Below are 72089 nucleotides of genomic sequence, written 5' to 3'. Positions count from 1 at the left end.
TCATGACTGTTTGTCTGTTGGTGGGAAAAGGGAGTACCAAGACAAGTCGCCCATAGGTAAACTTTGTCAAAATACCCTAGTTAGAACTGGGCGGACCACCAACTGTATTTTTGGTTAGTTAGCTAGCTGTTCTTAAAGCAGGCTAGTCTAGCTTAGGGGTGTTTTTGGATACTTATTATTTATTTCCTTGGTTCCACCTCATCCCCTTTTCCTGCCCCCCTTTACCATGTGTTTAAAAATAAATCCAGAGTGTTTGACGGTAGATTTAAGTTTGGTTTTTGTTCTCACTTTTTCAATGTTATAATTTGCATGAGTTATGTTACAAGTCTCGTTGCCATCCCCCCTAGACTGCAGGGCCGAAGGGATTCGTAACAGTCACCATACTTGTCATGGATCCCTCCGACACTTTCATTACGCACACCTGTCCCCTATTCCCACGGATTAGTATTTGTATATATGTGCCCTTTGATTTTCATTGGGCTGTCGCTTTTATTGTTACAATGTCCGTTGGTGCCTGTGAGTACGTGTGTTTTGGCTTTTGTGCCATTGTGGATTGCGCAGATTACGTTCTCGTCGCGCATGTTAATCATTGTGTGTGTATTTATTCGAGGTCCTCTGCCTTTTGTTTGGGTTTCAACCCTGTGTTTTTGTTACGTGTTTGTTTGGTCATCGTCCCCGTGCCTTTACGTGGCACGCTGTAAATTGGGCTAAATAAAAAAAACTATTACTCATTCCTGCGTCTGTCTCGGAATCATTTATGCCAACGTGACAATACTGTCAATTATGTATTAGTGTGGTATTGCTTGTTTTGCGTTGTATTGTAGTACCAGTCAAAAGTTTGGACACCTACTCGTTCAAGGGTTTTTCTTTACTTTGACTATTTTCTACATAGTAGAATTATAGTGAAGAAATAACATGTATGTATCAACCAAAAAAGGGTTAAACAAATAAACATTTATTTTATATTTGAGTTTCTCCAAGTAGCCACCCTCTTCCTTCTCCAAGTAGCTCCAGCTTTGCACATTCTTGGCAATCTCTCAACCAGCTTCATGAGGTAGTCACCTGGAATGCATTTCAATTAACAGGTGTGCCTTGTTAATTTGTGGAATTTATTTTCTTAATGTGTTTTAGCCAACCAGTTGTGTTGTGACAAGGTAGGGTGGCATACAGAAGATAGCCCTATTTAATGAGACCATGCCCATATTATGGCAAGAACAGCTCAAATAAGCAAAGAGAAACGACAGTCCATTACTTTAAGACATGACGGACAGCCAATCCGGAAAATTTATTTTTCAAGTTTCTTCAAATGCAGTGGCAAAAATCTAAGTTTACTTGTCACGTGCGCTGAATACAACAGGCGTAGACCGTACAGTGAAATGCTTACTTACAGGCCCTAACCAACGGTGCAATTTTAAAGAAAAAAATATCAGGTACTATGATGAAACTGGCTCATGAGGACTGCCACAGGAAAGGAAGACTCAGTTACCTCTGCTGCAGAGGGTAAGTTCAATAGTTACAAGCCTCGGAAATTGCAGCCCAAATTTATGCTTCAGAGCACAAGTAACAAGACACATCTCAACATCAACTGTTAAGAGGAGACTGTGTGAATCAGGCCGTCATGGTCGAATTGCTGCAAAGAAACCACTACTAAAGGACACCAATTAGAAGAGACTTGCTTGGGCCAAGAAACATGAGCAATGGACATTAGACCGGTGGATATCTGTCCTTTGGTCTGAGTCCAAATTTGAGATTTTTGGTTTCAGCCGCCGCGTCTTTGTGAGATGCAGAGTAGTTGAACGGATGATCTCCGCATGTGTGATTCCCACAGTGAAGCATGGAGGAGGTTTGATGGTGTAGGGGTGCTTTGCTGGTGAGACGGTCTGTGAATTATTTAGAATTTAAGATGCACACTTATCTAGCATGACTACTACAGCATTCTGCAGTGATACGCCATCCCATTTGGTTTGCGCTTAGTGGGACTACCATTTGGTTTTAAACAGAACAATGAACCAAAACACACCTCCAGGCTGCGTAAGGGCTATTTGACCAAGAAATATGGGCTCCTAACCAACTTATTTTTTCCCCCGCATTTATTTTGTACATAATGTTGTTGCTACCGTCTCTTACGACCGAAAAGAGCTACTGGACATCAGAACAGCGACTACCCCTCCTTGAACTGGACAAATAATTTATTTTAGGAGTCGGACCAGAGGGATTTACTCCAGACACCCGAGAAGGCCCTCATCCCTGTCATTCGCAGGAGAAAGAAATGCAGGTATGGCGGAAGGAGGTCAGGGTGCCTTGTGAGGATACTGTGGCTAATCTGCCTTTACCACCGGTATTATTGAACAAACATACAATCGTTGGATAATAAAGTGGACGAACTACAAGCACGTACAGTGGGGAGAACAAGTATTTGATACACTGACGATTTTGCAGGTTTTCCTACTTACAAAGCATGTAGAGGTCTAACTTTTTATCATAGGTACACTTCAACTGTGAGATACGGAATCAAAAATCCGGAAAATCACATTGTATGATTTTTAAGTAATTAATTTGCATTTTATTGCATGACATAAGTATTTGATCACCTACAAACCAGTAAGAATTCCGGCTCTCACAGACCTGTTAGTTTTTCTTTAAGAAGCCCTCCTGTTCTCCACTCATTACCTGTATTAACTGCACCTGTTTGAACTCGTTACCTGTATAAAAGACACCTGTCCACACACTCAATCAAACAGACTCCAACCTCTCCACAATGGCCAAGACCAGAGAGCTGTGTAAGGAGATCAGGGATAAAATTGTAGACCTGCACAAGGCTGGGATGGGCTACAGGACAATAGGCAAGCAGCTTGGTGAGAAGGCAACAACTGTTGGCGCAATTATTAGAAAATGGAAGAAGTTCAAGATGACGGTCAATCACCCTCGGTCTGGGGCTCTATGCAAGATCTCACCTCGTGGGGTATCAATGATCATGAGGAAGGTGAGGGATCAGCCCAGAACTACACGGCAGGACCTGGTCAATGACCTGAAGAGAGCTGGGACCACAGTCTCAAAGAAAACCATTAGTAACACACTACGCCGTCATGGATTAAAATCCTGCAGCGCACGCAATGTACCCCTGCTCAAGCCAGCGCATGTCCAGGCCCGTCTGAAGGTTGCCAATGACCATCTGGATGATCCAGAGGAGGAATGGGAGAAGGTCATGTGGTCTGATGAGACGAAAATAGAGCTTTTTGGTCTAAACTCCACTTGCAGTGTTTTGAGGAAGAACAAGGATGAGTACAACCCCAAGAACACCATCCCAACCATGAAGCATGGAGGTGGAAACATCATTCTTTGGGGATGCTTTTCTGCAAAGGGGACAGGACGACTGCACCGTATTGAGGGGAGGATGGATGGGGCCATGTATCGCGAGATCTTGGCCAACAACCTCCTTCCCTCAGTAAGAGCATTGAAGATGGGTCGTGGCTGGGTCTTCCAGCATGACAACGACCCGACGCACACAGCCAGGGCAACTAAGGAGTGGCTCCGTAAGAAGCATCTCAAGGTCCAGGAGTGGCCTAGCCAGTCTCCAGACCTGAACCCAATATAAAATCTTTGGAGGGAGCTGAAAGTCCGTATTGCCCAGCGACAGCCCCGAAACCTGAAGGATCTGGAGGAGTGGGCCAAAATCCCTGCTGCAGTGTGTGCAAACCTGGTCAAGAACTACAGGAAACATATGATCTCTGTAAATGCAAACAAAGGTTTCTGTACCAAATATTAAGTTCTGCTTTTCTGATTTATCAAATACTTATGTCATGCAATAAAATGCAAATTAATTACTTAAAAATCATACAATGTGATTTTCTGGATTATTACAGACCTCTACATGCTTTGTAAGTAGGAAGATCTGCAAAATCGGCAGTGTATCAAATACTTGTTCTCCCCACTGTATATCCTACCAACGGGACATATTTTATGTTTCACCAAGTCGTGGCTGAACAACGACATGAATAACATACAGCAGGCACGTTATACACTATTGGCAGGATAAAACAGCAGTCTCTGGTAATACAAGGGGTGGCGGTCTATGTATATTTGTAAACAACAGCTGGTGCACGATATCTAAGAAAGTCTCGAGGTTTTGCTCGCCTGAGGTAGAATGTACTCATGACATGCTGTAGACCACACTATCTACCAAGAGTTTTCATCTATTATCTTCGTAGCCGCCTATTTACCACCACAAACCGATGCTGTCACTAAGACCGCACTCAATGAGCTGTATACGGCCAAAAGCAAACAGGAAAACACTCATCCAGAGGCGGTGCTCCTAGTGGCCGGGGCCTTTAATAAAGGGAAACTTGAATCTGTTTTACATCATTTCTACCAGCAAGTTAGATGTGCAACCAGAGGAAAAAACTTGTTCAAAGCTCTCCCTCGCCCTCCATTTGGCAAATCTGATCATAATTCTATCCTCCTTTATTCCAGTTTACAAGCAAAAACTAAAGCAGGTAGCACCAGTGACTCGGTCAATAAAAAAGTGGTCAGATGAAGCAGCTACAGGACTGTTTTGCTAGCACAGACTGGATATAATATGTTCAGGGATTCTTCTGATGGCATTGAGGGGTACACCACATCAGTCACTGGCTTCATCAATAAGTACATTAATGACGTTGTTCCTACAGTGACAGTACGTACATACCAGAAGCCATGGATTACAGGCAAAATTCGCACTGAGCTAAAGGGCAGAGCTGCTGCATTCAAGAAGCAGGACTCTAACCCGGAAGCTTATAAGAAATCCCGCTATGCCCTCTGACGAACCATCAAACAGGCAAAGCATCAATACAGGACTAAGATTGAATCGTACTACACCAGCTCCGACGCTCGTCGGATGTGGCAGGGCTTGCAATCTATTTCAGACTACAAAGGGAAGCACAGCCGCGAGCTGACCAGTTACACGAGACTACCAGATGACCTAAATAACTTCAATGCTCGCTTCGATGCAAGTAACACTGAAACATGCATGAGAGCACCAGCTGTTGTGGACGACTATGATCACCCTCTCCGTAGCCGATGTGAGTAAGACCGTTAAACAGGTCAACATTCACAAGGCCACAGGGCCAGACGGATTACCAGGACTTGAGGTCCGGGCATGCGCTGACCAACTGGCAAGTGTCTTCACTGACATTTTCAACCTCTCCCTGTCTGAGTCTGTAATACCAACATGTTTCAAGCAGACCACCATAGTGCCTGTGCTAAAGAACACTAAGGTAAACTGCCTAAATGACCACCGACCTGTAGCACTCATGTCTGTAGCCATGAAATGCTTTGAAAGGCTGGTCATGGCTCACATCAACACCATTATCTCAGAAACCCTAGACCCACTCCAATTTGCATACCTCCCATACCTCTCTCTATTGCACTCCACACTGCTCTTTCACACCTGTACAAAAGGAACACCTATGTGAGAATGCTATTCATTGACTACAACTCAGCGTTCAACACCATAGTGCCCTCAAAGCTCACCACTAAGCTAAGGACCCTGGGACTAAACACCTCCCTCTGCAACTGGATCGGATCCTGGACTTCCTGACGGGCCGCCCCCAGGTGGTAAGGGTAGGTAACACATCTACCACACTGATCCTCAACACGGGGGACCTCAGGGGTGCGTGATCAGTCCCCTTCTGTACTCCCTGTTCACTCATGACAGCATGACCAGCATGACTCCAACACCATCATTAAGTTTGCCGATGACACAACAGAGGTAGGCCTGCTCACCGACAACGACTAGACAGCCTATAGGGAGGAGGTGAGAGACCTGACCAACCGCACCCTCAACGTGATCAAGACAAAGGAGATGATTGTGGACTACAGGAAAAGGAGGACCGAGCATGCCCCCATTCCCATCGACAGGGCTGTAGTGGAGCAGGTTGAGAGCTTCAAGTTCCTTGGTGTCCACAACACCAACAAACTAACATGGTCCAAATACACCAAGACAGACGTGAAGAGGGCACGACAAAACCTATTCCTCCTCAGGAGACTGAAAAGACTCGCAATGGGTCCTCAGATCCTCAAAGTTCTACTGCTGCAACATTGAGATCATCTTGACTTGTTGCATCAGTGCCTGGTATGGCTATTGTTTTGCCTCTGACCGCAAGGCACTACAGAGGGTAGTGTGTATGGCCCAGTACATCACTGGGGTCAAGCTCCCTGCCATCGAGGACCTTTATACCAGGCGGTGTCAGAGGAAGGCCCTAAAAATTGTCAAAGACACCAGCCACCCTAGTCATAGACTGTTCTCTCTGCTACCGCATTGCAAGCGGTACCGGAGCGCCAAGTCTAGGTCCAAGAGGCTTCTAAACAGCTTCTACCGCTAAGCCATAAGACTCCTGAACACCTAATCAAATGGCTACCCAGACTATTTGCATTGCACCCCCCTCTCTTTTACCCTGCTGCTCTTCTCTGTTTATTATCTATGCATAGTCACTTTAATAACTACATGTACATATTAACTGAATTACCTCGACTAACTGGTGCCACCGCACATTGACTCTGTACCGGTACTCCCTGCATATAGCCTCGCTATTTTTATTTTACTGCTGCTCTTTAATTATTTGTTACTTTTTTATTTATTATTTTTTGGGGTATCTTTCTTCACTGTAAGGTCTACACCTGTTGTATTCGGCGCATGTGACAAATAACATTTTCTTTTATTTTGATGGTGCTGCATCAGATGACACAATCACCCGACCTCAACCCAATTGAGATGGTTTGGGATGAGTTGGACCCCAGAGGCAAAGCAGCCAACAAGTGCTCAATATATGTGGGAACTCCTTCAAGACTGTTGGAAAAGCATTCCACATGAAGCTAGTTCATAGAATGCCAAGAGTGTGCAAAGCTGTCATCAATGCAAAGGGTGGCTACTTTGAAGAATCTAAAATATAATAAATATTTTGATTTGTTTAACACTTTTTTGGTTACTACATTATTCCATGTATGTTATTTCATCATTTTGATGTCTTCACTATTATTCTACAATGTAGAAAATAGTATAAATCAAGAAAAAAACGCTTGAATGAGATGTCAACTTTTGACTGGTACAGTAAATCTCAATCACAAGGTCAGAGGATTACTTAATGCAAAAACATACGGAAATCCAATATTCAAATAATTTGTTACAGCTATAACAAAGATATTATATAAGTCTTAACACTATAACTAATGTTTGTTTCGGGATTGTATTAACAGGCCAAACCCACTTCATTTTGGTAATGCAATGCTACAAATCTCATTCATACACCTACAGTGCATTTGGAAACTATTCAGAGGCCTTGATCCATATTTTGCTACGTTACAGCCTTATTCTAAAATTGATTAAAAAGTTTGTTTTCCTTATCAATCTACACGCAATACCCCATAATGACAAAAAACTTTGCAAATGTATAAGAAAACTAAACAGAAATATCACTTTCATAAGTATTCAGACCCTTTACTCAGTATTTTGTTGAAGCACTTTTGGCAGCGACTACAGGCTCGACGCTACAAGCTTGGCATATGTGTATTTGGGGAGTTTCTCCCATTATTCTGTGCAGATCCTCTCAAGGTCTCTCAGTTTGGATTGGGAGCTTCGCTGCACAGCTATTTTCAGGTCTCTCCAGAGATCGGGTTCAAGTCCGGGCTCTGACTGGGCCACTCAAGGACATTCAGAGACTGTCCCGAAGCCATTCCTGCGTTGTCTTAGCTGTGTGCTTATGGTCATTGTCCTTTTGGAAAGTGAACCTTCGCTGCAGTCTGAGCGCTCTGGAGCAGGTTTTCATCAAGGATCTCTCTGTACTTTGTTCTGTTCATCTTTCCCTCGCTCCTGACTAGTCTCCAAGTCCCTGCCGCTGAAAAACATCTCCACAGCATGATGCTGCCACCACTGTGATTCACCGTAGATGGTGCTTGGTTTCCTCCAGACGTGACACTTGGGATTCAGGCAAAGGAGTTCAATCTTGGTTTCATCAGACCAGAGAATCTTGTTCCTCATGGTCTGAGTCCTTTAAGTTCCTTTTGGCAAACACCAATCGGGCTGTAATCTGCCTTTTACTGAGGAGTGGCTTTCATCTAGCCACCCTATCATAAAGACCTGATTGGTGGAGTGCTACAGAGATGGTTGTCCTTCTGGAAGGTTCTCCCATCTCCACTGAGGAACTCTGGACATCTGTCAGAGACACCATCGGGTTCTTGGTCATCTTTCTGACTGAGGCCTCTCCCCCGATTGCTCAGTTTGGCCAGGCGGCCAGCTCTAGAAAGAGTCTTGGTGGTTCCAAACTACTTCCATTTAAGAATGATGGAGTCGACTGTGTTGAGGACTTTCAATGCTGCAGAAATGTTTTGGTACCCTTCCCCAGATCTGTGCCTGGACACAATCCTGTCTTGGAGCTCTGCAGACAATTCCTTCGACCTCGTTGCTTTGTTTTTGCTCTGACATGCACTGTCAACTGTGGGACCTTATATACTGTAGATGGTTGTGCCTTTCCAAATCATGTCCAATCATTTGAATTAACCACAGGTGGAATCCAATGAAGTTGTAGAAACATCTCAAAGATGTTCAATGAAAACAGGATGCATCTGAGCTCAATTTTGAGTATCATAGCAAAGGGTCTGAATACTTGCGTAAATAAGGTATTCTTGTTTTTTATTTTTAAGACATTTGCAGAAATGGCTAAAAACCTGTTTTTGCTTTGTCATTATGTGGTATTGTGTGTAGATTGACGAGTAACTTGTTTTACTTCATTCAGTTTAGAATAAGGCTGTAACGTAACAAAATGTGTAAAAAGTAAAGGGGTCTGAATAATTTCCGAATTTGCTGTATTACTATCACATTACTTTTAACTCTTCCAAGACCTGATTTGCTTGCTGTAACTTTCCCTTGTAACTTTCCCTTTCACTCACTCATATAATGAACATGCCTTGGCTGGCGTGCATGAGTATACTGTCTGTAGACAAGTGTGGTCAGGGTGTTGCGGAGGTGAGGAATGATGGTAGCTGATTTGAAGACTGTTCTCTCCCTGTCACTCACGCTGGTGTGTAGCCACCAATAAGAGAGGTTACAGTCAAGCAAGCATATAGGGTAGCCCATGTGCCAACGTGGAGTGGAGTATTTATTATCCTCAAGTGGCAATTCATTTTTAGCACATAGTAAAAACAATGGACACATAACAATAAATCGGTAGATTATCCATTGTACACTGTCATCAAAACAGTAAATGTCATGGAATGTACCATTTGGTTAATGGACTGCACCCCATTTTTGACCTACAGTATTGACATTTAAATGTGCTCAGGAAGGTACTTAGGCACCATAATTGAGGCTGAACACCATCATTCAGAATAGGTCAGGAAATGATTGCGCGGTTACTGACATTCAGAGAAACAGACAGGCAGAAACGTATACTATACCTGTTCCATTCACACCAGAATGTGTTCACTCCTGGCATACTCTGTGCCAATAGCTAGACCACAAGGTGCATATCAAACATTATCAGCTTCCCCCAGACAGTTTTTACATACCAGAGTGTGGAAAAGGCTAGCAGTGAGAGACTCATTTTGCATTTGGGAGTGCCACTGTTGTCGTATTCCCAGATGCCAGATGAGGTGTAAAAGAGACTTAAAGAGATATCATAGATTGCAACGTAAAACTACAGTAACCAAATCCTGAAACAGCATCCACAAAACATCACAACGAACGTATTTGCATGACAAGACTGTCAGACTGGCTTAATTATTTATCATTTTGAATCACTCATTGAATATCTTGGGATGTTAATACATTACTGTGAACTTGTTGTGTTTTTGGGGGCAATAATACAGTGACAGTGGCACTGATGAAGTATGTGAAAAGTTTTTCCACCACCCTTTTCATCAGAAATTATTGCTTATTCTTGTTTGTGAAAAACATTACTGTTCTCAAATGTTTTATTCATAGATTTTAGATGTGTATTAAAATAGGTTTTGTTGCAAAACGCTATACAGTTGAAGTTTACATACACCTTTGCCAAATATATTTAAACTCAATTTTTCACAATTCCTGACATTTAATCCCAGTAAAAATGCCCTGTCTTAGGTCAGTTAGGATCACCACTTTATTTTAAGAATGTGACATTTCAGAATAATAATAGCGAGAATGATTTATTTCTTTCATCACATTCCCAGTGGGTCTGAAGTTTACATACACTCAATTAGTATTTGGTAGCATTGCCTTTAAATTGTTTAACTTGGGTCAAACGTTTCGGGTAGCCACATGCTTCCTACAATAAGTTGGGTGAATTTTGGCCCATTCCTCCTGACAGAGCTGGTGTAACTAAGTCAGGTTTGTAGGCCTCCTTGCTCGCACACACTTTTTCAGTTCTGCCCACAAATGTTCTATGGGATTGAGGTCAGGGCTTTGTGATGGCCACTCCAATACCTTGACTTTGTTGTCCTTAAGCCATTTTGCCACAACTTCGTAAGTATGCTTGGGGTCATTGTCCATTTGGAAGACCCATTTGCGACCAAGCTTTAACTTCCCGAATGATGTCTTGAGATGTTGCTTCAGTATATCCACATAATTTTCCGTCCTCATGATGCCATCTATTTTGTGAAGTGCACCAGTCCCTCCTGTAGCAAAGCACCCCCACAACATGATGCTGCCACCCCCGTGCTTCACGGTTGGGATGGTGTTCTTCGGCTTGCAAGCGTACCCCTTTCCCTCCAAACCTAACAATGGTCATTATGGCCAAACAGTTCTATTTTTGTTTCATCAGACCAGAGGACATTTCTCCAAAAAGTACGATCTTCGTCCCTATGTGCAGTTGCAAACAGTACTCTTCCTTGCTGAGCGGCCTTTCAGGTTATGTCGATATAGATACTTTTGTACCTGTTTCTTCCAGCATCTTCACAAGGTCCTTGCTGTTGTTCTGGGATTGATTTGCACTTTTCGCACCAAAGTATGTTCATCTCTAGGAGACAGAATGTGTCTCCTTCCTGAGCGGTATGACGGCTGCGTGGTCCCATGGTGTTAATAGTTGTGTACTATTGTTTGTGCAGATGAACGTGGTACCTTCAGGCGTTTGGAAATTGCTCCCAAGGATGAACCAGACTTGTGGAGGTTACAAATTTTTTTCTGATGTCATGGCTGATTTCTTTTGATTTTCCCATGATGTCAAGCAAAGAGGCACTGAGTTTGAAGGTAGGCCTTGAAATACATCCACAAGTACACCTCCAATTGACTCAACTGATGTCAGTTAGCCTATCAGAAGCTTCTAAAGCCATGACATCATTTTCTGGAATTTTCCAAGCTGTTTAAAGGCACAGTCAACTTAGTGTATGTAAACTTGTGACCCACTGGAATTGTGACACACAGTGAGTTATAAGTGAAATAATCTGTCTGTAAACAATTTTTGGAAAAATGACTTGTGTCATGCGCTAAGTAGATGTCCTAACCGACTTGCCAAAACTATAGTTTGTTAACAAGAAATTAGTGGAGTGGTTGAAAAACGAGTTTTAATGACTCCAACCTAAGTGTATGTAAACTTCCGACTTCAACTGTATATTCCAATCAAGCTAAAAAATGGATATTTGTATCCTGTATATTTGATTGTGATATGTGGTTGTCTCACCTAGCTATCTTAAGATGAATGCACTAACTGTAAGTCGCTCTGGATAAGAGCAACTGATAAATGACTAAAATGTCAAATGTAAGTATTTTACAAACAGATGTCATGTTACTGTAATTATTCATTTTTTAAAACATATAATTTTTATCTTGATGTCACAAATGTGTAATTTGACTGGGTAAAATCTAGCAGTATTACTTATTTCTCTGAGTGTGAGGGGGATATATAGCGTTTTTCAACAAAACATGATTATTTGTCTCTCTGAAATGAAACCATCAAGTGATAGATTTTAAACAAATACATTGTCTGTCATTGAACAACCCCATGCACCAATGCAATGTTGTTACATTGTCTAGATTGAAGGAACCTGCAAGCAAGCATTTCATTGGACGCTATATACCTGTCACCTTAGAGCCTTTTTTAGTTCTCTATTTGTTTAGGTCGGGGTGTGATTTGGGTGGGCATTCTAGTTTTTTTTATTTCTTTCTTGGCCGGGTATGGTTCCCAATCAGAGGTAGCTGTCTATTGTTGTCTCTGATTGGGGATCATACTTAGGCAGCCTTTTTTTCCACCTTTAGTTTGTGGGATCTTGTTTTTGTGTGGCTGCCTGTGAGCAGCCTGTGAGCAGCCCAGAACTTTACGTTTCGTTTTGTATTTTTCTTTTTTTTCCCGGTGTTCATTTTTAATAAAGTAAGATGTACGCCCACCACGCTGCACCTTGGTCCAATCCATCTCTAAACGAACGTGACAATACCATGCGTATTCCGTACATACGACTAATGGCTTTCCTAAGTTCTTTAAACAATAAAAGCTAAAATAGATATATAGCGTTTTGGAATGAAACCCTTCATGCTCTATTTATTATGTATCCTGATTGCCTAGTCACTTTTACCCTGACCAACATGTCACTGGAGGTTGGTGGCACATTAATTGGGAGAACAGGGTTGTGGTAATGACTGGAGCGGAATCAGTGGAATGGTATCAAATATATCAAACACATGGTTTCCAGGTGTTTGATGCCATTCCATTCACTCCATTCTGGCCATTATCAGCAACTTGCGATACATGTACATATTATCTCAATTACCTCGTACCCCTGCACGTTGACTCAGTACCGATACTCCTTGTATGTAGTCTCGTTATTGTTATTTTATTGTGCTACTATTTCCTTTGACATTTTTTGGAATTTTTTAAAACTTTTTAACTCCGCATTGTTGGGAAAGGGCTCGTAAAGTAAACATTTCACAGTAAAGTCTACACTTGTTGTATTCGGCGCATGTGACAAACAATTTATTTATTTGATTTGACATAGCTTTTAGTCTGCCATTTAGCATTTAAACAAAGAGCGTCGCTGGCAATCAATCAGTCAATACTGTCACACCAAAGAGCGACACCTGCAAAGGCAATAGTTATCGCAAAGATTGATAGTTGAAACTAGGATTTGTAATTCCTTAATTAGTGCCAAAGAATGAGCAAGCTAGTGAGAAGTGCCGAGGGAAGATGAGGTCGGTTGAGGAGGATAATATTTCAAAACGAAGGAGGGTAGAGAAAAGGAGATTATTGTAAAAATTGATAAGAGTGCTTTTCTCCCTTAAATCACTCATTCACTCTCACTGTTCCAAGGGAACGCTTGTGTACTCGTGTTTTTGGCAAGCGTCCCCGTTTTCATTCCATCTTCTTTTTGGCAGGCGTCTTTTCTCTTTATTAAGCTCTCGTGGTTTTCATAATAGATATTAGTTTTCTTGTTGCATTTTACTTCTGTTTGGGAAGGGAGAGACGAGATTCACTAATGATAGGTCTATGTATCCAAGACACCAAAGCAAAACTAAAGCAAGTCAGGACACGGCCACTACTTTTCTTTTGTCTTCTTATTGGTGCATGATGGCCTAAGAAGCTTTGGGCTCCACAATAATTCATACACAATTCACACATATCTATTATAGGCCTAGATGCAGGCGCACATACAGTATACCCATACAAACAGTAGACACGCCCACCCATTGTAAAACACACACACAGACATTTACTCTTGTATATGGCTTTATTACAGTATAACACACTGCTCTTGGCACAACACTTGAATTCCATTCTTAGATTTCCTGAAAGGCCAAGCCCATCTCTGTCTTGGCCCTGCCGAAACTCACCCTCACACCCTCTCCTCTGTGTGTGTCATTGGGCTAGACCAGACATGGGCAAACTACGGCCCGCGGGCCACATACGGCCCGTTAGGCTTTTTAATCCGGCCCGCCGAACTTGTCCAAATTATAGTAAAAACCTCCTTTTTTTCCCCTTTCCCTGCAATGCCCACGTTTCCCCAATAGATGGCGCACTCAAAACACAAGGCGAGGGAGTCCGTGGCGAGTTTGTAGAGCGCGCGGTCAGGACAATCCATCCATGATTTTGCGGAGTTTAACACAAGTAGATATTATTGAGCTTGAGTATTTCGTTGTGTAATAATATGTTTTGAATGTTGAAAGTGATTCCATTTTTCAATAAATGTTGATTTCTTTAACTTTGCACCTTCGATTGAAACTTATTAAAAACAGACGCAATCTTGATAAATCACAGTGCGTATGTTATTTTAATCTATTTACATTTCCTCATCCCGGTATCTGCGAAATAGTATGTAAATGCCATATCTTGCATATTCCTTGAGACAAATTTATTAACTGATAAGGGCTATTTTTCACATTTGAAAGACAGTTAATAAATTGGGTTGTAGTGTTCTTACTGTGCTATGAGGTTTGCACACACTACATTTAATGCTTTAGTATATCCGGCCCAAACACTCCCTCCAAATGCTCCTGGCCCGGCCCCTCTGTCAAATTTTAGAACCCATTGTGGCCCGCGAGTCAAAAAGTTTGCCCACCCCTGGGCTAGACAATCCCAGACTCCAGAGCATAGCTCTGACTGACTGCAATCACAGGATCACCACAACAGACAGACACCACACACAGGTCGATTTATGAGCATGACTTCATCTTTTTCTCTTTATTTTTGTTCTTACCTCCCATGTCTCTTACTCTCTTTCCGTCTTTCTTTCCATATCTTACTGTCTTTCTCTTTTTGACCTCCTTTTTGCTTCTATACTTGTTTTCTCTGTCACTCAGGCTTTTATTATTTCCCTTTCTTTTTCTATTGCGGTCTCTTTTTATAAGCATTTCCCTCCACTTACTGTATGTAGCCCTGGGGGTGAATACTTCTACCCACGAGGCTTGTCAGACCGTAACGATATATATATACAGTGTGATATACAGTACATCCATTACAACATTCCACCTTTGTTTCCTCTATACTATAGCTCTGATTCCTTCATACATTCTTTAGTATTGACCGAATTGAGAGAGAAATGTGTGTGTGTGTGTGTGTAATGTACATTTATGTTTATACCATTGCATGTTGAATAGTTGTTTCTGATTGTCTTGAAGGGCATTCTAGAGCGTGCATTATTTAATTGATAATGCCAGAGAAACCAGTGTTTGGAGGATATGTTGGCACGGTGTAGTTAGGGCGTTATATTTGCAAAGTCGAATTCAATGGCTATACTGTAGTTCATTCTTCCATGTTCGATGTTTGAGCTGCTTCTCAAATCAAATGTATTGATAAAGCCCTTCTTACATCAGCTGATATCTCAAAATGCTGTACAGAAACCCAGCTTAAAACCCCAAACAGCAGCAATGCAGGTGTTGAAGCACGGTGGCTAGGAAAAACTCCCTAGAAAGGCCAGAACCTAGGAAGAAACCTAGAGAGGAACCAGGCTATGAGGGGTGGCCAGTCCTCTTCTGGCTGTACCGGGCGGAGATTATAACAGAACATGGCCAAGATGTTCAAATGTTCATAGATGACCAGCAGGGTCAAATAATAATAATCACAGTGGTTGTCGAGGGTGCAACAGGTCAACACCTCAGGAGTCAATGTCAGTTGGCTTTTCATAGCCGATCATTGAGAGTATCTCTACCGCTCCTGCTGTCTCTAGAGAGTTGAAAACAGCAGGTCTGGGACAGGTAGCACATCCGGTGAACAGGTCAGGGTTCCATAGTCGCAGGCAGAACAGTTGAAACTGGAGCAGCAGCACGGCCAGGTGGACTGGGGACAACAAGGAGTCAACAGGCCAGGTAGTCCTGAGGCATGGTCCTAGGGCTCAGGTCCTGCGAGAGAAAGAAAGAAAGAGAGAATTAGAGAGAGCATACTTAAATTCACACAGGACACCGGATAAGACATGAGAAATACTCCAGATATAACAGACTGATCATAGCCCCCCGACACATAAACTACTGTAGCATAAATACATCTGAAAGTAAAAGTCAAATGTAAAAAACATTATTGGCATTGTTGAATTAGATTTTCATAATGGCAAGCTAGGCCTGATGGTTTGTTTAGTTACCACAGCAACGACTAGCTATCTTGTAAAACTGCTTGTTACTTCAGTGGATGTTGAACACATTTCCACCGGCAAATGAACGCATTGCTAGTGACAAATGTGTTAAATTATAGCCATGGTATGAAGGGGATAATCAACTAGGGCCTCTATGCGTTCTCTAGAAAATAATGCAACTCCGTGGAAGGTCAATTCCACTCCGCTAGCACGTCATGGAACACACCTTCCACGTCCACGTCGTTCATTATTTTCCATGGAATACCTAGCCCCTCGTTGACTATCCCTTACGTAATGCGTGAATGCTTTTTGTATGGTGAAGTTGTATGAGATGTGCTGTATCGTTGTGATTCATTCATACACTAGTTTGAATATTTCTATAAACCTATGTCATGCTATTGGAGAGGCATGAATACGTATGTATTTAGGTGTGTGAAAGAGAGATTTACAACTCGAAATGGAGCGAGTCAGAGAGAGAAAGTGGTGGAGAGATTGATAGACAGATAGAGTGCGAGACCGCATACAACCGTGTTGGGACAGGTTGATGAGTCAGAGCTCACTCACACACACACTCACTGTCAGTAAATGATGTGACTTTTACTATAAGAGGTCCTACAGAGTCAGGAACATAGCATACATCACTGGCCCTGTTGTACTGTTTCTATCATATGTTTTCAATGCACTTGAAATAAAGTGTGGTTTGATTTGAATATGTCTTGATTTCAAATTCAATGAATCAATCAATCAACCTAAGGAACGAGTCAGGAGTCGCACAACACACTTTCTATGAGATATTACTCATGCATCAACATCTGTTGCCAAGAAGAGTCATGCACATGTCTGGTCAACATTGCAATGAGACAAAGTTCGCAGACAGTTTCTCACACATTCACGAAAATTCAAGAGACAGAGCTAAAATTCCCCTCACTGAAAGTAGGTGTACAACGTTACTGTTTGTTGAAAACAAAGTGTACAGCTTCCAATTGCCAAAGGAGTACAGTATACTGGAAATGATATCACTTGCATCAACTTGTCTGTCATTAAAATCATCCACTGGGTGTAGTGGCAACTAAAGTTGGCATAATCGAAGTGAGTAAGTGATTATACTACTGAAAGAGGTTGTAATATACGTAATTCATTCATGTGCAAGACTGTACTCCCCGGAGTGTGAACTTGGCTACGCTGTAGACATGTAGAAACTTAAATAAATGCATATGCCCCAAGCAAATCCTTCTGTGCCAGCCTTTACGAGCCTATTTTACTCCCCCTAAGGGTCTACATTAGTAGACTCATAGTATAACAGTTTATGTCAGAGACTAGGGAAGGTTTGTATAGTGACTGAAAATAACAAGAACATGCACATAGGCTTTACGCGTGGTTTGGGTCAATCAAATGAGCCACTCTGCTGCAGGTCCGATGAACACTGGATATGTGTGTCTGTGTGTGTGTGTATGCATATGGGTGTGTGTTGTGTCTATACAGTAGGCTTGCCTTTTCCGATAACTTAAATAAACATAGCCTTTGTAAACACATAACCATGTTCGCCATACATATTGAAGACATACGGTAGCGACACGACAGTAAATTATCTCCAAGTAACCACATTTTTAGTGCATTTCTCCTCGTTCACTTTCTCGTAGCTCTGTGACTACTCTCGTAGCTCTGTAAGATAGTGCACTTGTCGTCTCTTGAAGAGACCTCTCGTAAAATGCAATTAATCCCAAAGGTTAAAAGACTCACCCTCCTTGTATACTCACACCCCCCCCCCCCCCCCCTCCCCCACAACTCTCTCTCTCAACCCTTTGGCCAGAAGCAGGGTGTGTCAGGGCTGATCTCCTCTCAAACCTTTTCTACCAGTCTGACAGGACAGGCCACTCCTGCTAGCCACAGCCTCAAGGGAACCAAGGGAGAGGAAGGAGGAGGGAAAGAGAGAGAGGTGCAGGTAAAAGTGGGTATGTTCCAGGTGAATGCTCCTCCCCTTGGCTCTAGAGTAGGATAAAACCGGTGTGGTGCCAGACAGATCGTCACTTGAGGGACTTGACTCTCCTTTTGAAGCCTCCTTGTCCTCTGTCCTACTTCTGTCGCTCTCTACCCCTCTCTCTTTTTTGAGAATTCCAGGCTTGTGAAGAAGAGTCAACACTCCCCTAAACTTTCAACGATGAGCTTCAGCAGGACAAGCTACACCAGCGGCGGCGGCGGCGGCATGGGCGGCGGCGGCAGCATGGGCGGCGGCGTCACCAGCGTTCGCAGGAGCTTCACCAGCCAGTCTATGATTGCCCCCGGATCCACCCGGATGAGCAGCGGATCCGTCCGTCGTTCCGGCGCCGGTTTCGGTGGTGGCATGGGCATGGGCGGCGGCGGCGGCGGCTTCAACTACAGCAGCAGCAGCAGCGCAGGTGGCTACGGTGGCGGTCTCGGCGCTGGATTCGGTGGTGGTATGGGTGGCGGATACCCCATCACAGCTGTCACAACCAACCAGAGCCTGCTGGCCCCCCTGAACCTGGAGATCGACCCCAACATCCAGGTGGTCCGCACCCATGAGAAGGAGCAGATCAAGACCCTCAACAACCGCTTCGCTTCCTTCATCGATAAGGTCAGTTCCTGTTAACCCTATAGGACTCCACCTCGCCTGCACTTCAAATACTGAGCATTCACATCGATATCGATTGCATGCTATTTTACTATATATTCTGTAATGAGCAAGATAAGTACCAGTACACATTTCCATTGACTTTCTCATGCACTGAATTTATTCTTAAAGAAAGTGAGCTTAAAGCCTGTATTAAAGCAGAATGATATTATGCTGCTTTGCTTGTGTAGAGCTATACTATTTGCAGGCTTCCATGTCAAATTGTAACCAAATAGATATTTGACATTGACTACAGGGATACTGTGCAATGATCAGAATCAATGGAGTAAACCAGAAAGGCAACAGATACAAGCATTTGCTCTCACCTCACATATTAGCATCCTAATATAACAGGATTTCCTGGCTGTATATAGCTAAGAAAAGACGATCTCAATATGCAGGAATGTTTATTTTTCTGTTGACTAAGCCCTTATGTCACAACTCCCCTTGTGAGCTCAATAATCTTACACTCTGGTTCAAAGAAAGAGAGAGATAAGATTCATAGCTGCCATGGCGTCCTATCTCTAATGCTGAATCGTCAATGAATTTCGACCTTTGGGATTCTCTTATAAACTGTGCAAAAGCTGTTTCTGACTGCCCCTCTTAACTTTCACAAAAGTTATTAAAGGTCTCCACCCAGGAGTTGATAGCCCGTCCTGTGACTGTAGCGGTCTCTTTGGCTGCTATCTAAACAAGGGTGGAGACCCGTCTCTAACCCCATGACTCACCCGATCTCCTACCTGTGGTCGTGTGGACCTTTCTACAGAGTGCCCACAGTCCAAAGTCTATGCCTGTCGCCGTTGTCATGGGAGATGAGTATTTGCAGTACAGTAAATCAACTCTCCCTTTTGTCTTTTCCAATGAAAGATGAACTCCATGTTTCCACCAGTCTCTAGGTATTTTCACCTGCACACCCCCTATATGCCTTACTTGAGGTAGAGAATAAAATGCACCCCCTTAATTGGCAGAGAGTCAACTCTCACAAGCAAGGCAAAGAACAATGTAAACACCCCTGTAAAAGCCTTCAAAGCAGCTTTTGTCTTCTGTGGTTTATCTGCCACACCTAGTTTTTTTTTACGGCTGGAATGAATGCGTGGCCTTCACAGTGAAACAGAGCGAAAAGGAGATGACTCATAACTATGAGAGATAGGTAAAACATTTAAAGCCACACACACACAGTGAGCCTGTCCTAGGCAGAGAAAGTTTGGATATGCTTTGGCATGCCGATAAACTCTCTTTATCTTGCCTATCTTTTGTGTTGAGAGCGAACAATGAGAGCTACACATCTCAGGGCAGATTACAGACGGGATCAGGTTTCATCTTGCCTCCCAGGATGTGGGCTTCTCAGCCTGGGTGTATACCTGTAGATTACCATATGTCATCATCAGTTAAATTAACAATGTCTTGGACAGGGACTGGCTGTTCATGCCCAACCCTGTAATGCTATTTACACAGCTATGCAGGTACTGGTGTGGCTTTTATTGCAAGTCTGCTACAAGGTTGACTTCAGTTAAGTTATGTTTTTGCCGCACCATTGGAGCCCAATTCGTTCTACTCCCATCGACAGAACTGATTCATTATTTTCATCACCAAGTCTACTCAGGCTGACAATTGAATTTGAATTTAGAGGCTATAAAGCCTTATTCATGGGCCATCCATCCCCCATCCTCATTCATTAATGAACACGCATCCATTTATTCACTCACTCACTGACCATTTCCCTTTTGTCCCTGCAGGTGCGTTTCCTGGAGCAGCAGAACAAGATGCTGGAGACCAAGTGGAGCCTCCTGCAGGACCAGACCACCACCCGCTCCAACATCGACGCCATGTTTGAGGCCTACATCTCCAACCTGCGCAGACAGCTTGACGGTCTGGGCAACGAGAAGATGAAGCTGGAGGGGGAGCTGAAGAACATGCAGGGCCTGGTTGAGGACTTCAAGAACAAGTAGGTGTCGATATGTCGGATGTGCTTCAAAAGTAGCCGTATTAGTATAAGCAATAACTTATGTTTAACCTCAGCGTAAGAAGCCACCCAGAGTGATGACTTTGCATGAAATATTGCCCTTTGCTTTGTCACCAGGTATGAAGATGAAATCAACAAACGCGCCTCAGTGGAGAACGAGTTTGTCCTGCTGAAGAAGGTGTGCAGGATATAACATCATGTCTCGTCATAACTCATATCAGAGTTAGAACCAATATCAATTCCATTCCATTAACTCCTCTCTCTCTCTCTCTCTAGGATGTTGATGGTGCCTACATGAACAAGGTGGAGCTGGAGGCCAAGGTTGACGCTCTTCAGGATGAGATCAACTTCCTCAGGGCCGTCTACGAGGAGGTACGACCCATTCATTAACATTTTCAACATTCATGAACTTTTTCACATTTACCATGCAACACATAAGTCTTCCATATCTGAATCTTGGAGAGCTTCAACACGACATGATAGTCAGTGAATCAGATGTGGGATGAAATCTAAAAGCTTCTCTCCATCCTCCCTTGGATCTTCAGGAGCTGCGTGAGCTGCAGGGCCAGATCAAGGACACCTCTGTTGTGGTGGAGATGGACAACAGCCGTAACCTGGACATGGATTCCATTGTGGCTGAAGTGCGCGCTCAGTACGAGGACATCGCCAACCGCAGCAGAGCTGAGGCCGAGACCTGGTACAAGCAGAAGGTAAGCAGCGTTTGAACATGAACAGAGTTTACCAGGACAATTTTGGCCAAAATAAGCAATCTTCACCTCTCTCATTTAAATTTTCTCACATTTCTTCCTCACTTTTCACAGTATGAGGAGATGCAGAGCTCTGCTGGACAGTATGGTGAGGACCTCCGCTCAACCAAGGCTGAGATCGCTGACCTAAACCGCATGATTTCTCGTCTCCAGAATGAGATTGAGTCTGTCAAGGGACAGGTGAGGGTGCCATCTAATTTCAGAACCTCTTTTATGAGGATTGTCCATAAATAGCTGATGTCCAAGTAAGATGGTTCATAGCATTAGCGTCTTACCATTAGCTGCTAATCCATGCTTCTACAGTGGATACAGTCTAATGAGCATTGCTAATAGCCGAGGTTAATGCAAATGCACCATTCTCTTTTACCACAGCGGGCCAACCTTGAGGCTCAGATCGCTGAGGCAGAGGAGCGCGGTGAGATGGCGGTGAAGGACGCCAGGCTCCGCATCAAGGACCTGGAGGATGCCCTCCAGAGAGCCAAGCAGGACATGGCCCGCCAGGTGCGTGAGTACCAAGAGCTGATGAACGTCAAGCTGGCCCTGGACATTGAAATTGCCACCTACAGGAAGCTGCTGGAAGGAGAGGAAAGCAGGTGAGTTAAAGCTGGATAGTTGAGACATTAGCCTCTTAGCTTAGCATGTTATGAATAACAGTTAGCATATTTGATCAACTTTCCATCCAAACTTCAATAACATTGGACTTATCTATTTACAGAATATCCTCCGGTGGTGCGTCTGCAACAATCCATGTGCAGCAGACCTCTGGTGGCAGTAAGTACCATTTGATTTAATTTCTAATTGTGTCACCTTGAACAGAACATTTTACGTTATGCTGAGGAATACACATGGATTTTGCCATGCATCATTGAAACCGAAATATCCTCTAGCTTTACAGCAGATTAAACTGATCCCACTCTATCTCTCTGTACCCAGACTACTCCGGCGGAAGCTCAGGTGGATTCGGCTATGGCGGCGGCAGCGGAAGCTACGGCGGCGCAAGCTACGGCGGCGGCAGCTACGGCGGCAGCAGCAGCTTTGGCGGCGGCAGCGGCGGAGGTGCCACCATCACCAAGTCTGTGACATCCACCAGCTCCAGCAGACGTTTCTAGAGACCTTCAACTCTGTACCAATCCACGGTGGTACGCAGTACTCTTAGACACAGCAATATCCCTGTTGAGTTAAAAGTGGTGGGGGAACGTCTAGCGAACCTGATGATTTGCAATGAGATTGATGACATGTATTTACGTTTCTTTATCAATCCCTCCCAGGACAGAGAAATAAGAATAGGGAACCTGAATTATACTGCCTTGACAGTGATTCACTGGAAAACAATGAATGTATCAATGTGTTCATCCAGGATCAATAGCTGTTCTCCCCTCATTCCCATGTACTCTTCACCATAATTAACAGGTAACCCAGAATGTACCAGGTCCTTACAAGGCCTACATTCCTATCTTTCTGCACTGACGAATAAGGAATTGGAAGAAAAAAAAAAGAGAAAAAAAAGAGTAAACTCTTGAGGGAAAAGTTTAAACCAGCTATAAAGAAAGCTTGCTCGGGATCCTCCTTGTATCTTTGTCAGTTTGTATGTTGCATCTAAATGCATCAGTGGTTGTTGGGCATATTGTTCTAGCGTCACACTCATAAGCGGCAGTGCCATGGACATAATCAATCAACTATGGACACTTGCTGACCTTGTGGGAATACCCTCATATTTCTTTAAGGTGATTTATGAATGATATGAAAGCGATTACGTCATGTGTTCTCGTAAACAAAAATAGGCCTTGTTGCTAACACATGACCTGTCTCTTTCATAGTGTACTGAAGTAGCCATACAGAAGTGCCTGTAGTCAATCTTCACTCACATAACTCTAAAGGAAATGCATTGTTGTCAGAGGTTTACATTTTTAGAGAGGTTTCCTGTAAATAGTTTTCTTCGGTGCTTGGTTTTGCTTTTTATGACCATTAGAATGAAACGATGTTGCGACCAGATTTATTTGTAAAAGTTTTCTCAACAACCTACATCATTTGTGACAATTGACTTTTTAACATAAAAAATAAAAAATAAAATGAATCTGAGATCTATAATCACTGCCTGCTGTCTCTTACATTTTACATTTTTTTTGTTGCCTTTTCTTCTGAATTGTGTGTGCTTCACATGCATCTCTGGCACCATCTAGCATCTCCTTTGATCAAATGAAACTACAATGTTGAGCATTTTGGAATTTCAGCGTATTAAACCCCATTCAACTGATAACTGATTATTCATATGAATAAAAATACTGATAATTTGCTGAATACAACAAGCACTCAAAAACCCAGTTAGTTATCGGCCATTATCTTATGAAGGGACACATCAAACACATAATTAAAGACAACATCCAAAGTTTAGACCCACTGTTTTAATTCACATTAATTTCATATACAACAATTGAGTTTGATTGAACTATTTATGACATCCTGTCCTCCTCAAGACAGTATTATTAGATTGCAATAAAGAAGCATAATCGCGGCAGGGTAGCCTAGTGGTTAGCGCGTTGGGCTAGTAACCGAAAGTGTTGCAAGTTTGAATCCCCGAGCTGACAAGGTACAAATCTGTCGTTCTGCCCCTGAACAAGGCAGTTAACCCACTGTTCCTAGGTCGTCATTGAAAATAAGAATTTGTTCTTTAACTGACTTGCCTAGTTAAATAAAAAAATATATTAAAAAAACAGACATACTGTAGTAGTGATTCCTCATGTTACTAGAACAAAAAAAGACCATGATTTTCAGATTTTCACAACATAGAAGGATTTAATCCTGTTGAAGGAAAGATTGTTGACATATATTTGACACAAAACATAATTGGGAAATAATTAATTGAAGTTAGAATATTCTATGACACTTTGGCCTAACCCAGGCCTCCTTTAAGACTCCATGTTTCATCTGTAGGTGCTATAAAGCAATTGTTGGTGTGAAGCTTCTCCCCTTGCTCTGTAATATGAGTAGTATTTTGATTTCAATAACACATTTCTAACAAATGTACAAATTTTGAAACATGTAAACGTGCATATTGAAAATATCACATTTTTGATTGAGCTAAATATTCTATTTATTGTTGAACATAATATACTCTACAGACATATCAACATTCAACTTTCAAGTTATGATCCACTTTGTAAGCATCACCAACACAGTGAATGTGAAAATGTATAAAAAATGGTCGCCCTCTGTGTTGGTGCTTTGCAGGATGTCCAAGGAGGGCTGTGATTGGTTACATTGCCTACCAAGCCAATTTCTCTGTATAAAATGGGCCATAACGTTAAGACTAGCAGAGAACCCACTTTGGGACATTAATACGTTCGCGGAGTAATTTGAGTGAAAATCCCCAAAATCATGGTCTTTTTTTGTTTTAGTTTCGTGAGGAATCACCTATAGGGCAAATTAAAAATGTCACCCTACTCCCCACTGGGCACAGACATAAATGAAGCGTTTATTCTGCGTTGGTTCAACATCATTTCATTGAAATGACATGGAAACAACATTGATTCAACCAGTGTGTGCCAAGTGGGTCCCTTTACTGTGCACAATGTCTTCACCAGAGCCACATGACTGGTAGAAAGTAGGCCACTATATAAGGTTTAGGGTGACGTTTCAGACAGGCCCATACGTTTTATTTAATTGTAAATACACAAAAAGTTTACTGCATAGGGATTTTATGGAGATTTTCGGGGGGGGGGGGGGGGGGGGGCTTCCTGCATGTTTCTAGACACTCTCCATTCTTGGTGAGGCCTCTGGGTCAGCTGTGGACACCCCTTGAGAAGTGACAGCATTTTCTGTCTCCCCCTTCTGGACCCGATAGACACACATATACACTAATATGGCTGCTCCAGATGCGGTTGTAAGGAGAGCCGTGATGATGAGTCCAACATTTGGTTTGTACCATTCTGTTGAAAGTGAACGGAGAACACAAGAGTTACTGTGAAATGTGAGCATTGGGTATGGAGTGTAAGATAAGTCAGACAGTCATTACGCAAGCAGATTGCACTGTACCAATCGGTTACAGTACAGAGTAGGGGAGAGGCAGACATACTGTGAATACCTATACAAGAGATGGAGTTGCTTTTAGTTAAGCGAGAAAACATAGGTACTCACTGCTCACGAAGATCCTCACTGAGGACACAGTCTGTTCAGACCCTCTAATTCTACAGGCATACTCTCCTGATAAGACAGGGGCATGAAGCATGGTCCTCATCTCCTCTCCTGAGGCGATTTGCACATTGTCGATTACGTTAATGTACGAATCTATGGAGACCCTCGTCAAGTCCATGAAAAGCTGAGTAAAATGATGTGAAGAAACATCACCAATTGAGTTGTTGTTGACATTACACAGTACTTGCATACCATCAGTATTCTGCCCTACAAAGGCAAAATGCAGTAACTACACTTTTGGTCAAAATGTAGTTAAGACTGAAATCAGGCTTTATAGTATATGTTTTATCGTGTGACAAAGTGTCCTGGTTCAATTACATTCAGTTTCAGAGAACATGGAGTGTGAAATGTGTAGTAACTGCAAAATCCAAGTAAAAACCAAGGCAAACAGCAGTAACAGAAGTTACTGCACTTTGGCTTTGTTCCATTATGTTTTGACTGCATTTACCAACTCTGCCATACACAGGCAAAGTGCAGTAACTATGCAAACAGTGAAACTGAGAAAAATGGCTATAGCGTTTATTTGCTGTCCAGCCAATATGGTGTAGATAAGTAATAATGCACTGATGTATTATCTTATTATAAAAGGATTTTTTAAAAATCATGACAACTGATTTGACTTATGACCCCTAAGTCAAATAAATAACCATACAAAGTCAAACAGAAAAACAACAAGAAAGTAGGATACACACATTTAGATTGTAGATATTGCACAAAGTCAAAAATATGTTTGAGGTATAATTATTCTGCGTGATGAAAATAGTCCTTACTTTTTGACAAAAAATGGTTGAGGGTTACTACAAAACAACATTCAAAACATGAAAAGATAACTACATGAAACCATTAAATACAGTTGGAATGTACACTGAACAAACATATAAATGCAACTGATTTAAATGCAACCGTGCTTCTACACCTGCATTGCTTGCTGTTTGGGGTTTTAGGCTGGGTTTCTGTACAGCACTTCGAGATATTAGCTGATGTACGAAGGGCTATATAAAATAAACTTGATTGATTGATTGAAACATGCTAAGTGTTGGTCCCATGTTTCAAATATCCCCGAAATGTGCATAAATGTGTTACCATCCCTGTTAGTGAACATCTTTGTCAAGATACTCCATCCACCTGACAGGTGTGGCCCATCAAGAAATTGATTAACCTGATGAGGACAGAGGGCGCTGTTGTCACTTTGGGGGAAAAACGTGCCCAATTTAAACGGCCTCGTACTCAATTCTTGCTCGTACAATATGCATATTATTATTACTATTGGATAGAAAACACTCTCTAGTTTCTAAAACCGTTTGAATTATATCTGTGAGTGAAACAGAACTCATTTGGCACAAACTTCCTGACCAGGAAGTGGAAAATCTGAAATCGATGCTCTCTTCTGGGTCCTGCCTATAAATGGGCATGAGACCTATTAGTATACATGCACGTCATACACCTTCCCCTGGATGTCAAGATGCAGTGAGAGAAGAAATTGAGTGTTTATCTTGGTCTGAGATGGAATACGTCCTCTTGGAATGACGTGTCACCGATTTCTGGTTTTCAGGAAGGCGCGTAGAGGGACATGGATTTGCCTTTTGAAACGCTGTCGTTATAGGCGACTACTATCTCCGGCTTTGATTTTATTTGATACATGTGACCATATCATCGTAAAGTATGTTTTTTCAATATAGTTTTATTAGATTTTTTAAATTTATTCGGGACGTTAGGCGTGTTGCGTTGTGTGCCTTTGTTCAGAAAGGAGAGCTTCGCGCCACTTGGCCAGTGTGCTTGCTAATTCAAGAGGGAAAAACGATGTTCTAAATCCAAACAACGACTGTTCTGGACAAAGGACCCCTTGTCCAACATTCTGATGGAAGATCACCAAAAGTAGGACCCATTTTGTGATGCTATTTCATATATCTGTCGAACTGTTTACTAGTAGTTTTGCGCCCAGGTTTTGGCCACTCTCTCGCTATAACATAAGCCTATTGTCGTAATGAAGATATTTTTAGAATTCTAACACTGCGATTGCATTAAGAACTAGTGGATCTATCATTTCCTATACAACATGTATTTTTTTGTAATGTTTATGAATAGCTATTTGGTCAGAATAGGTGAGAGTCTAATAGAAATATCCGCACATTCTGGGAAAAAGAAGCTACGTTAGCATAATGGATAACCACTGATTTCAGCTCTAAATATGCACATTTTCGAACAAAACATAAGTGTATGTATAACCTGATGTTATAGGACTGTCATCTGAGGAAGGTTTATGAAGGTTAGTGAAAATTAATATCTTTTGCTGGTTTATTCGCTAACGCTAACGTGCCTATTGCTATCGCTAACGTGCCTTGATGAATGAATGCGGTAGTGTGGTAGGCTATTGTAGTAAGCTAATATAATGCTATATTGTGTTTTCGCTGTAAAATCTGAAATCTGAAATATTGGCTGGATTCACAAGATGCTTGTCTTTCATTTGCTGTACACGATGCATTTTTCAGAAATGTTTTATGATGAGTATTTAGGTATTCCACGTTGGTCTCTATAATTACTCTGGCTGCTTCGGTGCTATTTTTGATGGTAGCTGTGATGGTAGCTGCAATGTAAAACTGATTTATACCTCAAATATGCACATTTTTCGAACAAAACATAGATTTATTGAATAACATGTTATAAGACTGTCATCTGATGAAGTTGTTTGGTGGTTAGTTTGGTTGGTTCTTGGTTAGTTAGGTTGGCTTTGTGCATGCTACCTGTGCTGTGAAAAATGTCTGTCCTTTTTTGTATTTGGTGGTGAGCTAACATAAATATACGTGCTGTTTTCGCTGTAAAACATTTTAAAAATCGGACATGTTGGCTGGATTCACAAGATGTGTACCTTTCATTTGCTGTATTGGACTTGTTAATGTGTGAAAGTTAAGTATTTCTAAAAAATATATTTTGAATTTCGCGCTCTGAATTTTCAGTGGAATGTGGGAGGAGTTCCGCTGGCGGAACGCTGGGGCGGTAAAGGTTAAATACCATGATCATTAAATAGGTACACCTTGTGCTGGGACAATAAAATGCCACTCTCTGATGTGCAGTCACACAACGCCACAGATGTATTCAAGTTGACGGAGCGTGCAATTGGCATGCTAACTGAATGTTAGCATGCCAGGAATTTGCAGGAATTTGCACCAGAGCTGTTGTCAGAGAATGTAATGTTCTCTACCATAAGCCGCCTTATGTCATTTTAGAGAAATACGTTCAACTGGCCTCACAACCGCAGACCACATGTATGGAGTTGTGTGGGCGAGCTGTTTGCTGATGTCAAAGTTGTGAATAGAGTGCCCCGTGGTTGAGGTGGAGTTATGGTATGGGCAGTTTATCGATAGCAATTTGAATGCACAGAGATACCGTGATGAGATCCTGAGGCCTATTTTCGCCATCACCTCATGTTTCAGCATGATAATGCACCTCCCCATGTCGCAAGGATCTGTACACAATTCCTGGAAGCTGAAAATGTCCCAGATAATTAATGGCCTGCATACTCGCCAGACTTGTCACCCATTGAGCATGTTTGGAATGGTCTGGATCGACTTGTACGACAGCGTGTTCCAGGTCACGCCAATGTCCAGAAAACTTTGCACAACCATTGAAGATGCGTTGGACAACATTCCACAGGCCATAATGAACAGCCTGATCAACTCTATGAGAAGGAGATGTGTCGCCCCGCTTGAGACAAACGGTGGTCACAACCAGATACTGACTGGTTACTGGTCACACCAGATACACCAGATACTGACGCCCCTGCCTATTTCTCAAGGTATTTGTGACAAACAGATGAATATCTGCATTACCAGTCATGTGAAATCCATAGACTAGGGCCTAATGAATTTATTTCAATTGACCGATTTCCTTATATGAACTACAACTCAGTAAAATCATTGAAATTGTTGCATGTTGTGTTTATATTTTTGTTCAGTAAAGTTAGACCTCTCAAACGGTTTCCATCAAACAGAAAAAATCAGTTAGATTGTAGACACTACACTTTACCCATATAGTTGTTTATCGGTGGGTCCTCTGTGGGACGTTGAGCTAACATAGGCTAATGCGATTAGCTTGAGGTTGTAAGTAACAAGAACATGTCATAGGACATAGACATATCGGATATTGGCAGAAAGCTTCAATTCTTGTTAATCTAACTGCACTGTCCAATTTACAGTAGCTATTACAGTGTAATAATATTCTTTATTTTATTTTACCTTTATTTAACTAATCAAGTCAGTTAAGAACAAATTCTTATTTTCAATGACGGCCTAGGAACAGTGGGTTAACTGCCTTGTTCATGGGCAGAATGACAGATTTTTACCTTGTCAGCTCAGGGATTCAATCTTTCGGTTACTAGTCCAACGCTCTAACCACTAGGCTACCTGCCGCAATACCATGCTATTGTTTGAGGAGAGTGCACAATTTTGAACATGAAAAGTTATTAATAAACCAATTAGGCACATTTGGGCAGTCTTGATACAATTTTTTTACAGAAATGCAATGGTTCATTGGATCAGTCTAAAACTTTGCACATACAATGATGTCATCTAGTGGCCAAAATCTAAATTGCAGCTGGGCTGGAATAATACATGATGGCCTTTCTCTTGCATTTCAAAGATGATGGTACAAAAAAAAAAAAAAAGTTTGGTTTTTTTCTTTGTATTTTACCAGATCTATTGTGTTATATTCTCCTACATTCCTTCCACATTTCCAAAAAAACATCAAAAGTGTTTCCTTTAAAATGGTACCAAGAATATGCATATCCTTGTTTCAGGGCCTGAGTTACAGGCAGTTAGATTTGGGTATGTCATTTTAGGCGAAAATTGAAAAAGGGTGTGATCCTGAAGAGGTTTTAACTTTTTATGGCTGCAGGGGCAGTATTGAGTAGCTCTGATTAAAGGTGCCCATTTCAAACGGCCTCGTACTCAATTCTTGCTCGTACAATATGCATATTATTATTACTATTGGATAGAAAACACTCTCTAGTTTCTAAAACCGTTTGAATTATATCTGTGAGTCAAACAGAACTCATTTGGCACAAACTTCCTGACCAGGAAGTGGAAAGTCTGAAATCGAGGCTCTGTTCTTCTTCCTGCCTATACATGGGCATGATACGTAAGAGTCTACGTGCACTTCATAGACCTTCCCCTGGATGTCAAGAGGCTGTGAGAGAAGAAATTTAGTGTTTATCTTGGTCTGAAGTGGAATACAAGCTCTTTGTATGACGTGTCCCTCATTTCCGGTACTCTGGGGAGCGCGAGGTGGACAGTGGGATTGCCTTCTGTTTAGCTGCCGTTATGGACGACTACTATCTCCGGCTTTGATTTTATTTGATACATGTGACCATATCATCGTAAAGTATGTTTTTTCAATATAGTTTAATCAGATTATTGAAATTTTTTCGGGAGTTTTGCCGTGTTCCGTTCTCTGACTTTGTTGACGATGGAGAGATCCGTGGCACTTGGCTAGTGCGCGTGCTAAATGAAGAGGGAAAGTTGCCGTTCTAAATCCAAACAACGATTGTTCTGGACAAAGGACACCTTGTCCAACATTCTGATGGAAGATCAGCAAAAGTAAGAAACATTTTATGATGCTATTTCATATATCTGTCGTACATGTGAACTAGTCGTGGGCGCCCAGCTTTTGGGTACTCTAGCTATACCGAAGCTGCATATCGTAATGAAGTTATTTTTAGAATTCTAACACTGCGATTTCATTAAGAACTAATGGATCTATCATTTCCTATACAACATGTATTTTTTAGTTATGTTTATGAATAGCTATTTGGTCAGAATATGTGTGTCAGAAAAAGTGTCAGGAAAAATCCGGACGTAGTGGGAAAAAGTAGCTAAGTTAGCACAATGTGTAACCATTGATTTCAGCTCTAAATATGCACATTTTCGAACAAAACATAAGTGTATGTATAACCTGATGTTATAGGACTGTCATCTGAGGAAGAAAATCAAGGTTAGTCAAAAATTATATATCTTTTGCTTGTTTGTTACGATCGCTTACTTTTGCTACTGGGAAATTGCTTGTGTTTTTGGCTATTGTGGTAAGCTAATATAACGCTATATTGTGTTTTCGCTGTAAAACACTTGATAAATCGGAAATATTGTCTGGAATCACAAGATGCCTGTCTTTCAATTGCTGTACACTATGTATTTTTCAGAAATGTTTTATGATGAGTAATTAGGTATTTGACGTTGGTGTCTGTAATTATTATGGCTGCTTTCGGTGCAATTTCTGATTGTAGCTGCAATGTAAACTATGATTTATACCTGAAATATGCACATTTTTCTAACAAAACATATGCTATACAATAAATATGTTATCAGACTGTCATCTGATGAAGTTGTTTCTTGGTTAGTGGCTATTTATATCTTTATTTGGTCGAATTTGTGATAGCTACTGATGGAGCAAAAAACTGGTGGAGTAAAAAAAGTGGTGTCTTTTGCTAACGTGGTTAGCTAATAGATTTACATATTGTGTCTTCCCTGTAAAACATTTTAAAAATCGGACATGTTGGCTGGATTCACAAGATGTGTACCTTTCATATGCTGTATTGGACTTGTTAATGTGTGAAAGTTAAATATTAAAAAAATATATATTTTGAATTTCGCGCCCTGCACTTGAGCTGGCTGTTGTCATAAGTGTACCGACGTCGGGCTTGCAGCCATAGGTCATAAATTGGCAGCATTTTAGGGTTCATAGGTCAGATCAGTGGGCATGGTTGATGTACATAAGAATTACTTCAATAATAAGATGATACATCACTGCATTATCACTTATCTACCTACAACATATTTGGCTGGCTAGCAAAAAAAAAACTTTAAAGAAATTTTTCTCAGTTTCACTGTTAGCGTAGTTGCTAGGTGCAGTATTATAAGGAGCTACAGTATTACCTTTTCCGTACCAAACCAAGGGGCATTGAACATGCAGGACAATTCCAACGAGTGCTCATCACTGATGTCGACTCTCGATACCTCTCTGTAGCCTGTGACTGAGATCTTAGTAGTTGGCAGAGCATCTACAGGCAGAGGGAGAGGATTAGAAAAATAATACAGACAAAAAAAAAAAAAATCCATACAAAATATCAAAATGAACAAATCTTCAAAATACAAGTATCTGCTCAAAACAGTGTCACAAAACATTAGGTAACGCCTTTACAGAGTGTTTCCCCAATCCTGGGGACCCAAAGGGGTGAATTTATTTTTCAAAACCAACAATAAAACACCTGATTCAACTTCTCAAAAGCTTGATGACCAGTTTTTAAGTTGAATCCGCTAAGTTAGTGGTGGGCTATAAACAAACATGTGCAGACCTTTGGGTCCCCAGGACCAGGATTGGGAAAAACCCTGCACTGACGGCAATTTAACAACCAACAACCTGCTAAAGAGTTGTACAGAATTAACACCAACCAACATAACTTGATGAAGAATGCACTCTCTCCCACCTGAGCAAACCATTTTCACCCCCTTCCTTGAGTTACAAAGGGGCTGCACCTCATCAATCTGACACTCCCTGAGTCGTCCCTCGCTTCCTCTGCACAATATGGAACCGATGGAGAAGTCAACCTTATGGTTGTAGTCTTGCTTCGTCGAGACGGAAGATAGTGTCCCACAGCCCAGCTCTCGACAAACCACGCTACCCATTGCCGGGTTCCAGCTTTCTATCTGTTGGCACACAGGGCCCCAGCTTCCTCTGACCTGCACCTCCAGTTGTCCCAGACACTTGGAGCCCTGATACTGGGGCACAAGACGGATAGGCGCCTCCTCTGTGAGAAGCGGAGTGGAGTGTCAGAGGACATATTACATATTCAACAGGTGACTTTTTAGTTAGTAATTTGAATCTGGTCATATACAGTATAACAAATAAAGAAGGAAAGTCACAAAGTCATATACTGAATGCTCACATAAAATTGACTGGGTAAACCGCCGTTTCGGCACGCAGTGCCTTCTTGAAGAGGGCACTGAGTGCCGAAACGTTTGTTAACCCAGTAAATTGTTGTGAGCATACAGTATATGACTGTGTGACTTTCCTTCGTTATTAAATTGCTGGGAGAATATACAGGTGTCGACTTTCTTTCGTATTTTTATCAAGTTTACTCTCCCTAGTTAGCACCTCTAGAAACAGTTTTTGGTTGTGTGTCAACTCGTGCTTTTTACTGGACGCTGGTCAGTGCCTGCAGACTGCCAACACATTACATTACAACACAGCATTATTGCTGTAGGCCTATTGACTATTCACACTTCCTGAGCTCAAACACCGACCTGCAATAGCTGGGTGGGGACTGGAGGGAGGAGAGAGGTAAATATGCTGGTTGAAGTCCACAATCTCCAGTCTGCAGACAAACTCGAAGGTTTCTGTGCCGTCCACTAGCCACTTGCTCAGTGTAATGGAATCGTGTCTGTCAAGAAGGGCCGCTGACCCCTGAAGCTTAAAGATCTCGTTTCCGACAGTAACAGGCAGCTGTCTGTAGTAAAGGGCCAGGGTTCTGTTGGGGAAGCGGGTGGTAGTTTGGCAGCTGATGGTGTAGTTTCCTCCGATGGGTATGAAGGGGGGCACCACCAAAATTGGCCCTGGAAGAGAGGCTATTCGAGTTTTCGAAGACAGATGGAAAGATATAAGAGAGTCAGAGAGATAGGACAGTGAATGTCACAGTTCTCTTTAAGTCTTCATCTCTTGGCTATTTGTTCCTTTGTAGATTTCAGTAATCATAATGATTAACAGCTGATCTCTCGTTAAACCATCAATACAAGGTAAAATCATCCGCACAGCTGATCTCAATTGCAACCATTATCCGCCACCAATTTAACGCCCTATAAAGGCGCTTGCAGACGGGCAACGGTACATGGCAATTGAACCGTGAGAAAATCTGCCTAACGTGTGTAGAGACCAGCGGTCCTGGTTGTTGTCAGCTCGAATGCGGTCATTAAAACATTGTTTGATTGGCTTATGAATTCTGCTCATTGGTCAACCGCTCAAGACTTCAGCTAATTTCCGTTTTTGGCGCCTCGAAAGCCGAGCCAACGGCTCCGCTCACAGGTGCGAGCACTTTGAACTGCGCCGCTTGCAAAACTACTTGCGTTTGGCTGCCTGCCTTCCTACACCCATTAAGTCTATGAGACCGTCGCAAGTTACCGCGGCCCGCCTGTAAGCGCCTTTATCAGGGATCAAGGTAAGACCCAAGTGCAGACTGTGTGAAGTACCAATGTTTATTGTAACCACAGGGGCAGGCAAACGACAGGTCAAGGCAGACAGGGGTCGATAATCTAGAGCAGAGGCCAAGGTACAGGATGACAGGCAGGCTCAGGGTCAGGTCAGGCAGAGGTCAGTAATCCAGAGGTGGAGCAAAGGTACAGGACGGCAGGAAGGCTCAGAGGCAGGCAGTGGTCAGGCGGGCGGGAACAGGGTCAGGACTGGCAAAGGTCAAAAACCAGGAGGAAGAGAAAAGCAAGACTAGGGACAACCAGGAGCTGAGACAAAATGCTGGTAGGCTTGAACAAACAAGATGAACTGGCAACAGACAGACAGAAAACACAGGTATAAATACACAGGGGATAATCGGGAAGATGGGAGACACCTGGAGGGGGGTGGAGACAAACATAAAGACAGGTGAAACAGATCAGGGCGTGACAGCCTTAACATGGACGTCTTGTTATCTTTCATCAGAGACACTGGATATAATGTCGAGAAGCTTGTATCTCTGCCCTAACAATAGGGTTTGTTGTCCACAGAGTGGAACGGCGGGCTGTCAAGCCCTCGCCTATTCCTCTCTTTGGATTGGTGGATACTTCTCGTTATTTTAATACTTTTATGAATATTCAATGGATGTTGACGTCAACCGCCTGTATTCAATGGAGAGTGAGATACTATGCTAGCCTCATGAATATGCATAGACCGCCTCGAACTCCGATATAAAGTGCTTTTTCTCAAAGTTCCCGGGATGTCACGTGCATCACACTCACCAACCAGTTTATTACGCACACCACCACGTTCACGATAATGGATCTCTCCTACAGAAAGTGAGTCACGTGGCCGTGGCTTGCTATATAAAGCAGGCTGACAAGCGTCAAGGCATTCAGTTACAGTTAGAAAGGGCAAAACAAGTGACCTAAGGTTCTTTGAGCAAGAATCGTGCAAGCTAATGGGCGGGCAACAAAAAGACAAATAATGGTGCAGTACAACGGTGGCGTGCATAACGGCATCTCGGGAACACACAACTCGTCGATCTTTGACGCTGGTGGGCTATTGCAGCAGACGACCACACCGAGATCCACTACTATCAGCTATAAAAAAGAAGGGGCTCCAGTGGGCACTTTTTTAAGTGAAGAGAGGCATCCGTTGATCTGTTGATCACGATGATCTGTAATAAGAGAGTTAGACATTATGACACACTTACAGATGGTAAGGTTGGCTGGATTGCTTGTTCCCGACACGTCTCCAGTATTGCTGGCATTGTACCAGCATACGTAGATCCCCTCATTGGCTGCAATGGCTTTCGTGGTGAACCTGACATCATCTCTGTTTTGTATGGTGAGGGAATGTATTGCAGAGAGGGATTGGTTGGCCCAGCTAAAAGAGACAGTTATTGGCAATCTAACATTGGTCGGAAGTGTGCAGATCAGCTCCACGTCTGAGAAAAGTTGGATGTTGCGGCCAAAACGGGGGCGGTAGAAAGAGAGCGAAGGGGCTGGAAGAGGGCCTGTGGAAGAATGAGAAAAGTGTGAAATCACTACAAAGGTACAGCAACACACACACACCACAGGAGGCTGCTGATGGGAGGGTGGCTCATAATAATGGCTAGAATGCAGTGAATGCAATGGTATCAAACACATGGAACATATACCCCGATGAAGACAGCTTGGCTGTCGAAACGTTGGTAAATACATTTTTGCATCTGAGCTCCTAGAGTGTGCGGCTCTCCTTTATTTTTAAGTTTTCTACTCCGCTAGCCAGCACCTCGCCTAAATAGGTGTGCGTTTCTTTTTCTTCTAGATCAAACACATGGAAACCATGTGTTTGACGTGTTCGATTCCATTTATTCTGTTCCAGCCATCCCTAAGATCCCATCCTCCCAAATTAAAGTCCTAACAACCGCCTATCACACACACACACCTTGTTTTTCAATACATCGTATTGCCTATGGGTTACACAGTGCCATGCAAAAGTACTCGGTTGCACAATTTTCATATTTCGTAGCGTTAGATGGATCCAGCCTTGCAAAACTTTTATGAAACCAGGAAAACACCCCTTTACACCGATGCTTGCTACATAGGTGACCACACTACAGATCTCCAGTTAACCACAACACATGACTTGTGAAGAGGATGTTGCTTTACAGAAGGATATTCTGACACAATGCAAAGTATACAACATTCTTAAGGGAAGCTGTTACAAGCTGTTTTCCTGTGTTAAAGTTATAGCCAGGGGTGTAATCATTACTCCAAACAGTTGCAAAACGTTACATTTTGCAGCTGAAACTAGCGTTTCTATTGGAAAGGTTCAGCAAAGAGGAAGGGACCTACCTGAATCTGAGTAATGACTACACCCCAGTTGTTTATATATATACACTGCTCAAAAAAATAAAGGGAACACTTAAACAACACAATGTAACTCCAAGTCAATCACACTTCTATGAAATCAAACTGTCCACTTAGGAAGCAACACTGATTGACAATAAATTTCACATGCTGTTGTGCAAATGGAATAGACAAAAGGTGGAAATTATAGGCAATTAGCAAGACACCCCCAAAAAGGAGTGATTCTGCAGGTGGTGACCACAGACCACTTCTCAGTTCCTATGCTTCCTGGCTGATGTTTTGGTCACTTTTGAATGAGGCGGGGCTCTGACTCTAGTGGTAGCATGAGACGGAGTCTACAACCCACACAAGTGGCTCAGGTAGTACAGTTCATCCAGGATGGCACATCAATGCGAGCTGTGGCAAAAAGGTTTGCTGTGTCCGTCAGCGTAGTGTCCAGAGCATGGAGGCGCTACCAGGAGACAGGCCAGTACATCAGGAGACGTGGAGGAGGCCGTAGGAGGGCAACAACCCAGCAGCAGGACCGCTACCTCCGTCTTTGTGCAAGGAGGTGCACTGCCAGAGCCCTGCAAAATGACCTCCAGCAGGCCACAAATGTGCATGTGTCAGCATATGGTCTCACAAGGGGTCTGAGGATCTCATCTCGGTACCTAATGGCAGTCAGGCTACCTCTGGCGAGCACATGGAGGGCTGTGCGGCCCCACAAAGAAATGCCACCCCACACCATGACTGACCCACCGCCAAACCGGTCATGCTGGAGGATGTTGCAGGCAGCAGAACGTTCTCCACGGCGTCTCCAGACTCTGTCACGTCTGTCACATGTGCTCATGTGCTCAGTGTGAACCTGCTTTCATCTGTGAAGAGCACAGGGCGCCAGTGGCGAATTTGCCAATCTTGGTGTTCTCTGGCAAATGCCAAACGTCCTGCACGGTGCTGGGCTGTAAGCACAACCCCCACCTGTGGACGTCGGGCCCTCATACCACCCTCATGGAGTCTGTTTCTGACCGTTTGAGCAGACACATGCACATTTGTGGCCTGCTGGAGGTCATTTTGCAGGGCTCTGGCAGTGCACCTCCTGGCACAAAGGCGGAGGTAGCGGTCCTGCTGCTGGGTTGTTGCCCTCCTACGGCCTCCTCCACGTCTCCTGATGTACTGGCCTGTCTCCTGGTAGCGCCTCCATGCTCTGGACACTACGCTGACAGACACAGCAAACCTTTTTGCCACAGCTCGCATTGATGTGCCATCCTGGATGAACTGCACTACCTGAGCCACTTGTGTGGGTTGTAGACTCCGTCTCATGCTACCACTGGAGTGAGAGCACCGCCAGCATTCAAAAGTGACCAAAACATCAGCCAGGAAGCATAGGAACTGAGAAGTTGTCTGTGGTCACCACCTGCAGAATCACTCCTTTTTTGGGGGTGTCTTGCTAATTGCCTATAATTTCCACCTTTTGTCTATTCCATTTGCACAACAGCATGTGAAATGTATTGTCAATCAGTGTTGCTTCCTAATTGGACAGTTTGATTTCACAGAAGTGTGATTGACTTGGAGTTACATTGTGTTGTTTAAGTGTTCCCTTTATTTTTTTGAGCAGTGTATATATTAATTTTTTTCCGGTATTTCCATCATTATCCACTAGGTTTGCTGCAAATTCAAAATCCTAGGAAATGTTATTTAATTGACACAAGCTGTCTCCAATCAATATTATTTATAATATTATTATCATTGCATTGTTGGAAAGAGGTCTCAAGTTAAAAAATGTCACTGTATTGTTTTACACTTGCGCTTATGGCGAGTAAAGTTGTGTGAACTTAACTGGGTGTGTCTCCCATAGACACCAATAGATGGGATTCGGTGGAAATGATGTGCGCGTCGATAGAGCCCGGAAGCCGTGCATTGTTATGATTCTGAATGGTCAGATAGCTAGCAACAGTGACAAGAAGCTGCCATGTGGGGAATCGTAGGTGTCTCGTTTCATCTAGTTTTGTCTTGTTCATGATATCATGACTTGTTTTGAATTATTTCATGTCAATGCTAATATGGCTATAATTCACTAGCTAGCTAACCAACAACTGTAACAATATATTTGAGAGACAACAAGTGCTCATTGTGCAATAGTTGCCCCATAGTTGCACACCCGTCGGTTTTGTTGCTATACAACCAACCAGTCTATGCAATAGCAGTTGGGTCTGGTCTACTTAGTATTTTGACTTTTATTCAACCAGAAACAAAACAGAAAAAAAGCTGAGTGGGGTGTCTCGCTTCTTCTGTCTCTTAAGATTCGTAGAACTACGCCTCCCCTGGCTTAAGGCGTGGGGATACATAGGTTCGGTTTGCTCCTAGCAGACCTCTGCTAGGCAAAGCGAACATCTGTGCTCGCATACTCCCTAAAGAGCTTCATGTTCTTTAGTGGTACTCTACCAACTATACATAACGTATAATACATAATGCGTCTCACATCGGGAACATAGATTCATTTACAGACAACTGTGTATGGAGAGAAACAACCAGTTTTAACAAGCACATTTGGAAATATGCAAGAGACAGCATGCTTACCCTGAGTCCAAACCACCCTGGCTGATTGCCCAAGCCACAAGATGGTGAGCACTGGGTGAGAAGGAGAGGAAAGGGACATTTTGGTGTTGTGTAACTGCTCCAACTTCCCTCCCCACAACTTACTGATAGTGAATATTCTTTAAACCATACACTGACTGTAACATATATTCTGACTACATCTGACCGATCTGTTGAGTATAAAAACAAATGATAAAAAAACTGTGGTCCAAAGGTATTTGGACAGTGACACATTTGTTGCTGTTTTGGCTCTGTACTCAATCACTTTGGATTTGAAATGATACAAAGTACAGACTGTCAGCTTTAATTTCAGGGTATTTTCATTCATATCGAGTGAACCATTTAGAAATTACAGCACTTTTTGTGCAAAGCCCCCCCCCCCCATTATAGGGAACCAAAACGATTTGGACAATTCACTTAAATATGTGTATTAAAGTAGTCAAAAGTTTACTACTTGGTCCCCTTTTCCTAGCGCACAATGACTACATCAAGCTAGTGACTCTACAAACGTACAGAGGCACAAAGATCATACCCCCAAGACATTACCAATAACAATGAATGATAGCATTGTTAGGGGGGTATGATATTTATGCCTTCAAATTTCTCACTCATCATTATTCACGATTAATTCAGGATTATCTGTAATCATGGTAGCAGCCACGTTATTGTAGAGGTGTTCAGAAACATATTCTATTCTTATTTACAATAAAAGTTATTACAAAATTACACAATACATTATTTACCATTCATTTCTGTTGGGCACAAAATAATCAAACACAGCCAAAACAAGTTTGCAGAACTCTTAGGAAGTCCCAAGGTTTTGCTCACCTTAGGTAGCGTATCATCTCATGTTAAACTGTAGACCACACTATTTACCAAGAGTTTTCATCTATATTCTTCGTAGCTGTCTATTTACCACCACAAACCAAATAATTTGGTTCCCTAAAATGAGGGGGTATGTACAAAAAGACCTGTAATTTCGAAACGGTTCACCAGATATGGATGAAAATACCCTCAAATTAAAGCTGGCAGTCTGCACAGAGCCAAAACAACAACACTTTTAGACCTCACTGTATATAAAACAGGTCATTATTTAAAGATATTAAAAGAAAAAATGCATTGTAAATTAAGAATAATGGGGTGCCAACAAAGTTATTTTGTGCTGTTTATGTTCATTCTGTAAGACAGTACATGTACAATGTATGTATACTTATATACTGTAGGAGAAATAAGTATCTGTAAATATGAATGCACTGAAAGCTGTCATTTTTATATTAAATCAAACCATTTACAAATGAATAAAAGTTTACAAAATTATAAATGTTAACATTTGAATTTTCAAGTCCTCAGCATTGTGGTTAATTGTTTAAAAAATAAATGTCCATCCATATAAATGTCCATATTGAACAAATACTCGTATGTACCTGTACCTGTTACGCTGAGCATCGCCATAGTGAATGAAACTGACGAGAATAATTGGTCCATAAATTCCAGAAAATAGATTTTAGCAATAGCAAATGGGGAAGATCTTAACTTCCTACATAAACTGTCAGTACTTTACATAATACTAGAAACGTAGTTATTCACAGAGTTCGAGCTGTTGGAGGAATCGAATACCCGATTAATTCAGCACATATTGAATTTTGAAGCCAGTGTAACATCTTTACACTTGTTTATCCAATCATTGATCATTGTAACTAGAATGGTTTCGAATTTTGTTATATTAGTTTGACTTGTCAAGAAATATTCACATCTGATGATGGGATTTAACAAAATGTTGGCACAATTATATATTTTGAAAAACACTTTTTTATGGATATGATGATTTTTACAAATTGATCATTCAATTTACAACGCAATAACCCCTAGATAAGGCTTATTCACTCTGTTAGAGAGAGGAGGCAATGTGGATTATGCCATTGCTCATTGTTTTCCACAAGAGGGCAGTGTTGTTCTGCTTTTCTTTGAGAGCCTCATCCTCTGCTTCGATATGATATCACAACAACTCACATTTGGACTAAAATGGCACAACTTGCATCTGGCTTACGAAGTACTTGTGCAACACTAAGTAAGGAATCAAAAAAGAAATACACTGAACTGTCTGAACAAAACAATACCCTCATTGCAAGTTGTAATACCCTCATTGCAATTTGTAACACAGTTGAGATGTAGACTGTAAAATTCTTTGTTTTTGTAATGCAACATTAGTGTGGATTAAAGTAGCCACAACTGTGGTCCTATAAATCTTCTCATCCTAGCCAGGAGTGAAAATATAAAACAGATATAGCAATATGTGGCTTGCTATACAGTACCAGCCAAAAGTTCGGACACCTACTCATTCAAGGGTTTTTCTTTATTTTCTACTATTTTCTACATTGTAGAATAATAGTGAAGACATCAAAACTATGAAATAACACACATGGAATCACGCATTAAACAAATCTTCAAAATAGCCATCCTTTGCCTTGACAGCTTTGCACACTCTTGGCATTCTCTCAACCAGCTTAATGAGGTAGTCACCTGGAAGCATGTCAATTAACAGGTGTGCCTTGTTAAAAATGAATTCCTGGAATTTCTTTCCTTAATGCATTTGAGCCAATCAGTTGTGTTGTGTCAAGGTAGGGGTGGTATACAGAAATTAGCCTTATTTGATAAAAGACAAAGTCTTCACCTGGAATGCTTTTCCAACAATCTTGAAGGAGTTCCCTTGAGAGAATGCTCAGGAACATATATATCCATATGCCATCTCTTCATAGGTTTTTTGGAGCATATACCCACGTGGGTGATTGAAAGATAAACTTAGGTCCACACTCTGGTAGGTTGCAGTAATGCTGTAAAGTTGGTTGCCAACCACCATATGAAGTCCAAAGAAGAAAAAGAAGCCTTAAGGAAGGAGAAGAGATGACGAGAAACTAATTTGGTTTACAGTTTTATCTGTGGATTAATTGTTGGAGTTGAGGACCTTGTGCATTTCAGGAAAAATAACCCAATGTTTACATACCAGTACAAATTAGCTAGTAACAGCAAGCTAGCGAGATAAATTGCCATAAATGTTTAATCCTTTTAGATCTGTCCCCAAATTAATATAATTGGTTCAGAGTTTGTTTTGATATTTCAACCTGCGCGTCCTGATCGCTTTGGTGTGGGTGAACAAAATCAACGTGCGCGCGTCCGGTTTGGTCAGCATGTAAGGAATTGTTGAAACCAAGAGAGATGAGGTTTCTCTGAGGAAATTCAAAGCCATATTTCACAGATTTGGGTCTCTTTTTTAAACAATAAAGGGCTGTGTGTATGAAAGTTGAATTTGGTTAGTTAAGTGATGTTATTTTGATATAGTGTCTCTCTCAAACCCAAGACCACAAGCCAGAGTGGACCACATTCCATAAAATATGCAGTTGAATATCACAAACTATTAAAGACAACAAAGAAAGCCAGAACAGAAGACATGATTATTCTGATGGTGTCACGAACATCGTCAGGGAAATGACCGGACCAAGGTGCAGCGTGGTGAGCGTACATCTTTCTTTATTAAGAATGTCGCCAACAAAACAAGAAACACCAAAAACGACCGTGAAGCTTACTAGGGCTATACAGGCCACTAACAAAGACAACTACCCACAACTAAGGTGGAAAAACAGGCTGCCTAAGTATGATTCCCAATCAGAGACAACGATAGACAGCTGTCCCTGATTGAGAACCATACCCGGCCAAAACATAGGAACAGAAAACATAGAAATAAAGAAACTAGAACGCCCACCCTAGTCACACCCTGGCCTAACCAAAATAGAGAATAAAAACCTCTCTATGGCCAGTGCGTGACAGATGGAATCACAAGACAATAAATGGGCACAGGGAGAAGATATTTATTCATAGAGTAGGCCTACCTGCCTTACATGCATTCGAGGGTACTATCCCACTGGGCACAAACTGGTTGAATCAATGTTGTTTCAACGTAATTTGTCAACGTATTGTGATGTGGAATCAACGTGGAAAATACATTGGATTTGAAAAAAGTAATCAACCAGTACTGTTTTCATCTAATTTCAACCAGCGTTGTAAACATTGCAATTAGGGTAAAACTTCAACTTAAATACATTGACTTAACCTGACTAACAGGTTGTTACATCAATTGAATTTCAACGTAATCATCAGAACTTTGTATACGTTGAAATTGCATAGAAAATTCCACATAGAAACGTAAAAAATCTTTATCATCCTATATTCACTATATATTGGGTGGTTGAAATAAATGTTATATTTTATTTGACCTTGTTTCAATGTCGATAGTAAAATGGTTGTCATTGTTTATATCATTGTATATCATTGTTTAGACATCAACGATTCCTGCCTGAATAGTGACTCCTACTGGTATATGAGGGGCAATGCACTTCAGTGAGAACAAGTCTACCATCCAGATGCCTATCTCTATGTACCCTGCTTGGCTTTGGAAACAAGCTGTCCTTTTCAGCTAACATATCATGTTGACACAATTACACATTGATCAGCTTCCATACTCATTTGAGTAAACTACCTAAATAACAAAGCATTTGCTGACCAGCTGGCAAGTGTCTTCACAGAAATGTTCAATCTATCCCAGTCTTTAATCCCAACATGTTTCAAGCTGACCACCATTGTCCCTGTTCCCTAAAGCTCCAAGGTAACCTTCCCAAATGGATATCACCCTGTAGCACTCACAGTCCAATTCGCATAACCGCCCCAACAGATCCACAGATAACGCAATCTCAACTGCACTTCACACTGCCCTCTCCCACCTGAACAATAGGGGAAATACAGTAACTATGTGAGAATGCTGTTCATAGACTACAGCTCAGTGTTCAACACCATAGTCCCCTCAAAGCTCATCAATAAGGACCCTGGGACTAAACACCTCCCACGGAAACTGGAGCCTGGACTTCTTGACGGGCCAGTCCCAGGAGGTGAGCGTAGGCAACAACACTTCTGCCACGCTGACCCTCAACACGGGGATCGCTCAGAGGTGTGTGCTTAGTCCCCTCCTGTACTCCCTGGTCACCCACAACTGCATGGCCACGCACGACTCCAACACCATCATCAAGTTTGCTGAGGCTACGATGGTGGTTGGCCTGATCACCGCAAACGGTACCGGAGCGCCAAGTCTAGGTCCAAGAGGCTTCTAAACAGCTTCTACCCCCAAGCCATAAGACTCCTGAACACCTTATCAAATGGCTACCCAAACTATTTGCATTGCCCCCCCTGTTACACCACTGCTACTCTCTGTTATCATTTATGCATAGTCACTTTAATATCTCTACCTACATGAACATGTTACCTCAACTAACCGGTTCTCCCGCACATTGACTCTGTACCGGTACCCCCCTGTATATAGTCTCACTATTGTTATTTTACTGCTGCTCTTTTATTACTTGTTACTTTTATTTCTTATTCTTATCTGTATTTTTTAAAACTGCATTGTTGGTTAGGTTAGGTTAAGTAAGCATTTCTCTGTAAGGTCTACACCTGTTGTTGTTACACCTTGGTTTCTCAAATGATTGCCTCGCCTGGTTCACCAACTACTTCTCCGACAGAGTTCAGTGTGTCAAATCTGAGGGCCTGTTTCCGGGCCTATGGCAGTCTCTATGTGGGTGCCACAGGGTTAAATTCTTGGGCCGACTCTTCTCTTCTCTGTATACATCAATGATATCGCTCTTGGTGCTGGTGAGTCTCTGATCCACCTCTACGCAGACGACACCATTCTGTATACTTCTGGCCCTTCTTTGGACACTGTGTTAACAACCCTCCAGACGAGCTTCAATGCCATACAACTCTCCTTCCGTGGCCTCCAACTGCTCTTAAATACAAGTAAAACTAAATGCATGCTCTTCAACCGATCGCTGCCTGCACCTGCCCGCCCGTACAGCATCACTACTCTGGACGGTTCTGACTTAGAATATGTGGATAACTACAAATACTTAGATGTCTGGTTAGACTGTAAACTCTCCTTCCAGACTCACATAAAACATCTCCAATCCAAAGTCAAATCTAGAATTGGCTTCCTATTTCGCAACAAAGCATCCTTCACTCATGCTGCCAAACATACCCTCGTAAAACTGACCATCTTACCGATCCTCGACTTCGGCAATGTCATTTACAAAATAGCCTCCAACACCCTACTTAACAAATTGGATGCAGTCTATTACAGTGCCATCCGTTTTGTCACCAAAGCCCCATATACTACCCACCACTGCGACCTGTACGCTCTCGTTGGCTGGCCCTCGCTTCATACCCGTCGCCAAACCCACTGGCTCCAGGTCATCTACAAGACCCTGCTAGGTAAAGTCTCGCATTATCTCTGCTCGCTGGTCACCATAGCAGCACCCACCCGTAGCACGCGTTCCAGCAGGTATATCTCACTTGTCACCCCCAAAGCCAATTCCTCCTTTGGCCGCCTCTCCTTCCAGTTCTCTGCTGCCAATGACTGGAACGAACTACAACAATCTCTGAAACTGGAAACACTTATCTCCCTCACTAGCTGTAAGCACCAGCTGTCAGAGCAGCTCACAGATCACTGTACCTGTACATAGCCCATCTATAATTTAGCCCAAACAACTACCCTCTTCCCCTACTGTATTTATTTATTTATTTTGCTCCTTTGCACCCCAGTATTTCTACTTTGCACACTCATCTACTGTCAAATCTACCATTCCAGTGTTTTAATTGCTTTATTGTATTTACTTTGCCACTATGGCCTATTTATTGCCTTTACCTCCCTTATCTCACCTCATTTGCTCACATTGTATATAGACTTATTTTTCTACTGTATTATTGACTGTATGTTTGTTTTACTCCATGTGTAACTCTGTGTTGTTATATGTGTCGAACTGCTTTGCTTTATCTTGGCCAGGTCTCAGTTGTAAATGAGAACTTGTTCTCAACTTGCCTACCTGGTTAAATAAAGGTGAAATAAATAAAAGTTGTATTTGGCACATGTGACTAATAAAATTTGATTTTACTGACAAGATATGACGGCTTATTACACAGAGATGGGAAAGGGGGTTTGGAAAATAGAGATAAAGGGACATTTATTTTGGATACATTCTAGGACTGTCTTCACATTAATCATATATATTGTACTGATTGTGGACTGATTGTCCACCAGAGTGGTGGACTGATTGTGGACTGATTGTCCACCAGATAGTCAGAGTTTGAACCCCTTTTACACGGACAGGTGTAGCCTGTTCATGTTCGAGTATAGTCTGGTGAGTTTATCTTCTTCACCTCGTGTTGTTTCAACCATTTCCCACGTGTAGCTAACTTTCCACGTTTCCTGGTCTGGTAGTTGTGGTTATTCTCTCATCTAGTGTTAAGGTTGAGAGTTTCAGAGTTTCTAACCATTTCAACATGTGGTCCATGGTCTCATGTCTTCTGGTATGATACGTTAATTCTTACCCAGTCCTTTTAAGCACTCTGGTCGAAAAGAGAGCTCTCTGATTTCATTCGGGGCATGGCTACTTAATGGACAACGTATCATCAAAACTATGATCTCGTTATAGTCTATCTTAACAAAAATATTCTCTTCATCCTTGATATTTCCTTCACAACGTAAAGGATTTAAACCTGACATACACAGTGTGAAAGCTCTTCAAGTTACAATATTTTCGGTAAACATTTTTATACCATTTTTTTTATGACATCACAAAATAGACATTAATGTTCCATAGACCATCTCTCATCATTCCCCACGTCCGGATGTTTGGAAATATTGTCCCAGTGTTCACTTTTGGACGTTAGAGCCTTCTCATCTTCAGTCTCCTTCTCAAAAAGAACAGGATATCAGTAGGCCTAGTCCGCGTGCACAGATATTGCATTTCTTGGACAAAAAAACCCCCCCAAAAAACCCAGAAGAAGCTTTTGACTCGCCTCCTGAAGTACCACCAAACAACAGCAGTCATTGGTTAGGCAGTACAAAGGGTTAACATCAGCAAGAGCAGGGCAGGCCCGGGGCTCATGATTGGGAACACCTATCCATTGCAATGTTTAGTGCAGTGTAGCCTTTTCTAAATACACCATCCCAGCAGCGCAAAAACTCTGGAAGGAAGTACATTTTCTTAGAAATATAACATATACGACGAGCATGCTCTTTGTATAGCCTAAGCCTATAGTATAGGCTATGGATTATTTTATTGAGACTACACTAGGCCTACTTGATATTGTGTGGCCAGCAGAGAATCAGGGATGAAGGGCATCATAGGGCACACATGGAGAAACTATAATAAGCAACTCATTCTCAAACCCTGAGCAATATGACATTTCATCTATTTCAAATGACATTACCCTCCCCTGGACCAAATTAAATATACTAAACCCTCCACCTGACTGAAATTGAAAATGCATGACAATCCCCCATTTTCCTCCGGGTAACAATTGTGTACATTTTGACCTTCTCCCTTACAATTAGCCCTATAATTGGGATGCCAAATTCATGATCCAACATTCTGAAGCATGATTTACCCTTCATGGTCAATGCTAAGGTTAATCATTGACACAAACCTGTCTTCCTCGTATGTATTGAACTTAGTAGGAAATCAGATAAATGTATAGACATGAACAAAATGCATAAGTGATTTGTGTTTTCCTTCAACTTTCTGAAGAGGCAACGGTGCAGGAATGCCCCTGTGTGTGTGTTTAGTTGTCTATGACTTTGTGTATCCATTAGCAATGACGCTAATGACATCCTCTTCAGGCAGATGGAAAGGCTTTCCCAAAAACCTTCTAAATTAAAGGTTACCGACAAAGTAGTCTATGCTTACCTGGCAGAATGATATCATGATTATTTGCAACAATCCATTCGTGATTTGTTTAGCAAACTCTACAATCACACGTGCTAAATAAACGGTGCTAACTAAGAAAATCTCTTACTGGTGCATGCTTAAATTAAAAGATATCTACACCCAAAAATGAAAATGTATTTTTCCCAGACCGCAAGTGGTCTTCTGATGTGGTTTAAGCATTGTTGTGGACTTTTTCTATTTATAAAGTGTGATTTTGAAAGTGAAACCTGGGGGGAAAAAAGGGGGAAATCTGAAACCTGGAAAAACATAACGGAATTTAGGAAAAACTAAGATTTTATAGGGCCCTATTTAAGGATTATTCTGGTCAACTTCTAATCTACATTCTTATACTGTAAAGGCATTCAAAAACATGAAACAATGGATCAAATTATGTAGGCCTATGCACTTCAAGCCCAGCTTGTTTGGGAAATGAAGAGAGAAGACAGACAGTATGATTACCTGGCCACTGCCCTTTGCAGTCCTTTTAACGGGTTGTGTGATTTAATCACCGATACCATTGAGTGACTTTGCTCTTGTGCCATAAAATGTGTGGTTAGGACGCAATCTAAAAATGAGAAGAGAAAGCTTGCCTATGAAGTCATTAACATTCACAGTGATGTACTCTCACTGTGGAAATTATGGGGCCCTGTCATTGCTCACGGCCTTCCTCCCGCATGCCCTTCTTAAAATACAATTCCTGCGCCTCATTTTTACAGGCCTGGTATAATGTGGTATTAAAATGCAAAGGCTTTTATTGAGTCAACTTATTTCAGACGTCTGTTTAATTTAATTAAATGTCAAGTGAAATGACAATTAGGTCTGGCACAATTACCGTGTAATCGTGTACCGGTTATGGATGAAGAGCATTTTTTTGTGGAACTAAAGACGGGAGGGCCAGGCATTTTCGTGTAGTCGAGTCTGTTTCTGCGGTAACATAGACTTTAACAATGTGATGAAACTTTATTGCTCCTTGCTGAAATAAGCAAGGTGCTGTACCAAATGAGTCTTCAGCTGCCTAGCCAACGCCCCTTTCCCTGCAGCACACATTGAAATAGTATGAATAGAACCGGCTTGGAACCTCTAACCCTGGCAATTTGACTGGTAAATTTATGGGTGCACTTGCAATGGCTGCCTGGTATTGTGATGCAATAATTTCCATGGCAATGTCAAACATTCATTCAAATGATGTTAACTGATGTGGCTCATACAATGGGATGTATTTTTTGTAATGTCATTTGTGGAATCAACATATCGCAGCACATATTGATGGGTAAACTTCCTGCTTTTACTTCTTGCTTTACTTTCATCTCCTAGCAACCAATTCCATGAGCAGCAGCACTTAAGAGCTCCTTCTAAAATTGCAATTTTTTGTTAAACTATTTCATATGTGAAAAGTTTAGTTATTTTAGTGCAGTGATGTGTTTTGCACATCTAGAGGAATTGGAAGATATTTTTATTTTGTGGAAATAGTTTGAGATTTTGAGAGATTTATCGATTTGGTTCTTGCAAGGCTCATCTGCTGAATCATCAGGCAACACAATGAAGGAATGGAAGTGGACTATAAACCCAACAAGGACAATAAGAAGGGTGCATTTGTAAATTCACTTTGGCTATCTACTCCAATTTCAGAGCACTCTCATTTGAGTGTGCCATAGTGAAGAATAACTGAAGAATTTACGAACGCACAACACCTGTTGAATAGGACTGGTGTCAGTAAACGTTGGGGAAAACATTTAATTCAATTGTTGCCAGCAGCACAGTTAATCACCAACACTCTAGATAACATGACAACAGCCTAACCAGCTCTGCTAGGTCAGAGTGAGGTGTTCTCTCATTTGTGTCTGGAAGTAGCTAGCCAACTTTAGCCAGTTAGCTTGGGTGCTTGACTGCCATTGTGAGGTCAGAATGCTTGGATCAACCCTACTCATCGGCCAGAGCGTCCAGTGTGTGCAGTAATTCTCAGCTAAGATCTTTCTTACCTTTGGAATGTATTTTAATTGTACATCAGGTGGGTTTTAGACCAGGTTATAGCACTATCTTTGCTGCATCCCTAGTTCTAAATTATGTTGTTAACTGTATTGGGAAAAAGGCAACATTGTGTTCTCTCTTCATTGACCTGTCAAAGGCTTTCAATACTGTTGATCACTCACTGCTAATTCAAAGGCTTTCCTAAATTGGCACACTATTGGCATTCTTTCAACCAGCTTCACCTGGAATGCTTTTCCAACAGTCTTGAAGGAGTTCCCACATATGCTGAGCACTTGTTGGCTGCTTTTCCTTCACTCTGCAGTCCAACTCACCCCAAACCATCTCAATTGGGTTGAATTCGGGTGATTGTGGAGGCCAGATCATCTAATGCAGCACTCCATCACTCTCCTTCTTGGTCAAATAGCCCTTACACAGACTGGAGGTGTGTTGGGTCATTGTCCTGTTGAAAAACAAACGATAGTCCCACTAAGCGCAAACCAGATGGAATGGGGTATCGCTGCAGAATGCTGTGGTAGCCATGCTGGTTAAATGTGCCTTGGAAAGTGTCACCATCAAAGCACCCCCACAGCATCAAACCTCCTCCTCCATGCTTCCCGGTGGGAACCACACATGTGGAGATCATCTGTTCACCTACTCTGCGTCTCACAAAGACACGGCGGGTGGAATCAAAAATCTCAAATTTGGACTCATCAGACCAAAGGACAGATTTCCACCGGTCCAATGTCCATTGTTTGTGTTTCTCGGCCCAAGCAAGTCTCTTATTATTATTGGTGTCCTTTAGTAGTGGTTTCTTTGCAGCAATTCAACCATAAAGGCCTGATTCACATCTCATTTGAACAGTTGATGTTGAGATGTGTCTGTTACTTGAACTCTGACGGATTTATTTGGGCTGCAATTTCAGAGGCTGGTAACTCTAATTGACTTATCCTCTGCAGCAGAGGTAACTCCAGGTCTTTCTTTCCTGTGACGGTCCTCATGAGAGCCAGTTTCATCGTAGCGCGTGATGGTTTTTGCGACTGCACTTGAAGAAACTTTCAAAGTTTCTTCAAGTCGATATTTTCTTCGAGTCTAAATTTTCTGGATTGACTGACCTTAAAACCTCTTGGCGCACAGATCCCTTTAGCGGGATCATTTTCGTCAACATCCGCTGAATTGCAGAGCGCCAAATTCAAATTAAATTACAATATTTAATTTCATGAAATCACAAGTGCAATATAGCAAAACACAGCTTAGCTTGTTGTTAATCTACCTGTCGTGTCAGATTTTGAAAATATGCTTTACTGCGAAAGCAAACCAAGCGTTTGTGTGAGGACATCGATCAGTAGACAAAACATTACAAACAGCTAGCAGCAAAGTAGCTTGGTCACGAAAGTCAGAAAAGCAATAAAATTAATCGCTTACCTTTGATGATCTTCGGATGTTTGCACTCACAAGACTCCCAGTTACACAATAAATGTTTGTTTTGTTCGATAAAGATTATTTTTATATCCAAAAACCTCCATTTGATTGGCGCGTTTTGTTAAGTAAACCACAGGCTCGTGCAGGTCATGACGGGCAGACGAAAATTCCAAATAGTATCCGTAAAGTTCATAGAAACATGTCAAACGTTTTTTATAATCAATCCTTAGGTTGTTTTTAACATAAATAATCTATAATATTTCAACCGGACGGTGAACTATTCAATACAAGAGAGAAAGAAAATGTTGAGCTACCATTGTCGCGCGCATGAACTAATCGAAGGACATCTGGCAGTCCACTGATGCGATGTGATAAATCTCGCAAATTTTTCAGAATAAAAGCTTGAAATTATGTCTAAAGACTGTTCATACCCTGTGGAAGCCATAGGAAAAGGAATCTGGTTGATATCCCTTTAAATGGAGGAAAGGCAGGCAATGGAACAGAGATTTTTCTAAATAAGAGGCACTTCCTGGTTGGATTTCCTCAGGTTTTCGCCTGCAAAATCAGTTCTGTTATACTCACAGACAATATTTTGACAGTTATGGAAACTTTAGAGTGTTACCTATCCTAATCTGCCAATTATATGCATATTCTAGCATCTGGGCCTGAGAAATAGGCCATTTACTTTGGGAACATTATTTTTCCAAACATAAAAATACTGCCCCCTAGCTTCAAGAGGGTAATGCCTTAAAGTAATGATGGATTTAGTCCTATTCGGTATAAGACCATCTTCTTTATACCACCCCTACCTTATCTCAACACAGCTGATTGGCTAAAACACATTAAGAAGGAAAGAAATTCCACAAATTAACTTAACAAGGCACACCTGTTAATTGAAATGCATTCCAGGTGACTATGTCATGAAGCTGGTTGAGAGAATGCCAAGAATGTGCAAAGCAGACATCAATGCACAGGGTGGTTACTTTGAAGAATCTCAAATATAAAATATATTTTGATTTGTTTAACACTTTTTTGGTTACTACATGATTCCATATGTGTTATTTCATAGTTTTGATGTCATCACTATTATTCTACAATGTAGATAATAGTAAAAAGAAAGAGAAACCCTTGACCGAGTAGGTGTGTCCAACTCTTTGACTGGTACTGTATATCTACTGATAGTGTTAAATCAGATTTCCTGGATATTACAAAAGATGTCCCGCAGGTGTCAATTCTGGGTCCTGTACTTTTTACTTTTTACATTAACAATATTGACTCGCCTGTAAAGAAATGTACCTGCATTTGTATGTTGATGTTGTGTATGTCATGCCCTGATCTGTTTCACCTGTCCTTGTGCTTGTCTCCACCCTACTCCAGGTGTCACCCGTCTTCCCCATTATCCCCTGGGTAGTTATACCTGTGTTCTCTTTGTCTGTTGCCAATTCATCTTGTTTGTCAAGTCAACCAGCATTTCGTCTCAGCTCCTGCTTTTCCCCAGTCTTTCTTTTCTCGCTCTCCTGGTTTTGATCTTTGCCTGTCCTGACTCTGAGCCCGCCTGCCTGATCACTCTGCCTGACCCTGAGCCTGCCTGCCGTCCTGTGCCTTTGTCCCTACTCTGGATTACCAACCTCTGCCTGATCTGAACCTGAGCCTATCTGCCATCCTGTGCCTTTGCCACTACTCTGGATTAACGACCCCTGCCTGCCTTGACCTGTCGTTTGCCTGCCCCTGTTGCTGTAATAAACATTGTTCCAACAGTTGACCAGGCTCTATCTGAACTACAGTCTACCTTAATTGTACTACAGAAACACTTTATTGATCTGAAATTAGTACTGAATGCAGGTAAAACTAAGTCTGTTGTTCTCTAGAGCGCATAAAAAAATACGTCTGATTTAAGCATATGTACTTTGGTGTCCATATTCAACGTGTCTGTGCTTACAAATATCTGGATAGACGAGAAGCTTTCATTAAATAAGCATATTGATGAGTTAGCGAAGAAGCTGAGAATAAAAATGGGCTTCTTCTTTAGAAATAGGTCCTGCCTGTTCCTACCGGTCCTAGACCATGGCGACATCATCTATATGAACACAGCTGCCACTTCATTAAAGCCGTTAGATGCATTTGATCATATTATGACCGACAATGTTAGTTATCATCACCGCATTCTCTACCAGAAAGTTTGTTGGCCCTCTTTGATGTCACATACTGTAGGTTGATACATTACTATGTTTTCATTTATAAAGCACTTTTACAAAAAGTCCCACTGTACTTAACATTATGACTAAACTCTCGACGTATGAGTTACCACACCTGGTCTCAGGGATGGCTAACTCTGGAAATTCCTTTGGTATCTACTGAATGAGGTAAATCGGCTTTTAGGTTTCTTGCAACTTGTTTGTGAACCAATCTTCAAATTGTAATTACATTTCATGTTCTGGTGCCTCTAGGGCAATTCAGAAAGCTGATTGAGGACCTTATTACTGATGAATGTGTTTTTTTATGACCGTGTTTTTCTTTCTGCTTTCATTTTGTATTTATATTTTCATGTGTATTTTCTGTCATTTATGTAACTCAGGGCTCATCTGTAAGATATCTTGGTCTCAGTATGACTCCCTGATAAAATAAAGGTAAAATAAAATGGCCGTCAAGATCGTGTTAAATAAAATAAAAAATTGCTTGTTTATGAATAACATTACTACTGGGCTGTCTGGCACCTCGCCAACATTACAGGCACATTTAGTCTTTGCCACTCCCTGGTGAGTGAACAATGAAACCGAGTAGGTCTCGTCTAACCAATGGCTCTACTAAAACCAGGGTATAAGAGACACTACTTCAAGTCTTAGGCAGGGTGATATTACCACAAGATGCTGGCTCTGGCGTTCGGCTTACCAGCCAGAGATACTAAATCTAGTACTCACAGAATTCTGACCTTCTATGCAGCAACCTCAGAGGACAGGCAGAGTCCAATTGTGTGATTCATGTCACGAAAGGATGACTTCACAACAATGGTCTGGATGTATCAGAGTATCTATACTGAACAAAATTATAAACACAACAGGTAGTGTTGGTCCCATGTTTCATGAGCTGAAATAAAAGATCCCAGAAATGTTCCATACGCACAAAAAGCGTATTTTTCTCAAATGTTGTGTAGACATTTGTTTACATCCCTGTTAGTAAGTATTTCTAATTCGCCAAGATAATCCATCCACCTGACAGGTGTGGCATATCAAGAAGCTGATTAAACAGCATGACCAATATACAGGTGCACCTTGTTCTGGGGACAATAAAAGGCCACTCTAAAATGTGCAGTTTTGTCACACAACACCATGCCACAGATGACTCAAGTTTTGAGAGAGCTGTTGCCAGAGAATTTAATGTTCATGTCTCTACCATAATCCACCTCCAACATCGTTTTAGAGAATTTTGCAGTACGTCCAACCGGCCTCACAACCACAGACCATGTGTAACCAAGCCAGCCCAGGACCTCCACATCCGGCTTCTTCACCTGCGGGATTGTCTGAGTGTTGGGGTGTGTTGAGGATTATTTCTGTCTGTAATAAAAACCCTTTTGTGGGGACAAACTCTTTCTGATTGGCTTGGCCTTGGCTCCCCAGTGGATGTGAAATCCATAAATTAGGGCCTAATGAATTTATTTCAATTGACTGATTTCCTTCTATGAACTGTAACTCCGTAAAATCTTTGCAATTCTTGCATGTTTCATTTATATTTTTGTTCATTATATTTTTTGTTGGCATAATTAGAAAAATAAGAAATAACAAGCTTTCAGTTCAAGGTGTCTCAATTTCCTTTGCAAAAGGTACCATACTTGCATAGTTCTAGAAACCTTAAACAACATGCTTTCAGTTCAAGGTATATGCATGTGTCAGTTAGTAAAGCAGGCTAACCCTCCCTGCCTGACCAGTGAGAATTTTTACGCTTACTCGTTTTAACCAATGACAATAACGGCATTGCTAAGATGCTAACATGCCAAGCTGCACAGCTAGCAAATGCTAAAACCAACATGGAGAGCTAGCAGCTCGTGCTCAACACAAAATGTGAACATTCCATTGTAGAAAGATAACATTCTTAACGAACAGAATTTCGACTCAAAGTTTCAATTAAGTTCACAGGAAACATATTTGACTACTTTTTACTAGACAGCGATATTTACACACTATCAATCAACAAATTTGAAGAGCAGAAATTCACCTACCTCTACCAATGCGAGCAGAAGGACAGAAAAAGTAGCCTACAACTGGTGAGGCAACAGGTTTCATGGAGATGGAGTGAACCATTCCATAGTTTTAATTTATTGTCTTTTATTTTCTTATACCAACTCTGTTAAACTCAGATTACAGATACATATTTACATTGTGTTGATTATTTATTAATTCAATCTCACACAATTTTTTTTTGCATTTTGTGTGGCTTAATTCGTGTGAAAAGACACATTTTTGTGCGACTTAATTAATAGGAAAATATATTTTGATGGGGCAAACTTCAGAACAATATTTTGAAAGTTATTAGAGCAATGCATGATGGGCAGTGGTGTTCTACACGGCCCTTATTTTGTGTCACACATTTACTTATATAATTTAAAAAAAAACATGTTAACTTCTTATGGCTGCAGTGGCAGTATTGAGTAGCTTGGATGAAAGGTGCCCAGAGGTGCCCATAGTAAACTGCCTGCTCCTCAGTCCCAGTTGCTAATATATGCATATTATTATTCATATTGGATAAAAAACACTCTGAAGTTTCTAAAACTGTTTGAATTATGTCTGTGAGTATAACAGAACTCATATGGCAGGCAAAAACCTGAGAAAAAATCCAAACAGGAAGTGGGAATTCTGAGGCTGGTCGATTTTCAACCAAGACCCTATTGAATTCACAGTGAGATATGGATGAGAGTTTGCACTTCCTACGGCTTCCACTAGATGTCAACAGTCTGTAGAACCTTGTCTGATGCCTCTACTGTGAAGGGGGGCCGAATGAGAGGGGAATTAGTCTGGTCTATCATGACCTGACCATGCTCTGACCATGCGCGTTCACATGAGAGGGAGCTCTGTTCCATCGCACATCTGAAGTCAATGTAATTCTCCGGTTGGAACGTTATTCAAGATTTATGTTAAAAACATTCTAAAGATTGATTCAATACATCGTTTGACATGTTTCTACTGACTGTTACGGAACATTTTGACATTTCGTCAGCTTTAAGTGAACGCGCTTCCTGACGTTGGATTTGTTTACCAAACACACTAACAAAAATAGCTATTTGGACATAAATGATGGACATTACCGAACAAAACAAACATTTCTTGTGGAAGTGGGAGTCCTGGGAGTGCATTCCGACGAAGACCAGCAAAGGTAAGTGAAGATTTACAATGCTTTTTATGAGTTTTGTTGACTGCACAATTTGGCGGGTAACTGTATGGCTTGCTTTTGTGGCTGAACGCTGTTCTCAGATTATTGAATATTTGTCACGCCCTGGCCTTAGTTATCTTTGTTTTCTTTATTATTTTAGTTAGGTCAGGGTGTGACATGGGGGATGTATGTGTTTTGTATTGTCTAGGGGTTTTGTATGTTTATGGGGCAGTGTCTAGTCTAGTCTAGTATGTCTATGGCTGCCTAGATTGGTTCTCAATTAGAGGCAGCTGTTGATCATTGTCTCTGATTGGGAACCATATTTAGGCAGCCATATTCATTGGGTATTTCGTGGGTTATTGTCTATGTCTATGTGTAGCGTTTGTGTCAGCACTATTTGGTTATAGCGTCACGGTCGTCGTTTAGTTGTTTTTGTATAGTTTGTATAGTGTTCTTCGTTTCGCTTAATTAAAAGAAGAATGTATTGTTATCACGCTGCGCCTTGGTCCTCCTCTCTTCCACCATATAACGATCGTGACAATATTGTGCTTTTGCCGTAAAGATTTTTGAAATCTGACACAGCGGTTGCATTAGGAACAAGTGTATCTCTAATTCTTTGAAAAACATGTATCTTTCATCAAAGTTTATGATGAGTATTTCTGTTATTTGACGTGGCTCTCTGCAATTTCTCCGGATATTTTGGAGGCATTTCTGAACATGGTGCCAATGTAAACTGAGGTTTTTGGATATAAATATTAACTTTATCGAACAAAACATATATGTATTGTGTAACATGAAGTCCTATAAGTGTCATCTGATGAAGATCATCAAAGGTTAGTGATTAATTGTATCTCTATTTCTGCTTTTTGTGACTCCTGTCTTTGGCTGGAAAAATTACTGTGTTTGTCTGTGATTTTGCGGTGACCTAACATAATCGTTTGTGGTGCTTTCGCTGAAAAGCCTATTTGAAATCGGACACTTTGGTGGGATTAACAACAAGATTACCTTTAAAATGGTATAAGATACATGTATGTTTGAGGAATTTTAATTATGAGATTTCTGTTGTTTGAATTTGGCGCCCTGCACTTTCACTGGCTGTTGTCATATCATCCCGTTAACGGGATTGCAGCCATAAGAAGTTTAACAACCAAATATTGTTAATCAACCAGGTTGTCACCGAAATAATTATAATATAATAGTAGCCTTATGTAGTTATTTAAAAAGAAAAATCCAATACTGTTTTCTATGCTTGTTTTCAATGAATACTTTGGGATACTGGTGCACTTGTCGTCAGAAAGGCCTTTTTTGTGTGTAGGCAACAGTAGACCTACACGATTTCCTTCATAAAGCATTTCATATTTCGTTGAGCCTACACTGCCATTCAAAAGTTTGGGGTCACTTAGAAATGTCCCTGTTTTTGAAAGAAAATTAAAAAAATGTGTCCATTAAAATATCAAATTGATCAGAAATATAGTGTAGACATTGTTAATGTTGTAAATGACTACTGCAGCTGGAAAAGGCAGATTTTTTAATGGAATATCAACATAGGCGTACAGAGTCCCATCGTCACCAACCATCACTCCTGTGTTCCAATGGCACTTTGTGTTAGCTAATTCAAGTTTATCATTTTAAAAGGATAATTGATCATCAGAAAACCTTTTTGCAATTATGTTAGCACAGCTGAAAACTGTTGTCCTGATTAAAGAAGCAATAAAACTGGCCTTCTTTAGACTAGTTGAGTATCTGGAGCGTCAGCATTTGTGGGTTCGATTACAGGCTCCAAATTGCCAGAAACAAAGAACTTTCTTCTGAAACTCGTCAGTCTATCCTTGTTCTGAGAAATGAAGGCTATTCCATGCGAGAAATTGCCAAGGAACTGAAGATCTCATACAACGCTGTGTACTACTCCCTTCACAGAACAGCGCAAACTGACTCTAACCAGAATAGAAAGAGGAGTGGGAGGCCCCAGTGCACAACTGAGCAAGAGGACAAGTAGATTAGAGTGTCTAGTTTGAGAAACAAACGCCTCACAAGTCCTGAACTGGCAGCTTCATTAAATAGTACCCGCAAAACACCAGTCTCAGCAAAACACCAGTTAACAACTAGACATTGTTAATGTTGTAAATGACTATTGTAGCTGGAAACGGCAGATTTTTTATGGAATATCTACAGAGGCCCATTATCAGCAACCAGCAAACACCAGTCTCAAGGTCAACAGTGAAAAGGCGACTCCGGGATGCTGGCCTTCTAGGCAGAGTTGCAAAGAAAAAGCCATATCTCAGACTGGCCAATAAAATGAAAAGATTAAGATGGGCAAAAGAACACAGACACTGGACAGAGGAACTCCGCCTGGAAAGCCAGCATCCTGAAGTTTTCCCCCCAGAAATGTACTTTGCTATGAATGAAGTGGTAAAAAAATGTGGGTCTTTTCCAACGATTTAAGTAGCATTTTTTTTGTATTTTCACATGAATTAAGCCACACAAAAACACACAAAATCTGCTAAAATACTTTTTGTACATATCTGCACGAATTTAGTGTGAGATTGTGTTGAAATAATGCACAAATATAGTCGTGGTAAAATAATAACGCAATACCACAGCAGACAATTAATTCGAAACCAAAATCCATTCGAAATACCTAATTGGCCTAGTTCACTCTGCTGATTTATATATATATTTTTTAATTTACCTTTATGAAACTAGGCAAGAAAGTTAAGAACAAATTCTTATTTATAATGACTGACTACCCTGGCCAAAACCTTGCGTAAGCTGGGCGACGCTGGGCCAATTGTGTACCGCCCTATGGGACGCTGGTTGTGATACAGCCCGGGGTAGTGACACCTCTAGCACTGTGATGCAGTGCATTAGACTGCTGCGCCACTCGGGAGCCCTTCCACTGAATCAAGTGGAAGTATTCAAACACCTGGTATTTCAAAATAAAATCTCTCTTATTCATAACCTAGGGAAACATTACCTTGCTGTAACTGTTAACAAAATGGCTGCCCACCAATATTCATTATCTTTCTATGAGGATTAGGCTATTATAAAGATTATTGCCTTGTACGCCTTGTGTATACAAATGTTCACCTTCATGTTTAGGTAATTCTCTGTTCACAAATACAAGCACAGTAAATACGCACTAGTGGTCTTGAACAGAAGCCAGTTACATAATTCTCAAATGTTCACACAACCTTTTTGAATTTTTCTCCAACTATATTGTTCCAAAACAATATCAAGCTCCAAAGGTAGCTTTGTAGTTCAATAAAATATAAAAGGTACATCTATTTGCATTTGTCTTTTATTCAAGAGTATCCTATTCGGACCATGGTCAGTGAATGTAAATTAACACAATAAAACTTTAAATTGAAGTCCTCTCCCTAACCTGCTCTAGCCTATGGTCCGAAAGTCTGAAGCTAGGCATTTTCTATAGAGCTTGTGTCTCCCATAAATGTTCTCTGTACTTACCCATTAGAGACTGTGTCCTGTGGTCTCACTGTGACTTGGAAGGCCACCACTAGAAATTGACTTTTTATTACACTCATACATCACAGGCCCATAGTTTAGAGTCAAGACAACAAAGGCGATTTCCCCCTTTGCTTTCCTCCAATGGTGAAGGAGGGAAAATAACAATTGATGGAAAGATGGCCATTGCCAAAGTGCCAATGCTGTTTTAGGCCAGTCCTATTCATGCTAGATGTCGGCTACGGTAGAAAATGTAAACAAGAGTCTTCCTTCATCTGAAGGTACCCTTGGACAATACTGTTTTGCATTTAGATTATTTCATGATGACATTTGTTTGTGATAATATGTAACTTTCAAAATTAAACAACACAAATTAATTATAAAAACCTGTTTGTACCCTAAAGCTCCATCTCGCTACACGACCATCTAAGCTAATCAAAGGAAAATGTGCGTGGGGGAATTACTAGCACAATCTTCATTGTGTCTCATAGGAAGGTTACTGTGGGCCTTGCTGCTTTAAATTACAGGCTTCAGAGTGCCATGGCAACCGAGCACTTTGCGGCCAAGCATCAGTCCATGTTGAACGAACATAATGTTCATGGTTTTATTTCTACCCGGGTTCATGGAATTTGGTATACCTTTGTGCATTCTCTCATCCATCTTTCTAATGGTATTCTATTTCGTTCTCAAGCAGGTCCCACGTGGGCTCTTCATTTTATTTTTACTAAAGTCTTTGAAATGAACTATTAGTTGTTATTGCGAGTCCTTGGTAGCTTTTAATAAAATAGCATTGAACATGCCGAGAAAATAATGTCTTGTTTTGCTGTAGGGCACCCCAATTAATTCAAATCAATGTTTATTGGTCACGTACACAGTTTTGCACGTTATCACATGTGCAGGGAAATACTTGTTTATAGCTCCAATGCAGCAATTGTAACGGCTGTTGGTGGAAGAAGGAGTGGACCAAAACGCAGCGTGGTACGTGTCCATGTTAATATTTATTTTAACTCCGAACACTAAAACAAAATAACAAACATAGCCCAACACGAAACAGTTCTGTCTGGTGCAGACACAGAGACAGAAAACACTACCCACAAACACAGGTGGGAACAGGCTACCTAAGTATGGTTCACAATCAGAGACAACGATTGACAGCTGCCTCTGATTGGGAACCATACCAGGCCAAACACAGAAATACAAAACATAGAACAAAACATAGAATGCCCACCCCAACTCACGCCCTGACCAAACCAAAATAGAGACAGAAAAAAGGAATTAAGGTCAGAACGTGACAGCAATATCTAGCAATACATTAACAATGCACACATAATCCAAAAGTTTTTAAAAAAGAACAAGAAATTAAGACATATTAGATTGAGCAATATCAGAACAAGCAATGTCAGAGCCCAGAATATAAATATATATGGACAGTATATGAATAGAAAAGATGAGTACAGCAGAAGCTATATAGGATGATCCATGACTAGAATACAGTATATGGAGTGCTGTCGGAAAGTAATCAGACCCCTTGACTTTTTCCACATTTTGTTACTTTACAGCCTTATTCTAAAATTGATGAGGATTTGTATTTATTTATTCAATCTACAAACAATACTCCATAATGACAAATACAGGTTTTTATACACTGTTGCAAATATATTCAAAATAAAAAATTGACCTTATTTACATAAATATTCAGACCCTTTGCTATGAGACTTGAAATTGAGCTCAGCTACATCTTGCTTCCATTGATCATCCTTGATGTTTCTACAACTTGATTGGAATCCACCTGTGGTAAATTCAATTAATTGGACATGATTTTGAAAGGCTTGCACATGTCTATATAAGGTCCCACAGTTGACAGTGCTTGTCAGAGCAAAAACCATGCCATGAGGTCGAAGGAATTGTCCGTAGAGCTCCGAGACAGGATTGTGTCGAGGCACAGATCTGGAGAAGGGTACCAAAAAATGTCTGCACCATTGAAGGTCCCAAAAACACAGTGGTCTCCATCAATCTAAAACGGAAGAAGTTTGGAACCACCAAGACTCTTCCTAGAGCTGGCCGCCTGGCCAAACTGAGCAATCGGGGTAGAAGGGCCGTGGTCAATCTGACAGAGCTCCAGAGTTCCTCTGTGGAGATGGGAGAACCTTCCAGAAGGACAACCATCTCTGCAGCACTCCACCAATCAGGCCATGAGAAACAAGATTCTCTGATCTTATGAAACAAAGATTGAACTCTTTGACCTGAATGCCAAGCGTCACATTTGGAGGAAACCTGGCACCATTCCTACGGTGAAGCATGGTGGTGGCAGCGGCAGGGACTGAGAGACTAGTCAGGATCGAGGGAAAGATGAACGGAGCAAAGTACAGAGAGATCTTTGATGAAAATCTGCTCCAGAGTGCTCAGGCCCTCAGACTGGAGTGAGGTTCACCTTCTAACAGGACAACGACCCTAAGCCCACAGCCAAGACAACGCAGGAGAGGCTTTGGGACAAGTCTCTGAAAGTCCTTGAGTGGCCCAGCCAGAGCCCGTACTTGAACTCGATCTAACATCTCTGGAGAGACCTGAAAATAGCTGTGCAGCAACATCCTCATCCAACCTGACAGAGCTTGAGAGGATCTGCAGAGAATGGGAGAAGCTCCCAAAATACAGGTGTGCCAAGCTTGTAATGTCATACCCAAGAAGACTCAAGGCTGTAATCTCTTCCAAAGGTGCTTCAACAGAGTACTGAGTTAAGGGTCTGAATACTTATGTAAATGTGATATTTCCGTTAATTTAAAATAAATGTTTTTGCTTTGTTATTATGGGGTATTGTGTGTAGATTGATGAGGAGGGAAAAAACTATTTAATCCATTTTAGAATAAGGCTGTAATGTAACAAAATATGGGTCTGAATACTTTCCAAATGCACTGTACATATGAAGTGGGTAAAACAATATGTAAACATTGTTAAAGTGACCAGTGTTCAATGACTATGTACGTAGGGCAGCAGTGTCTAAAGTGCAGGGTAGACTACCGGGTGGTAGCCGGCTAGTGACTGTGTCTAAAGTTCAAGGCAGGGTACTATGCGGAGGCCGGCTAGTGATGACTGTTTAACATTCTGATGGCCTGGAGATAGAAGCTGTTTATCAGTCTTTCAGTCCCAGCTTTGATGCCCCTGTACTCTCTCTGCCTTCTACATGGCTGTGGGGAGAACAGGCCGTGACTTGGGTGACTGAGGTCCTTTATGATCTTCTTGGCCTTCCTGTAGATGTCCTGGAGGTTAGGCAGTGTGCCACCGATGATGCGTTGGGCTGACCGCACCACCCTCTGGAGAGCCCTACGGTCACGGGTGGTGCTGTTGCCGTCCGTACCAGGTGGTGATACAGCCAGACAGAATGCTCTCGATGGTGCATCTGTAGACGTTTGTGACAGTCTTAGAGCCAAGCTCTAAATTTCTTTAGCTTCCAGATGTATTTCTCCTTTAAAAGGCAGAGTGCTTGCTTGATTGATTCAAAGCTGTCCTGCTTTTTCTTTTCTTCTCTGCAAGTTGGCCCCATGTTGTTTCCTTGAGTGTTGCTGTGCTGAGGCTTGTGTTGTGACTCGTCTACAGTAGCCAAGCAGAGCTCATTTGGAGGCGGCTACTCTAAATTCAATGCAAAATGACCAGTGTTTTCATTCCCCTTACAGTAGTGTGAGGAAGAGCTAGCGTAATGAGCTATTGATTCCGTTGGGCTGTGAGAAAATCCTTTGTAGTGATTGAAAAAACTGACCTTACACTTAACCTGAGCCACCACTCCCGATCAATAGACATTACACCTTCCACAAACCCTGACACACAAATCGATAGCGGTGTATTATCAGGCCGTTGGCGAACACAGGAGATGCATGGGGAATAGGGAGGGACCCCATCACTTAGTGCCTGTGTTAGATGGTAATGAGGATGCCTCAATTTAGGTTGGATGGAGAGGGGGAGGTAGTGTCACCTCTCTTCAAAGCCAGCTGATGGAAGGTTTGGGTGACACCAACCACATTTCCAGTTTTTATGCAAGTAAAGTCATACCATATACAAATAATTATGACAGCTGTGGTGGAAACAGGATGTTTTGGTACAATTTTATACATGCCGACAGGTAATTTGTTCGTTCGACATGGTGGGATCTTTATGTGTCTGTAAAATGTATTATGCAAGAAATGGCGGTGGAAACGCCTTTATGTGCAAATTTTGGTGTGTGGTCCTCCTACTATGACTCGGGAAACCATACATTTTAAATTAAGCTACAGATTAAATAAGTTATGGTGAACTTCACAGGCTGGTGAAAGTGATGCATGATGCTCCTTTCCAATAAATGTTGAGGGTCTTATTCTGGTGAAATGACGATCGATGCTTGATTGGCATTTTGACAAATAAAAACATTCACATTCCCCTTCATAATCTCATCATGTGGACTAGCCTTCCCACAGAGCCTAACCACACGGTATCTGTGAGCTATTGGCTACAGCATGTGTCTAGACCAGAGCAGGCACATTTGTTAACGCAACATCAGCAGAGTTCAAAATGCGACGGAAACACATTCAACATTTGATTTTTATTCGGTACATGAAAACTTAAACAAAAAAGTACATTTTGAGTGCACTTTGTCATCACACGCTGATTTTCTTCTGCAACAAGTCAGTTTGGTGGAAACACCACTGGTGGGACAATGCACATATATTTCTTTATGCCGATTTTAGAAAGTTTGCATGAATTGGATGGAAACCCAATTTCTGTCATAGAAATTATGCTATGTTGATCTTTACTGATCATGACAAGCATCCAACTTGTAATGTCTGAATTTAGACTGAACTTTTGACTATTATGTTTGTCATAACAGGGTTACATGTATTTCAGTCCGCATTAGGTTATGTCTGGGGGCTTGAAGTGACATATTTTCTAAATTCAGCAGCGGTGGAGATGGGGATTAGTTCAGTTTCATTTTTCATTATTAGGCCCTGAATTAATTTTGACTGGCCCTACTTGGGAAACAATAAATGGCACATTATATATACTGCAAAAAGTGACATAGATGACCTTGCATGATAGAAATAAGTAAAAGCAATACAATCGACACTTGATTAGTTTACCATCCCTATGAATGTGCTGGTCCTTTCCAAAACAGGCATTTTCCGAGACACCTACAGAATCCCTAAACTGAGAGCATGACAGATGAATCTCCCCACCAGTTTAGGCCCTCAAAGACTGGCCTGAGAAAAACAAGGGATGGCACACTTACATGGTTATCACAGGCCTGTTGCCTTATCATGACAGGTGACAGAGTGGGGACGATCACCTGGATGTCCGCTCTCATCCCCCCTACGTAGGTTTTCAGGAAGTTACGGTTTTATCCAGGTGTTACTTTGTTGTTTTAGGTCTATTAGGTTGTTATAGGGATGTTAACAGTGAACTGTTAATCGATTTGACCGGTCATACTTATTGGTTTACAGGTTAATTTGCATCATTTTGTGGAATTAAATTGTCCCGTGTTTTTCGTTAGATCATCATGTATCTTATTTATCAAACGTGCATAGCATTGAGAGCCTAGTTTGAGTGGAATAATATCACTAGTCTGGCAGAGAGTTGCAGCTCCTTGAACAATGCTCCTTGACCTCAATAATATCACCTGTCTGACAGCAAACGCTACAGGTCCTTGAACAACACTCCTTGAGCTTTGGGCCAGTAACCGAACGGTTTCTGGTTTGAATACCCGAGCCTACAAGGGGAAAAATCTGCCGAGGAAGGCACTTAACCCCAATTTTCTCCAGGCATCGTTCTACTATGACTGACCCTGCTATAAGCCCAATCAATGCGCAACAATTATAAATGCAATTGGATGTTGAAAACAGAGTTTTTATGGCCACAATTAAATGGAGGAAAATCCCTGCTTTCTATTGCTACAATTTCTATTTCTCACCTCCTAATTGAAGTGCGTCCTCTATTCGAATGCATACATTAGGCAACTGTAGGCAGGCTATCAGCACGTCGCCCATCACTTTGCAATATGAGCTGGAAGTAGTGTGCATTTTGAGAACATATACTTAATTATTTGAAACTTGAACGTTTTACTTCATATTATGAGGCATGTCTTACCTTGCTTCAAAGTAGCCTAGCCAAAATCCGACCATAGAAACGTTGAGGAAATTATTTTATAGGCCGTGGCTGTGAATACGGAGTTTTCGCCCCGACCCCGCCCCTCCGGAAAATGATTTCACAAAGCTAAGGATCTTTACACACACATGATAAAACGGTCGGTGAACGTCTCTGAAATCGCTGAGCCGGAGGAGTGGTATTAATCCTACTGTATTAGGTCATAAATATACCTCAGTGGCTGTATTCCTTGAGGCCAGCAGGTCAAACAAACAACTAACATGAAATTCACAGATTGGGGTCATGACTCTCGAGTTGTTCAAAAACATTAAATCGCTGTTTTGACTGCCTCAAATCAAATCACATCTTATTTGTCACATGCTTCCTAAACAACAGGTGTAGACTAACAGTGAAATGCTTATTTAAGTGCCATTAACAACAATGCAGTGTCTTGCTTGTGTTTAATATGCTTGCCTAAATAGCTGCATGTAACTCAGCAGGTAAGAAGAACATGAAATCGCAAGACTGCCTGCTTGTGTCGTGCTTATGTTTGCAATACTGTTACAACAGACAACAACGTTTGTACAGACATGTCAATCATGTCTTGTGTACAACATTTAAATAGCTGCATGTAGACTTTGCCTCCGGCCAAACACTTCGCCACACCCACAGACGTTAGTTTCTTTCTCCACAATTGGTCTGGATCTGAGTACCTCCCCAACTATTTATAGAATGCATACATATTCTAACAGTTCTGATTGGTCCCAGAAACCGATGGGTTGGGCCAGAGCCAAAAGAGACGTGAGTAAAGTGGCATCTTGAAAACTCGTCATTGACTTTGATACTCTGATTTGTTAGAGATAATCCAATAGCTAATGACTTTTTTTGTACCACACCCCTCATTTTTGCATCACCACAAACAACTTCAAATATGGCAGTCTCAGACTGAAGTATGTAACAAACAAAGAGCAGCAGAATAATTTAGTTTGAGTAATCAGGAAAATGTAGCCTAACTCCCCTCCTGAAACAATAACATGAAATCGTGCTTACAAATTGCCAACTGAGGAATGCAAAAAAAAAACTGAGGAATTAAAAAAAAAAAAAAATGAATGCAATAGGTATAGGAGTGGGCATTGGGAGGCAGCTATGTTTTAAAAAATCCTGCACATGCGCAGATATCAAATCCAAGTTTATTGGTCGTGTACATTTTATGTTGGTCACGTCTTTTTACTCTTTGGAAAGCAAATGACAGTTTGTTAACCAGTTAATGAGGTCCCTAGAGTCCGCAGCAAAATTGACCGAAATTTGCATCCCCGGTTGGTTAGTTGTGAAAAACACAGGTTCTTAAATGCATCTGTTACGCATTTTAAATGATCTAAACATAGTTTTAGGAGGAAATAACATACATATTCTAAAGTAATTTTATATATAGTTATAGATTGTATATTATATTTCTGGTTCTTTCTGACCTTTTACCTCATTTGATAATTTTCCATTTAACTAGGTTAAATCACGGCTCTTTATTGAAGTTTAATAAAGAGCAGGGATACTAGCAAGAGCAGCGAGTGGGTTTTTACATTTTTTCTAATCTTATTCAACTGTTACCATGCATCTGCAACAAAGATAGCTCAGATGTGTGAGTGCCTTTTTTTTGAGAACAATGTGTTTTTTTTTTATATTCAACGCCCGAAACGGTGGACATTAAATGTCAAACATGAACAGTGCCAAAGAGGTTAAATGTATTTTTGCTGCATGGCCAACTGATAATGTAACATGCAATTTATATTGAAATCCACCGTAATGTTTGTGACTGGTTATGCAATGAAAGAAACATTTATTGTAGAGTTCTGGTCGTCTTTCTTAGGTCAAAGTGGACAACTCTTGGAAGTTACAGCTACTGTACTATATCTTTCTGCGTAGAGCTGGGCACACCACATTTGTCATTATAGTGTATAATCAATCCACATCCACAACCATAGCTAAATAATAGCCTTGTCGGACAGTACTCCTGTGCAGCAGTTGTACTGTTTCTCTTCCCCTCTCAGACTATGACCCTTAAAAAATAGAGTGATTTATGGAGATGAAACATTGTCAACAGAAAGTATTTTTATGTTATTTATTTAACCCTTATTTTACCAGACAAGTTGCTGGGAACACATTCTCATTTACAGCAACGACCTGGGGAATAATGACGGGGGAGAGGAGGGGGGGGGGGTGAATGAGCCAATTGTAAGCTGGGGATGATTAGTTGACCATGATGGTATGAGAGCCAGATTGGTAATTTAGCCAGGATAACGCGGTTAACACCCCTACTCTTACAATAAGTGCCATGGGATCTTTAGTGACCACAGAGAGTCAGGACACCCGTTTAACGTAACATTCGAAAGACGGCACCCTATACAAGGCAGTCATTGCCCTGGGGCATTGGGATCATTTTTTAAACCAGAGCAAAGGGTGCCTCCTACTGGCCCTCCAACACCACTTCCAGCAGCACCTAGACTCAATAACAACTTTGAAACATTGTGATCAGAAAGTAGCAATAACAACTGATTTGAGGATTTTTGTCATAACAGAATAAAATACAAATATAAGAATAGGTAGCCCCTTAACTGACACACTATGCCAGCATTTTGAATGAGAAAATAGCTTGACAAATCAATTTATGACTATGTATTTAACAATTTCCTTAATGCTAGGATACATTTACCAATGGCGACAGTTGTTGTACCTCAAGTCAACAAATAAAATGCTCTCGTCCCTCACCTTCTCTTTGTAAGGGACCCCTCTGAGAAAATATTCTTCCTACCGTACTTTAAGGAAACAGAAAGAGAGGCAAAGACTGCCTTAAACAGCTCAAGCCACGTGCAGTGACTAAACAACGACACGCCGTCGTTGTTGTTTATTCTTTACATTTCCCCACTGAGCGTTTGCGTGGATGTAACCCCCAGAGTGTTTGGTGCGTGTGTCCCGTGGCAATATTTCAGAGTGTTTGACTGATGGCGCATTGAGGCGGGACAGATGGACGTGCGGTGACAGATTGCCTGTGCCAGGGCCTGACACAAAGCCATTCAGCCCATGGAAATGATAGATGCCGAAGCTAATTTTAAACACCATTAACTAAATTAACGCCGTCAGAGCTGCCGTTTGCTAACTGGGACACAGTTGGTGGGTTAAGATAACACCTGCGGTCACCTCTGCCCACCTGTGTCTCACAGCCCATCCACATACATTCAATAATGTTAGTATACCATGATCGGTATCCATCATTAAGCATATGTAAGGCGACAGAGGACAAGAAGAGATAGTGTTCCGAGACAGACGTTTAGGACGCATTAGGACATAATCGTTTTGGTGTTGGCGACACATTCTTTGGTTGGACAGCTAGCCTCCTATATATCAGGTTTGATTGCTCCAGCTCTAATGGTGCATGGTATAGAGCAGGTGTTTCTCAATCCCTTCCTGGGGCATAGGTCAGCCTACAGCTCTTCCTCTTACTGAAACAACACGTCTTAAAAATCAAAACTTTTCCATCCTATTCTCACCACCACTGCAGGTTTGACAGAGTTGATGGTACGCCAACAGCAACCAAAGATCTGGGTGCTTGATCCCACTTAACCATAAATGGAGTATGAATTGTTACAATGTCTCTGCACAAAAAAACGCACCCCTTCATGGGTCTATGATGGGCTAAATCTGAGAAGGAGACAGAGAGGGGAAGATACGTATCTTTCTGCTCGACTCTTTCATCACACCATGGATGATAAGAGTTTGAGCCTTTTCACACTATTGAGCAGAGCTAAGGCAAACCGACCTGAGCTGTACTGTGCTGGGCTGGCTGTTTTGACAATAGGTAGAATGTAAAACTATGAAACAATTATAGCTAATGAATTGAAGTACCATTGATCCTGAGTTTCAGTCTGCTTTTCCAAAACTTTCTTAGTCGGGTATTGATGCTCTCTCTCTCTCTCTCTCTCTCTCTCTCTCTCTCTGCCTTGGGACTCTATGCAAACCAGTTATCCAATGCCTCATTATCCCACAAATCAATGGGCTCTCAGATGTTGATTGGTGTCTGTGACTTTGTTATCCATTCCATGAAAATCCCCATTGGCTTCTGAGGTTGGTCCATGCATGCTAATCTATGATAGAGGAATAGCAAACTGGATGGAAGTACATTGCAGACTATCAGCTTTGAACAGGGCCTTATACTTTGCTACTTCTTGATAACATTTGATACAAAGCAGCTTGTATCAAACAAAACTGCAGATGGTGATTGAGTTAGTGTCTTTAGGATGTACTTTTTGACACAGCATATAAAGTCCTTATTAAAGGGTACTTATAGTCGAGTTGTTCAGTAGCATAACCTGGATATTACATTGACTTGGAAGTGTAACTACATTCAACCTTGTGTTAAGGTCACACACAGGCTGCTGATGTTTATTGATGTTGCTAATTTAGTTTCTGTGATGAAGGGACAACCTCCTGTGCTCTGTAGGCAGCTGACAGAGAGGCGGCACTGCATGACAAATGACCGAGACAAAATGTCTGGCAGCTCTGTAATTACTCTCATCTTCCGCTGATTAAAAACAAATATGGCTACTTTAAAGCTAACTTGGGGGCTGATGTTACTCATACGCTTGAGTAAATATTATTACAACCCTGGGTAACCTTAAAGATGCACTCCGGGATCTTAAGCACAATCGATTTTTTAACATAGTGCACACATTGCTAAATTCATATATTCTAGGAATTGCAAAATTCGTAACATATCACACGAATTGGCTGACTTAGTACACAACTTGAGAGTGCATCTGTAAAATGAAATGATAAAAACACAATGGTTTTAAATGGGCATAGCAATAATATACAATATACACCATCACCATAAAGCATAATAATATACACCATCACCATAAAGAATAATAATATACACCATCACCACAAAACATAATAATGTACACCATCACCACAAAGCATAATAATATACACCATCACCATAAAGCATAATAATATACACCATCACCATAAAGCATAATAATATACACCATTACCATAAAGCATAATAATATACACCATCACCATAAAGCATAATAATATACACCATCACCACAAAGCATAATAATATACACCATCACCATAAAACATAGTAATATACACCATCACCATAAAACATAATAATATACCCTATCTCCATAAAGCATAATAATATACACCATCACCATAAAGCATAATAATATACACCATCACCATAAAGCATAATAATATACACCATCACCACAAAACATAATA

General features: G+C 41.4%; 2 protein-coding genes across 2 annotated transcripts; one reads left to right on the top strand and one right to left on the bottom strand.

The window, feature by feature from the left end:
* The first annotated feature begins 17964 nt into the window (after positions 1-17964).
* On the top strand, positions 17965-23443 carry LOC120064190 (intermediate filament protein ON3-like). Its single transcript, XM_039014594.1, has 9 exons — positions 17965-18589; positions 20362-20570; positions 20706-20766; positions 20865-20960; positions 21134-21298; positions 21410-21535; positions 21728-21948; positions 22071-22126; positions 22289-23443. The coding sequence occupies exons 1-9, from the start codon at positions 18155-18157 to the stop codon at positions 22462-22464; spliced, it is 1545 nt and encodes a 514-aa protein (XP_038870522.1). The 5' UTR covers positions 17965-18154; the 3' UTR covers positions 22465-23443.
* Positions 23444-23970: 527 nt separating this feature from the next.
* Positions 23971-41157, bottom strand: si:dkey-195m11.11. The gene is made up of 8 exons (XM_038971205.1): positions 41115-41157; positions 39667-39717; positions 35970-36272; positions 33838-34158; positions 33021-33341; positions 32470-32594; positions 25490-25670; positions 23971-25281 (listed from the first exon to the last, which is right to left on the bottom strand). Exons 1-8 carry the CDS (start codon positions 41134-41136, stop codon positions 25100-25102), a joined length of 1506 nt encoding a protein of 501 aa, XP_038827133.1. The 5' UTR covers positions 41137-41157; the 3' UTR covers positions 23971-25099.
* Positions 41158-72089: the final 30932 nt, after the last annotated feature.

Source organism: Salvelinus namaycush, chromosome 2 (genome assembly GCF_016432855.1).
Source record: "Salvelinus namaycush isolate Seneca chromosome 2, SaNama_1.0, whole genome shotgun sequence".
NCBI classification, from domain to species: Eukaryota; Metazoa; Chordata; class Actinopteri; order Salmoniformes; family Salmonidae; genus Salvelinus; species Salvelinus namaycush.
The sequence above is the reverse complement of the archived record's forward strand: the minus strand, read 5'-3'. Positions and strand labels throughout refer to the sequence as shown.

Bases quoted from the DNA above. Each gene is read 5' to 3' on its own strand.
- LOC120064190 (XM_039014594.1), top strand. From the start codon at position 18,155: ATGAGCTTCAGCAGGACAAGCTACACCAGCGGCGGCGGCGGCGGCATG. The intron at 21,299-21,409 runs GTAAGCAGCGTT...CACTTTTCACAG, and splicing joins AGACCTGGTACAAGCAGAAG to TATGAGGAGATGCAGAGCTC. The intron at 21,536-21,727 runs GTGAGGGTGCCA...CTTTTACCACAG, and splicing joins TTGAGTCTGTCAAGGGACAG to CGGGCCAACCTTGAGGCTCA.
- si:dkey-195m11.11 (XM_038971205.1), bottom strand. From the start codon at position 41,136: ATGGCGATGCTCAGCGTAACAG. The intron at 39,718-41,114 runs GTACAGGTACAT...CTTCTCACCCAG, and splicing joins GGCGATGCTCAGCGTAACAG to TGCTCACCATCTTGTGGCTT. The intron at 34,159-35,969 runs GTAAGTGTGTCA...AAACTCGAATAG, and splicing joins TCCAGCCAACCTTACCATCT to CCTCTCTTCCAGGGCCAATT.